The 63012-nt window shown below is 43.9% G+C and overlaps 8 protein-coding genes and 2 long non-coding RNA genes across 14 annotated transcripts in view; 6 read left to right on the forward strand and 4 right to left on the reverse strand.

Annotated features, from left to right (window-relative positions):
- LOC106866838 overlaps positions 1 to 274 on the forward strand; it is a 1026-nt gene extending 752 nt beyond the window's left edge. Inside the window, exon 2 of the long non-coding RNA XR_001407787.2 lies at positions 1 to 274. This exon is cut by the window's left edge and continues 309 nt beyond it. This is a non-coding gene — a long non-coding RNA (uncharacterized LOC106866838).
- A 1549-nt stretch (positions 275 to 1823) lies between these two features.
- On the reverse strand, positions 1824 to 3558 carry LOC100829745 (protein TIFY 10c). The gene is made up of 5 exons (XM_003578128.4): positions 3387 to 3558; positions 3096 to 3258; positions 2813 to 3012; positions 2523 to 2580; positions 1824 to 2382 (listed from the first exon to the last, which is right to left on the reverse strand). Exons 1-5 carry the CDS (start codon positions 3523 to 3525, stop codon positions 2262 to 2264), a joined length of 681 nt encoding a protein of 226 aa, XP_003578176.4. The 5' UTR covers positions 3526 to 3558; the 3' UTR covers positions 1824 to 2261.
- Positions 3559 to 7078: 3520 nt separating this feature from the next.
- LOC100830363 (probable polygalacturonase) lies at positions 7079 to 11770 on the forward strand. Of its 2 annotated transcripts, XM_003578130.4 has the most exons (5): positions 7089 to 8163; positions 9087 to 9207; positions 9950 to 10198; positions 10386 to 10539; positions 10978 to 11770. In XM_003578130.4, exons 1-5 carry the CDS (start codon positions 7615 to 7617, stop codon positions 11501 to 11503), a joined length of 1599 nt encoding a protein of 532 aa, XP_003578178.1. In that variant the 5' UTR covers positions 7089 to 7614; the 3' UTR covers positions 11504 to 11770. The 2 variants fall into 2 exon arrangements, with proteins under 2 accessions (XP_014758343.1, XP_003578178.1); XM_014902857.2 differs by lacking the exon at positions 9950 to 10198 and having other exon boundaries at positions 7079 to 8163.
- A 308-nt stretch (positions 11771 to 12078) lies between these two features.
- On the forward strand, positions 12079 to 13658 carry LOC100843497 (photosystem I chlorophyll a/b-binding protein 6, chloroplastic). Its single transcript, XM_003576523.3, has 5 exons — positions 12079 to 12241; positions 12342 to 12539; positions 12614 to 12651; positions 12734 to 13248; positions 13358 to 13658. Exons 1-5 carry the CDS (start codon positions 12192 to 12194, stop codon positions 13373 to 13375), a joined length of 819 nt encoding a protein of 272 aa, XP_003576571.1. The 5' UTR covers positions 12079 to 12191; the 3' UTR covers positions 13376 to 13658.
- Positions 13659 to 19242: 5584 nt separating this feature from the next.
- Positions 19243 to 22236, forward strand: LOC100830056 (exocyst complex component EXO70A1). 2 transcript variants are annotated; one of them, XM_014903367.2, is made up of 2 exons: positions 19243 to 21348; positions 21454 to 22236. In XM_014903367.2, the coding sequence occupies exons 1-2, from the start codon at positions 19854 to 19856 to the stop codon at positions 21759 to 21761; spliced, it is 1803 nt and encodes a 600-aa protein (XP_014758853.1). In that variant the 5' UTR covers positions 19243 to 19853; the 3' UTR covers positions 21762 to 22236. The 2 variants fall into 2 exon arrangements, with proteins under 2 accessions (XP_014758853.1, XP_024310876.1); XM_024455108.1 differs by having other exon boundaries at positions 19435 to 22236.
- A 2439-nt stretch (positions 22237 to 24675) lies between these two features.
- Positions 24676 to 30287, reverse strand: LOC100843804 (transmembrane protein 87A). 2 transcript variants are annotated; one of them, XM_024455019.1, is made up of 5 exons: positions 29868 to 30287; positions 27007 to 27922; positions 26752 to 26847; positions 26305 to 26441; positions 24676 to 24911 (listed from the first exon to the last, which is right to left on the reverse strand). In XM_024455019.1, exons 1-5 carry the CDS (start codon positions 30110 to 30112, stop codon positions 24797 to 24799), a joined length of 1509 nt encoding a protein of 502 aa, XP_024310787.1. In that variant the 5' UTR covers positions 30113 to 30287; the 3' UTR covers positions 24676 to 24796. The 2 variants fall into 2 exon arrangements, with proteins under 2 accessions (XP_024310787.1, XP_003576572.2); XM_003576524.4 differs by lacking the exon at positions 24676 to 24911 and adding an exon at positions 25280 to 25860 and having other exon boundaries at positions 29868 to 30149.
- Positions 30288 to 35705: 5418 nt separating this feature from the next.
- Positions 35706 to 38566, forward strand: LOC100830671. Of its 2 annotated transcripts, none has more exons than XM_010239913.3 (6): positions 35706 to 35979; positions 36090 to 36168; positions 37286 to 37755; positions 37839 to 38010; positions 38123 to 38175; positions 38284 to 38566. In XM_010239913.3, the coding sequence occupies exons 1-5, from the start codon at positions 35974 to 35976 to the stop codon at positions 38140 to 38142; spliced, it is 747 nt and encodes a 248-aa protein (XP_010238215.1). In that variant the 5' UTR covers positions 35706 to 35973; the 3' UTR covers positions 38143 to 38175; positions 38284 to 38566. The 2 variants fall into 2 exon arrangements, with proteins under 2 accessions (XP_010238215.1, XP_014757687.1); XM_014902201.2 differs by having other exon boundaries at positions 38123 to 38170.
- Positions 37878 to 38753, reverse strand: LOC104584684. Its single transcript, XR_002966010.1, has 3 exons — positions 38611 to 38753; positions 38235 to 38528; positions 37878 to 37967 (listed from the first exon to the last, which is right to left on the reverse strand). It is a non-coding gene; the product is annotated as an uncharacterized LOC104584684 (long non-coding RNA).
- A 4041-nt stretch (positions 38754 to 42794) lies between these two features.
- LOC100830981 lies at positions 42795 to 47656 on the forward strand. The gene is made up of 10 exons (XM_003578132.4): positions 42795 to 43441; positions 43545 to 43636; positions 43738 to 43840; positions 43931 to 44193; positions 44624 to 44755; positions 44861 to 44977; positions 45674 to 45826; positions 46464 to 46681; positions 46752 to 46905; positions 47291 to 47656. The coding sequence occupies exons 1-10, from the start codon at positions 43252 to 43254 to the stop codon at positions 47507 to 47509; spliced, it is 1641 nt and encodes a 546-aa protein (XP_003578180.1). The 5' UTR covers positions 42795 to 43251; the 3' UTR covers positions 47510 to 47656.
- A 507-nt stretch (positions 47657 to 48163) lies between these two features.
- On the reverse strand, positions 48164 to 54386 carry LOC100831288 (aldehyde dehydrogenase family 7 member A1). The gene is made up of 14 exons (XM_003578133.4): positions 54050 to 54386; positions 53830 to 53916; positions 53208 to 53339; positions 52587 to 52659; positions 51967 to 51989; positions 51797 to 51860; positions 51320 to 51365; positions 50564 to 50744; positions 50110 to 50286; positions 49866 to 50030; positions 49531 to 49671; positions 49336 to 49433; positions 48823 to 48972; positions 48164 to 48512 (listed from the first exon to the last, which is right to left on the reverse strand). The coding sequence occupies exons 1-14, from the start codon at positions 54185 to 54187 to the stop codon at positions 48458 to 48460; spliced, it is 1530 nt and encodes a 509-aa protein (XP_003578181.1). The 5' UTR covers positions 54188 to 54386; the 3' UTR covers positions 48164 to 48457.
- Between the last annotated feature and the right edge of the window lie 8626 nt (positions 54387 to 63012).

Consider the following 63012-nt stretch of genomic DNA (forward strand, 5'->3'; position numbering starts at 1 on the left):
AGCGCCGGGGAGCCATTTTCAGACCTCCGCGTTCCAGCAAGCAGCCCGACCACCCCACTAGCCTCCTCCTTCTTTTTGGGTATCAATTTCACAGTTTTTGTTTCTTTTATCAGATTCAGTTTTTCACATGTCATTTTTCCTGTCAAGCGGTGTGCTACTTAGCTTCAGATATGGGTCTCCGTATGATCGAATTAAAGCGGGCATGCGCATAGGATCAAATCTGTCCCAAATAAAACTAATTTTGTGTTATGTGATATATATAATTGCTCATGTATATTAAAATGTTACACAAAAAACATTAGCATATAATCATCGTTCTCATACATTTTCAATTCATCATTTTTACCGTCCAAATGGGATTTGACATTCAACCTCAATATCAAGTATGTGTTTTGAATGGCTAAACATTCAAACAAAAATATTGGCATTGTATCTCAATATCAATATCTTGCGACATTGGCATTAGATCCAATGCAATGTCAAGCCTCTCAATGTATACATCCAAACGAAGCCTTAAAGTTTTTGGACACAACTAGGTACCATCCCGTTCATTATCGCTCACAGATGTGTCCATTGGCATTAACGGTCCATATCTTGCTCAACGGCCCCGGTGCGCGCGTGCATCACGTTCGCCGTCGATCGATTAGGAAGAGGTCAATCCGTGTCCCACCTAATTATTCCCCGCGTCGAAGAACAAGATAATTCAGGCTAGATATTTTTGTATACGAATCCGTCCTCGCAAAAAAAAAGCTAGATTTTTTTGTGTTCTGGTGCGATGATGGTGGTCTAAATTGCTGGATGTCCTTTTAAATTTTACTTTCAAATTGGAGTTCAAAACCTTCCAGCCGTACTTATTCGTAATTTTAGTTTTGAATAGGAGGAACCAGTCTTAATTTTACTAAGTGGATAATCTTCCTGCTGTAAACTACTATACCTGGAAATCTGATAATCAGCTGAGAAGGAGAGCGGACAATAAGAAGAGCGAAACTTGTTTTAGAGCTCAGGCTCTTTGGAGCATTATTTATAAAAATGGAAATCATATACTCCCTCCGTACAACAAAAGATTTCTCAAGTTTGTCAAAATTTGGAGTATCTAGACATGACTTAGTGTACAGATGCATTCAAATTTTGTCAAAATTGAGACATCTTTTATTGTACGGAGGGAGTATGTGTATGTTCAAAGAGTTGTGAAATTTTTTTACAGCCCAAAACAGCCAAACATAGATGTATACTAAACCTGAAAATTTCATCAAGAAATATGCTAGTTTATGATCCGTGCAAAAACCATAAATTTGTGGATCTAGAATACTAGTATATATTCTTTAGATCTATTTAAAATAGTACGGAGTATATGTTTTTTTTAGCTCACAACCAATAATATTTTCTAGTGACAATTTACAAGATGTAACACACACTCATGTGTGCATGTATATTTGTTTTCACAATATTTTAAAACTTTTAAAATATGATTTTTTTTAAACCGGGTTCACTGAGCCAAAAAGTAAAGTTAATCCTAAATTCTTGACAATATGGATGTATCTATTATTAAAAAACGTCTAAATACATGTAATATTTCGATAACAATTTAGGATCAGAGAGAGTATGTTGGAAAGAAATTCCTTTTAGATCTTGGACTCTTTTTTTCTCGGACTCATTGGAGGCTTGGAGCCCGAAAGTTTGAAAATTGAACAGCACAAGACATACATGAGTGATCCTGAAACAGTTATTTAAAGGTCGCAGTGAACAAAAAGCTACTCTCTCTATGCAACAAAGGATGTCTCAAGTTTGACTAAATTTGAATGTATCTATACACTAAATTTGACTAAATTTTGACAAACTTGAGACATCTTTCGTTGGACGGAAGGAGAAGGAGTACAAAATATCCTCAGATAAACATACAAATCCACAATAATTAATTAGGGAACCCCCGTTTAAAGATCGCCCGTACGGTACGAGTCACGGGACGTGGCCACAGATGGACATGACACGGTCCCAGCCAAACTGCTGTGAGCATACAAATCCAGCAGCAAATAATGGGGCGAACATAAGGAGTTTTGCTTATGTATCTATGCTAATGGTCAATTAGAAATAACGACCCCGCTAAAACTAGTAATTGCTAATTTCTTAGCAATAGAAAGCGATAACCAACAGTAAATTATTCTTGCCTTAAAGCTACGGGTAAACTAGCAGTCCCATTGGTCCTATTTCCACATATCAATTGCCCTGCTCTAAAGTTTCGAGCCAAGCGGGGGTGTTGACCATCACATCTCCAGCTGCTTCATTGGCACTTCTTGGCCTAACCCGAGCCACGAGTCGTCACTATTTGCTTGCTTGAACGGCGCAACTGAGCTGTGAACTTGGTATGGCGCCTTTGCAATTACCCTGGAGTTTACGAGCACGGAAATGTGAGTGTCCTATACTTGATTAATTAATTCAACAGCTAGACATTTCGATTTTCGATCTAAAGACAACTGTTTAATTAATTTCCTTCATGAAAAATGTTTTAAATACAGCTCAGGTACCTGCCCTTTCTTTTCTCGAGAAACCTATGGAGTGAGTTCCTCCTCGCTATAGGCAGATCTGCAAGACAAGAAAAAGATTGGACCTTTGTCAGCTACAGCGTCATGACTTGTGAGGATTTCATATGGGAATTTACACTTAGTTGTGAACCAATTTCTTTCTTCTGCATTTTTACATGTCGCGGCTGGAGTAATTTGTACTACTAATGTGTACATTTTTTTTTGAGAAAAAGATCTTATTACTCCTCCAGCCTGCACATATACAGAACTGCAGAAGAGATAAGAATGTGTACCAGGAAGACTGCTCTGTGCAGGTTGGGGCAGGCTCTGCGGTACCGCGTTGCCGGTACCGGCCTTGTCTAGGGCGCCGTCGCCGGCGTTCGCCATTTGCAACAATTCCTTGACCTTGGCGGACGGGAAGTTGTCGACGACCACCACTTTTCCACCGTAAAAGATGGTCAGCTGCCGCGCCTCCTCTTTGGCTGCTAATTCTCTGGAAGAAAAATCAGAAGTTGTTAGTACTAGTACTGCTGAACTTTGACAGAAGACTATATGCATGTTCTCGATTAAATTTACCTTGTGTTCTCGGCATCTTGGTTCTCGGTTGGGAAGGCCCCGAGAAGCTGGCCAGTGCTGGCTTTCTCGAGGGAGAGCTCCACGTCCACGGCAGAGGTCTTCGCCGCGCTTGTCTCCTCGAGCCCCGACAGCAAGTTCATGGTCGTCGGCGGCCGGAAGGCTCCTGCAAAGACGAACAGCCGCACGTGTAAACTAAGTCTCACAAAGTAATCAGTCAAGAAGTTGCATGCACGCAGTACGCACGGAGAGAGCTAGCTAGCCCATCAAGAAAACCAGTTGAAGATTAATTACCTCCTCCAACGTCGGCAGCCGGCGGCATGTCGACGATGCCAGAAACAGCAAGGCCGCCCTTCTTCTCCCTGAGGTACCGGCTGAGGAGGTTGCAGGTGACGGCGAAGCTGGATCCTAATTTCTCCTTGGCCGCCGGCATCTCCTGCCCTATTCCTCCCACCTTCGCGTTCCCCTCCCCTTCCATGCGACTCATCTTCGAAAACAAAACGTACGTCTCTCTCTCCTGCTGCTAAGCTCAGCCGGCTACTAGGAAAGAGCGCTCCGTGGTTTCCTCCCTCCTTCTCCGCTAGCTCGCCTCCGACAGGATAGCTCTCCCTGCCCGTGTACTTTTCCCCCGGCCGCGCGCCTTTGCGCTTTAAAAATACTCCAGCTCTTCGTGATAAACGGCAAGTGGGACAACGACCGGGCCGGCCGGGGCGCGCGCCTGGAAAACGTGAGGAAATTTTAGGTAGGGGCCGTACTGTAGCTCACTGAGCGATGAGGTCTCCGTCCGTGACGGTCCAATCGAGGGAAAAAGGTCGTGGAGTGGTGGGCTGATTAAAATCTTTACCGTAACGTTGTCGTGGCAGCACGTGGGTTTTGAGCTCGTGTTCGGGCCGGAGCGGCGCGGCTAGCACGCTTGATCATTTGACCGGCGGGGCAGGGAAGCTAGCGGGAGCTCTCTCGGATGGTTTTTGGTCGATGAGCCGTCCTATGGGCGAGGAGGAGTGCGTACGTACCGGGGCGAGGAGACGCGACGTGTGACCAATGAAGGACATGTCGTGTTGCGGAGCATGCGTCCGTCCGTCGGTCCCGGGTCCTTTGCTGATTCCCGGTTGGTTGGTAATTTTAGTCGGGTTTGACGCTTTCGGTCGGTTTTTTTCAGACTTTGGCCTCCGGGAACCAGTTTTGCAAAGCTTTAGTACCTCCTTGCCACGATTCCAGGCTGCTGCAAACGGTAACTAAATTGCTGAAATTTAGTGTGTACGAAGTAAAGATTTACTGAAACTAGAAAAACTACTACTCCTAGTAAAAATATATATATTAATGCTTCACTTCCACTTTAGCACTGCGCGGAACACCCTGTGCGTGTAGGCTGTCCATCCAAGCCGGCCTGCACGCCATGACCTTGTACAAATATCCATAGTTACGCGTGTCGGGCGCCCAGCTAACCTGCAGAGCACCCCATATGGCCTGGAATTACAAAACTTAAAAAGAAAATACTACTGCTTCGTTCAACTCATATTAATTGTTTCAGATTTTGTATAAAGTTGTAGTGTACTAAATCGAAGCATGCAGCTGCCGTACTACCGCGAGTACCAACATAGGCGACGTATGCTGCTTGCTACGGACTGTTGGTCCCGCTTGTCAGCTGGGGAGGCAAGGCAAAGTGGCAAACGACCGTGCGTGCGCCGTGGCAAGCAAGCAGGTGCGGCGCCGCGCATCGTCGGCACAGCTCGGAATCGTACGACGGCGCCACCTCGTCAGTCAGGCGTCCCATGGGCCACGGGGGCCCCGATCAACCGCTCTACGGCCAGACCGACGGGAAGGTGACAGCGATGGATAGGCACACCTCGCCGGCCGCACGGAGACTACTACCCATGCATGATACGACCGGCCGGTCGGTCTGTGCCGAATTAATAAGTGCCTTTCCAACAAAGACACTAGGCGTCGCGTGATTCACATGGCCCGACTCGGAATTGCATGCCCAGATTTCTGCCACGATTCATGGTGCATGCGTGGGGACTGGCTGTGGCTGGTCTGGTTTGGCCAGGAACGGCAGGGTAGGCTGGCTGGCTGGCTAGTACTGGCCGGGTCGCTAGTCTAGTCGAGAATTGTTGCGTCAACTTGTTGGTGTTGATATTTTGAGCGGGGCGATCGACCACGTGATTCTTATTGAGCAGTATCGCGATGTCAATTTCTTTCCTCGGCATCCGCATACACTGCTGTGGACCTCCTGTTCTCTGATCTTTTGGGAGCACCGGACGGAACATCACTAGCAGGAGCGCAAGCCTGGGCCGTGCTTAACTTAACCACACTAGCAGGAGTATTTAGTTACTCCGTGTATTTACTAACACATGAGCCAATACAGTACTGCATACATGCAAGACTGAATTGTACTTCAAGCTTATTTGTACTGCTGCAAGCAAAAGAAAATCTCTGCCAATTCAGAAATGTCAAGTTAAAGTATGCCATTTCACCGTAATTTCGTGACAAAAACTCATCAAACAGCCACGTTATTCCCTTGGCAGACAGACCGATTATCTTGAGGCGGACTGCGCAGAAGTTGCCATGCCTAAACGGGACGGACCTTTCGGCGATTGCCCGGACAATTCAGAGGCTTCTCCCCGGGCACAAAAATCAAAAAGATAAATCGAACAGCGAACGTCGTTGCGCACGAGCTTGCCAGATTCACTAGAGAGGGTGTGTTTGCTGGTAGTATACTCCCGGAGAATGTTCCGGAGCGTGCCGAGTTTCAGTCCAGAACGATTGTAATGGGGTTTTTGGCACAAGTGTTTAATGTAAAAGAAAAACGGGACATGCAACTTTTTTTTGAAAGAGAGAACGGGACATGCAACTATTTCAGAGAGGATGCAATTTGTCTCTTATTATCACAGAAAGGGACGGCCCAAGCAGGAGCAGCTGCGTGCGCGAGGCTACGACGGGCTGGGCCTGATAACGTTCGGGCCCAAATTGCAATGATATTTTCTCTTGACCAACGGGCTGGTTCGGGCCAATTCCAGATATCGATTATGTGATCCTAAAATAGGAGAGCGTTTTCTTCTGGTTGTGATTATGAAAGGTTATTCTACTCCCTCCAATTCTTATCGAAATATTACATGTATTTAAACGTTTTTAAAAAATATATACATCTATTTTTGAGTAAATTGAGACAAGAATTATGAGACAAAGTGGATGGACGGAGAACGGTGTACTGGATGCGTTGGATCTTCCGGTAAGAAACGTCGGTGCTGGAGAAGATGATGGTAGCCTCGCATCGTGCAGTGCGCCGTGCGCGTCCTGGAAAACCTAGGTCAACTTCAAAGAGATGCCACGTTTGCTATCCCGAGGGCGTAAACCGTGGATCCAATGCTCCTACGCAGCGTATAAAGATTGCTGACAGTGAATCCCAACACATATTCCATTACTGCGTTCCCAATGTGAGATACTCACAGCTGGAGTAGCTCGTTACACGGTCCGGAGAAGGTAAAGACGCCACTGAAACTGAAGCATTGGTTAGATAACTTAGATTCTCTCGCTCTTGCAACTGAAGACAAGTAGCACACGCATCATGTGATCATCCTGTCATTCACACGCCGACCGGCCGGCCGTGACGAACAGTAGAGGACCTTCGGAGAGGTATCGGCTGATCGCACTTGCAGCTGTACGTGCATGATTGGGAGAACAGAGTGAACATGGCACGTGCAGGTGCGATCCCAACGGACGATCGATCATATCGATGCCCTTTGCCATGCCACCGCGCGCGCACGGTCCGCCGGCCGGCTCAGAAGACAGAAGCTCGATCTTGCCAAAGAGAAGGCCAACACGACGCACACGCCACGGCACGGGGGAATAATCAAGTCGCCGGGACACGTGCTCCAGATCCGGCGAATCAATGGTATCCCGTACGAGCACGACCATTTCTTATGCCGTCCTCGCGCCAGCACGAGACGAGCCTAGATCTCACACCCCCCGGCCGCCCGCCGTAGTGCAAGAAGCGACGGAATTGGACCGAACCCACCCCATGCGAGCCAAGCACGGCGCGGACCGCCGAGAGAGGGGAGTCAAGTGAGCCCCTCGCTAGCTTTCACGGAGGGGTACTACAGTTTTGAAGCGCAGGACAGAGGCAGTAGTAGAAGCAAACACGGCAGCGAGTGGAGTCAATCCTGCGGCTGCTGTTGGGAGCAAAAGCCCAAAGCCCGCGCTGGGTGGCGGCACGGCACGGCACGGCAGTGCTCGGGGGGTGATTCCGTAATTCCGCCGCTTGCCGTCGTCGTCGTGGTTCCTCCCCAAACCCCACCCACGGCCGCGGCGCGAGCACTACTGCAGCGCCACTATGGCGCCGCGCTCAATCTTCACAGCCTCCCGCCCTTTTTAAACTAACTCTACTTCTCCCGTGGTCCGATCTTCCGTGGATGCGCTTCTGCTAGCCTTCTTCTCCCCCGCCCCCATGGGCCACAGAACCCTAGCCCTGACAGCCGCACCAACCGGTCGGTACGCGCCGTCGTAGATCCCATCACCGGATCCGATGATGGAGGTCGGCGTTGGCGTCTCCTCCCCGCGCGCCGCCGCCGCTTCCTCCGCCGCGGCGGCAGCAGCAGCAGCAGCAGCCGTCGGGCCGCCGGTGCTGTCCTCCCCGCGCGCGGCGCTCAGCAACCGAGGAGGGGCGCACCAGTTCCACCACCGGCGGTGGGCGCCTGCGATCTCGCCCTCCTACAGGGCCTACCTGGTCGCGCTCTGGCTCGTCGGCTTCGTGCTCGTCTTCCTGTGGCAGAACACCTCGATGGGCCGCGTGCGGCTCTACAACAGCCCACCCATGCCGAAGCGCGCGCCGTCCGGAGCCGTGATGGGGCAGTGGGTGGCTTCGCCGCCGGTGTATGATTTGAGGGAGTTTGGTGGCATCGGGGACGGGCGGACACTCAACACGGCTGCCTTTGAGGCCGCGGTGGCAGCAATCTCAGAGAGGGGTGGAGGGAGGCTCACCGTTCCCGCCGGGCGTTGGCTCACTGCGCCGTTTAACCTCACCAGCGGCATGACCCTCTTCCTTGCTTCCGGTGCTGAGATACTTGGGATCCAGGTGAGGCATTTATGCTGCACTCCCCGGCAACTTGCTTAATTTTACAGTATTGATGTAGGATTTGGTCAATCATCAATGTTGTGTATGTGCGCCGGAGGCCAGATTGAGTCGCAAGTCATAATTGTAGTTGTGGTATAGTTAAAACACATTATGACTTGCTTTATTTGTAGAATCAGAATGATACAGTTCTCTTGCACTCATGCTTAGCTTGTCATTCTTTGTATCTGTAGATCTGTGTTAAGGGTGTTCTGAATTTCACTGTAGCCAGACAGCCAATGGTCAATGCACCATGCCCCTAGTATAGCACAAATGATATGTAGCTTTAACGATAAATACTGGTAATTAGGATTAAGGAGACCTCCATATTGTGGAGATGGGTCTGTCATGTTATCTTGGGATTGAGGACATATTTCAACTTATTTGGTATGTCTGAGATTGATGGGTGAGGGTTATTTCAGTACATAAATGGTTTTTCCCTACTGAGGGATATATCTAAGTATGCTTTCAAATGTAGCGTGTACAGCATGCTGAGCTGTACTTTGGCTAAATGATCATCAACCTTGTAAAGTAGACTTCGACGGTAGGACAAATGTGGTCGGCTCTTCCGATTTTATAATTTTTTATAATGTACATCTTATATTTGGTTTAGTCAGTTTCAAGCTTATTTTGGGTCCAATGTTTTGGTTGAACTAAATTTTGTTGCTGCCTCTGTCTACATGACCTGGTCATGCTTTACCCAAAACTATGTTTTTAGCCTTAAATGGAATTAGGGTGATATTCCTTTTTCCCAACTTATACCGTTAGCTCAACCTTAGGAAAAGATGGGCTAGGATTTTGTTATCATCTGGCTTAACTTCTACAGTTTGATTCATCTTCTTCCAATAAGTCAGCACTGACAGCTTATTACGTTACTTACATGTAAGGATGAAAGATACTGGCCATTGATGCCTCCATTACCATCATATGGCTATGGAAGAGAGCACAAGGGACCTCGATATGGTAGCCTTATACATGGTCAAGACCTGAAGGATGTCACTGTAACTGGTAGGTAATATTGTATGATTCCTTTTGGTGCATTTTAATGCTCACAGTGGTGTGAACTTTGTGTTTTCCATGTATGCTTGGTTCATTGATTTGTGTTGTTGCATTCTCAAACTAAAGCAATGAAAAAAAAATCTTGTATTACAGCCTGTGTATATTAATGTTTTATGAACTTGACAACATGATCAGTTTGGTTAGCACTCTAATGGCTAAAGGTAAGACACCATGGAGATAGGAAAAGAAAGGGAGGCCTGATGGAAGTCTGTTGGCTCATCCTATATTACACGGCCTCCTTTTAAGAATCTTGAATACAAGACCAACATTCTTGTTACTTATTCATGTGAAGATATTGTTACCGCATATCCCTTGATTTCATCTTTCCTATATTTTGTACCATACAAACAAGTAGAACAGCCAAGCTCAAATTATGGTTGACTTTACTAGATTTTCTCTTACTCGAAAGAAATATCTTTTCCAGCAGTAAGCATGTAACAACACGAATGTTAACTGACAAGAATATGGTCCAGTTCATCTGTGCGTGCTCTCCCATCACCTTTCGAGGCTCAGCCTCCACAGGGTGCTTGCTTTCTTCTTTATAAAAATGTCATGTGTGCTAGTACCCATTGGTTGAGTTTTTTTTATTGGCAGTCTAGTCCAGCTATAACTATTCTTTCTAGCAGTTTTCTTGTCCTGAAAAATTGGTCACAATATTTGTTAGTCAGCTTTATTATGTGTTTTTTCATAGGTCATAATGGAACCATAAATGGGCAAGGCAAAAGTTGGTGGACCAAATTTCGTAGGAAACTCCTCAATCACACGAGGGGTCCTCTTGTTCAGCTCATGCGGTCAAGTAACATTATTATTTCTAATATTACTCTACAAGATTCCCCTTTCTGGACACTTCATACATACGACTGCAAGAATGTTACTATCTCAGAAACTACCATCCTTGCTCCAATTGTTGGAGCTCCAAACACTGATGGGATAGATCCAGGTCATTTCCCAACTTGTGCATCTTTTATTTTGACTCCTCAGCTTTTATTCACTATACAAGCCTTTTTACTGTTAGTGACAATATGAACTGTACAGCCCTATACACTCATGTTATCTTGAATTCTTTATAATGTTTGGAACATTTTATGCCCCACTCAGATTCTGATTTGGTCCTACTAGTTATGCAGATTCTTGCGAGAATGTGATGATTCAAAATTGTTATATTTCTGTTGGTGATGATGGGGTGGCTATAAAGAGTGGTTGGGATCAATATGGAATTGCTTATGGTCGTCCATCTACTAACATTACTATTCGTGATGTCACAATCCGCTCCATGGTCAGGTGAGCCATTCTTTTTGTTCACAATTATAAGTTTGTATGACATGTTTTGAAATATTCATTGGTGGATCGATGCCACTCATTACATGTCCAGGATGTAAAGACATTGCTAACCTACTTGGTTTTTATATTTCTTATACATGTCCTGTACTGCCTGTTCTTTTATTCGGTTTCTTGTAATGATAGTTTTTCCTTCTGGTTACTCATCATCGTAGACAAAATAGCGCATGTGTTAGTTTATTGTGTGGTAAATATAAGAATATAATAACCTACTGTACAGTACAGTGACTTGTTATTTTGTTAGGTGGATTAGAAAGATAATCCCAAACTAGGAGCTTTTCATATACAGTAAATTACTCTGGGAATCCATCAGTACTTCTCGTCAAAGTTTGTCAGACCAGTTTGATTGATTGTTTGATCTCTTTTCCATTTTCTGGACAGTGCTGGCGTATCTATAGGAAGTGAAATGTCTGGTGGTGTTTCAAATGTTTTGGTAGAGAATGTCCACATTTGGAGTTCACGGCGAGGTGTGAGGATAAAGACCGCTCCTGGCAGAGGGGCATATGTAAACAACATCGTCTACCGAAACATAACCCTCGAAAATGTCCGCGTTGGTATTGTGATAAAGACCGACTATAATGAGCACCCAGATGAAGGCTTCAACCCGAAGGCTGTTCCCATCGTTGGCAACATCTCTTATACATCAATCCATGGGCAAGGGGTGCGCGTACCAGTTAGGATACAAGGGAGTGCAGAGATCCCTGTCAAGAATGTTACTTTCCATGATATGTCAGTTGGTATACTTGACAAGAAGCACCATGTTTTCCAGTGCTCATACGTCCAGGGCCAGGTCATTGGTTATGTTTTCCCTGTGCCTTGCAAGAACCTGGACCTGTACAATGAGCAGCGTGAGATGGTTAAACAATCGACACTGCAGAACATCTCTGATATCGACTATAGTTTTTGACGAGGCGGTTTGTCTCACTGTACTATTACTTTAGGAGAACTAGGAGCATCCAGTGCTCAGCTTAGTCTTGTTTTACCATACTCATAGTCATAGGCAATTTTGTTTGTAGCTGTTTACTACACCTATCACTCCCAGGCGTGTATTTAAGGAGGCCTCAATTTGTCTATACTGTCTCATAGTTGATTCTTCGGTTTTCACATTTCAGCCCTGTATTTCTGCACACTTTTTGTGCTAACCCTGCAATATATTTCCCATTATTCATTCTTAGATGTAGTTGCGCTGTTTAAACGCAGTGTTAATTTTTAGCTCCCGACAAGACTTCAAATGAAAGGCAGATGCTGTTAAAAGACCTTGACCCTTTGGCCCTTTGGGAACAAATACTATTCCTGTAGATTTTATGAAGTATTGGGCGACATCTTTTAGTTTGATTTTTAAGGCCTTTCAAATAAGGGAATCAACGAAATTCAATTTTGTTCTTCCAGCTGTTTTTACATGTAAGCCCATGGACCAGCTTGTACCACGAGAATCCAGATTAGAAGCCCACTAAACAACTGGCACTCTTGGAGACACGTTCTCATTGGCTCATGATCCAGCAACTCGCAGCTTCTCCCTCCCTATCCTGAACTCCAAACCGATAACCCGCTCGCGACCCCTGTTCTCTCCCCATCCCTCACCCGAATCCTCCTCCATGGCGGCTCTGCCCACCGGCTCATTCGCAGCATGTAGCCTCCAGCCAAGGTACGTAATTACCAACAACATTCTGGTTTCTGTCCAAGTAGTACATACTGCACAAAAAACTCGCTGAACCGTCTGCTAGCTTGTTCCCGATCGAGCTTAGGATCCCGGCGTCGCCGCTTGCCCCGAAGGCGCGGCCGCAGAATGCTGCCGCGGCAGCGGCGTGTGGTGTTGTTCCGACGCGGGGATGCCTCCACCGTGCCGGCGCCGCGAAGGGCGTGTCCGCGGTGTGCGAGCCGCTGGGGCCCGACAGGCCTGTCTGGTTCCCCGGCACCTCCCCTCCCCCATGGCTCGACGGCAGGTACGTACCAGTAGCATAAATATTACCGTCTTCGCCCTTTCAAAACTGAATTCAGTGTTGCCATTTTCGTCCAGCCTCCCGGGAGACTTTGGATTTGATCCTCTTGGACTAGGTAATTAACTACGAACCACATTCGTGCTGTTCTGCGGAATAATCCCCTCAGCAATCTTCATGTAATGTTGCTGTGGATGCAGGGTCGGAGCCGGAGACGCTGCGGTGGTTCGCGCAGGCGGAGCTGATGCACAGCCGGTGGGCGATGCTGGCGGTGGCCGGGATCCTGATCCCGGAGATCCTGCAGAAGTGGGGCTTCATGGAGGAGTTCTCCTGGTACACCGCCGGCGAGCGCGAGTACTTCGCCGACCCCTGGACGCTCTTCATCGCGCAGATGGCGCTCATGGGCTGGGCCGAGGGCCGGCGGTGGATGGACTACCTCAACCCGGGCTCCGTCGACATCGAGCCCCGGTTCCCCAACCGCAAGAACCCCACCCCCGACGTCGGCTACCCGGGCGGGCTCTGGTTCGACTGGGGCAACTGGGGCCGCGGCTCGCCGGAGCCCGTCATGGTTCTCCGAACCAAGGAGATCAAGAACGGCCGCCTCGCCATGCTCGCCTTCGTCGGCTTCTGGTTCCAGGCCGTCTACACGGGCCAGGGCCCCGTTGATAACCTCCTGGCGCACCTCGCCGACCCCGGCCACTGCAACATCTTCTCGGTACGTACATGTGCGCGCACTGCTGGATGCACGATTAGTTTGGTTCTCTCCATTAATTTGCTTTTGCTTTTGATGCCATCTGTTCATGGGTTTGGCATTGATCTTGCAGGCATTCACTTCCCACTGATTGTCGCAGAGAGCGATGCACGGTTTTGCAAAAAACAGAGGTTTGGCATTGATCTTGGCCATGGAATGTGAATATTACATGCATACAAGGAGGAATATATAATATTTTGTATGATGAAAATACTAGGCAAAATTCTTGTATTACCACCCCAGAGCGACATCTTTTTTTTTCCTTGAACACGCCCGCAAGCATATCATTTTCGTTAAGAATAAAACACTAACAACTCATTTGGCATCCATCCTTTCATTTCATTGATAGAAATGAAATGAAATCCAATTTTTGATAATATTTCATTTGGTTGAATTTGAATTTCAGATTCAAAAATCATGTTCGTGTAGCACATGGATTTGTAGTGTGAGACAATTCTAGAGAAATGATGCCTTTTAGAAAGGAATTGGTGAGTTATAGTGTGATTTCATGAAATTTGAGATTTTTGTGGCTAATTCTGTGGAAACCAAACAAGTTGGTTTCTAGAATTCAAAATGAATTCCGGAATTGTAGGCCCAAATGATGGGTAACAACGAGCTAGAAGATAAGGCCAACGCTACAAAGATTCAGAAATTAAGCATTGCATTTGTCATGACCTAGGTACAAAGACACATCCAAACTTTTTCAACCTGCAACCGTGCAACGACAACAGAGCCACACAAGTTAGCTAGGTGTTTGTGACAATCTTATTTCGTTTAATTAATGAACATGCAAGATAATTTTGGATTGAAGCAATTGCTCCAAGCAAACTGATCCATGGATTTGAAGCAGTTAGCAGCACATGTGCAATTGAGGTCTAGGGAGGAAGAGAGAACACTAGAACATAAATGTCTTGTAGAGACATTTTCATTAAGGTAATATACTTTTTATCTCTACCAAGAGACAATTTTGAGACAGAGTTTCATGTAGAGGCAGTCTATGAGTCGCTATGAAAAATGTTTTAAATATAGAGACAATAGTTGAGACATTTTGGTGTAAAGACATTTTTTGAGGCATCTAATAGATTGTCGGTTTTGAGATATTTGATGAAATGACCTTATGGTATGGTTAGAGACACTATTTTAGACACATTTTGTTAACACACAGAGTTTACACGTCATCAAGTTGACTCCCATTAATATTCATGTGATGTTTGCAAGTTCAACATGCTGATTGTCCTTCGTGTGTGACACAAACATAATTATTTTTATGTCAAGTCACTCTCATGATAACTTCTTACATTAAACTACCACCAGTGTGTCTTGCCTCGATTAGTTGTCACCCAGTTCACCAAACCATATCCTTTCCACTCTCATCATGCCAGCATGGGAAGCTCATAAGAAATGTATAGATGTAATTCAAAAGCTGAGGGATACTAAACCGCCACCAGTTTTGTCCACCTTTTAAAACCATATCTTCTTATGCTCTCGAACCAACTACCATGTGATAATCCATTTGCAACATTGATTTCATAAAAAATTCGATGCCACATCTCCAAATTATTCTTATGGAACCCAGAGCAATAACAACATGTAGTTCAAGCTAAATATTTTTGTCTTTTCAGTCGAACAGGAAATTACTCCCAAAGATAAACAATTTGTATACCATATAGACAAATATATGTTATCTTTTTTGTGAAGAACGACAAATTTATGTTAGCTCTTAAGTCAAACATATCATGAGTTTCAATACTCCTATGTTATATAGTTTGCTTCATTACAATCCATTTTTCTTTCACGTAGGGCAAATGCGTTGTTTTCTTAGGCCCGAAGTAACGCGTGGGGTATCCACTAGTATCTTACAAAATTGTGGCGCCAAAGAATCACACACCCAATGAATTCGTTTCTTATTTTGGCATGCTAGCCTAGGCTTATTTGAGGACTTCACGGACTTGCAGAAACATGCAAATATCTTAGTTGTCCGGTCTCGATATGCATAACTCATCAGGTACACTCTCCATTTCATAATGTACTTCATTGGCGGAGGACAAATAGTTTTTGAGGTATGTCAAAATATATCCCTGGCACTACCACAAACCGATATAGGCCTGTCGGGCAACCTATATTCCTGCTGGGCCCGCATGCAGCCGACAGGAATAGTCCCTGTGAGGAATTACGCGACACATAGGAGGACGCAAGGTATTCCTGTTGGCTAGATCTAACCACACATGAAAATGTGTATTCCTGTCGGTTTAGAGCACCACACACGGTAATAAACAATATTTTTGTCAGGCAAGTGTACACCGACATGAATATAAGCTCCTCCTGTCGGTTTTTTCATGGGGCTGACAGGGAAACCTTCTATTCTTGTCGGGTTTTTTCTCTTGCCGATGAGAATATATCTTTTCCCATCGGTTGGCGACCGGCAGGAATAGGAATTGCAAATCTTTTTGAAACTTTTGACTTACCAAATGAGCTCTAAATTAGTGAGGCTAAGCAAGGACTCATGTTACACCCTAACAAGCTTGGAATCAAAATATGAACATTAAATGTGTGATAGGATCATACGTTTGAAAGGGCATTTCCCTCCCTAAGTGTTTTGTTGTTAATGACAACATGACACGTGGACTAACCGTGTGCTCGAGTGTTTCAGATTTGAGATCAAAAGTCACAACCGTTGCCCTCAAAAAGGAAAGAAACGTAGCGGTTTTTAGCGGCTTTTTATTTATATTGAGTCATAGGAACTCCGTACTATAAAGAGTGAGTCCACATGAGAAAGTAGTGGGTGAATCAACTTCACGTACACTAATCTACCATATTTGCACCCACATAAAGCCTACCCAAAGTGAGAGAGAGTAAAGACATTTCAGAAAATCATTTCCAGTGCACCTAGCTCTCTAGGCACCGGAACTTCCGGCCCAACCTCCCGGTGAACCTCCGGGTGCTCTCTGTTACCCCTGACTGGAATATGCGGAACTTCCTCCCGATCGCCAGAACTTCCGGCCGACCGAAACTTCCACCCGTCACTGCGCGAAATACACATAACGGTCAGATTTCGAGGCCACTTAAAGGGGCTTTGTCCCCAACGGGTTTCTCGGCCTAAGCACAGCCAAGAACAGCCCCTCTCTCACCCCAAGAACACAAGAGCTTCATTTACCTAGATCTCCCTCCCTAGTTCCCCCCTTTGATTCATCTTTTGAGGATTGGAGGAGAAGATCAAGATCTAGGGTTTTCATCAAGTCAAAAAGTTGATTCCCCTTGTTTCCTTTGTGGATTTTGTTACTCTTGGATTTTGGGATCCCTAGCCGGAAGGTGTCTCTTCAAGACCTCCAATGTTGTGAGGAGGTGTTTGAGGATTCGGGAAGGAGCCTCCAATTAAGTTGTGGAGTTGTGCCCTTCTTCTTGTATGTAAGGGTACGGTGTTCGCCCTCAGGGAAGCCACTAGTGAAACTCACCTCACCTTTGTGGTGTTGTGAGAGCTCAACCCACCTTTGTGGTGTGGTGAGTTGGAGAATAGAGTGAGCCTTTGTGGTGCCTCTACCTTTGTGGTAGAGCACTCCTCCAAACGGAGACGTACATCGACCCTAATAGGTGGAACTCCGGTGAAATCTTCGTCTCCCCGTGTGGTATCATTCTTGCCCCTTTACTTACTCGCAAAGCTTAATTGTTTATCTTGTGCTTCGGCAATCAAGCAAGTTTCAATTGATTATCTATTGCTTGTGCTCGTGCTTCAGCTATTGCATCATACTAGGGGTGTTCATCATTTAGACGTTTTAGTGAACCCATGTATTGATGCTTGTATCCCAAAAAGTGAAAAGAAAAGGTAAAATTTGTTAGTCGTCTATTCACCCCCCCCCCCCTCTAGTCGACCATACCGATCTTTCAACGTTTCCTTGAATGGTTCAAGGTAACTCAAACTTAGAGTTCATTTCTTATTATTATATGACATATATATATATATATATATATATATATATATATATATATATAATGTTTCATTAAGACAAGGTTTCGTGCAAGAATCACTACGTTAAGATGTGATTTATCACATCCGTCAAGGTTTGTAAGGTCTGCACGTAAGTATATCTACATCTTCAGTTTGATGAACTACACATGTATTATATTGCACAAAAAATATACCATTAGATTCGAGATCGAAGAAAATTTTAGTGATATACTTTTTTCGGTCATATAACTTACAATTTCGTTAGTTAAATTGGTGATCTAGAAACACGCAAACCTTACACGACATGAAATTGATATTGCCGGATTGATTGTCAAAAATACTTACTAATAGTCGTATATTATATAGAGTGATTCTTGGTTACACTTTATCTTAACGAAACCTAATAGGGCTTATGTTATGGAATGCAGGGAGTTTTTTTTTTAGAGAAATCACCGGGGGATAAATCTCCACCCGACTCAAAAGGACTTACTTACATGGTTCGCAAGTACTCCATCCGTCCCATATTAAGCAATTCAAATTTGTTCAAATATGGATGTATCCTGCCTAAAAGGTATCTAAATACATGTAATAGAAAGTCACTTGATAAGGGACGAAGGGAGTACTTCCGATGGAAATGCAGATAATACATAATCAGTGGGGGCAAACACTTTTCCAACTTTATTGTTATCCTCCGGTCATATGGACAATAAATTGGTCTCCCTTCCTGCCATTTGTGTGTTCGCTTTAAAAAAAATCATACGTTTCCTTAAAATCATGTGTGTTCACTTGAAAAAAAATTCATACGTTTCGCGTGCAAATCTCACATAATCGGGATCAGATATTTTTCCCAAAGACGAGCTAACTCTGCTCTGATGATCAGCGTGGTCACACGCCATGTTCTACACATGTTTATTCGCATAACTCAATTGAAAATAAATCAACGGAGTTGACATAAAAAGGCTAATTGGCATCAACGTCGTCACGATCGTTAATATCCTGGAAAAAGAGGCTAAACAACGACCGCCTTTCCTTGGAGACAAACCACAAGGGAAAACAACTGATGGAAGGAAGAAACAAAACGAACAAGAAAGAAACAATATATCCCCTTCTTAAAAGAAGCTTTCCCCGTGACGATCCCAGAGGTCATAGCTGATGCCTGATGGGTACGTTCTTGGGAAGATAATGCAGAATCAGCAAGGATCTTGGCTCTCCACAGGCCAAGGAGCACATGAGACATTCTTGCTTTGTTGATTTCAGGTAACCTTTGCCATCTAGACTCTAGACTACTCTTTTCTGTATGTATAGGACTAGTGGACTACTACTGTTCTGTTGGATGTTGGACCAAAGAGGCAAAGTTTGCAGAGCTTCATCCAACGTTGCTTAACCTAGCTAAGAAGTGGATATAGTATGATTTCTTGTCTCTCTCAAGTTTGCAGAGCTTCATCCAACGTTGCTTAACCTAGATAAGAAGTGGATATCGTATGATTTCTTATCTCTCCCATGTATGTTCAGCCATATTTACTCACTTTTGCTATATCTATGTTAGTCGTAGTTTACGATCTCATCAGGTTGATTAGGACTTTGGTTGATGCTTGATCCATAAACTAGGAGTTTGATTGATGCTTGATCCATAAACGCAGGAGATCAAGAGAACTCACCGGAGATGTTAAAGCGGATGCATTGGAAAAATGGATACCAGAAAAAAAAAACGAGGCCCTACATTTAGATTGAACTGTAAATTTTGCTGATTATTAGAGAGAAAAAAGCAGGCAACTCATCCGCCGGCTGATCCACAACACCATTCATCCTAGCTTTCAGACACCAGAAGTCCTGTTCTCGCTTCCACTGCTGTTGTTGGGCAGTCCACTCAGGAACCAACGACATGAGCTGTCACTCATCTTACATCCTCTGTACTTCACAGCTGTGGCCTGCAATTAACAACGAAATATACAAACAGCAAAACTGTGTGTGTCTTCGTACTCTCTCGTAGCCTCATTACTTTTACTTTACACGCGTTCTTAACAAATGTACTAATGGCTACGTGTTGTAACCACAGACCCCTTGACCACCGTCTGGACGGCCAAGCCGGCGGACCAACACTACTACCACTGCCAGGTGGGACATTCGCAGATGCTTTCCCGTGTTCGCTGGGCCGCCGGTGATTGGGGCCCACTGGGGCGTCTGTAGGCCCGGCAATCAGCTCTTGGCGTCATCGTTGGTTCATCATGGCTTGGGGGGGGAAAAAAAATCTGATTCTTCTCTCTCGGCTAGTCTGCCCAATAATTATCGCAAATACGAAGCCCAAACGAGCAAAGAGAAGGGAAATCGGCCGGTCTTGCCTTACGCGACCCCGGCTGGCTGTGGACTAGAGAGAGCAGAGCGGCGCGCGCCTTCCTCTTCCTCTCCCCACATCGCCGCTGCTGGTGATTTGCTGCTGCTCGTCGTCGGGCTCCGCCTCCCCTCCCCCGCGTGCCTTCGAGGTCCAGGTGCCGGCTCGAGCCCGCGCGAGGTCGGAGCTGCTCGCGCCGCACGTGCGCCTTCCCTGTTATTGGTTTCTCGCGCTGCTGGTTGGAGTATTGTACTGGGAAGGAAGGAAGGGGGAAGAGGGTCGGAGGCGGGGTGAAGCATGGACAGATCCGCCGCGGTGGAGCTGGAGAGGGCCGAGAGGGTGGTGATGCGGTGGGACTCCACGGCGTCCGCATCCACGGGTGGCGGGAGCGGCGGGGAGGAGCAGATGCTGTTCGACGGCGGCGGGGACCGGGCGGAGGCGGAGCGGTTCCTCCTGGCGGTGGACGACCTCCGGCGCCTGGCACCCGCGTCCCCCGGCGCGGTCGGCAGCCCGCGCCGCACCTCGTCGGCGGGCGGAGGCTCCAACGCCGTCCAGGTCGCCATGGCGCGGCTCGAGGACGAGTTCCGGCACGTGCTGACGTCACGCGCGCTGGACCTCGAGATCGAGGTGCTCGCCGACCTCAGCTCCCTCTCCATGTGCAGCGACCGGACCAGCTTCTCCGACTTCCCTGAGCCGGTGGCGGCGGCCGGGGACGACGATGACTCCGTGTCGTCCTCCGTTGGCCGCCGCAGCAGCTACCGCTCCATGCGCAGCATCCGCGAGATTGACATCTTCCCTGCCGACGCCATCTCCGACCTCAACGCCATCGCTTGTCGCATGGCTGCCGCCGGGTACGACCGCGAGTGCGTCCAGGTTTACGCCTCTGTCCGCAAGCCAGCTGTTGACTCCGCCCTCCGCCGCCTGGGCGTCGAGAAGCTCACCATCGGCGACGTCCAGCGGCTCGAGTGGGATGCCCTCGAGGCCAAGATCCGCCGCTGGATCCGCGCAGCCCGTGCCGCCGTGCGTGGCGTTTTCTCCAGCGAGCGCCGCCTTTGCTTCCTTATCTTCCATGACCTCCCCCTCTCCAACCCCAACTCCCCCATCACCAGCCCCAACCCCACCACCCCTTTCGCCGAAACTGTCAAGGGCGCCACGTTGCAGCTCTTCGGCTTTGCTGAGGCCATCAGTATCGGGCGCCGCTCACCTGAGAAGCTGTTCAAGATCATTGACCTGCACGATGCGCTCTCTGATCTGCTGCCTGATGTCTCTGACATCTTCGCTGCTTCCAAGGCCGGGGAATCAATATATGTGCAGGTTGCGGAGATCAGGTCACGGCTGGCTGATGCCGTGCGTGGGATACTCTCTGAGTTTGAGAATGCCGTTCTACGGGATCCATCCAAAACTCCGGTACCGGGTGGCACCATCCATCCTCTCACTCGCTATGTGATGAATTACATTAGCCTCATTTCTGACTACAAGGCTACACTCTCCGAGCTGATCTTGTCACGACCATCATCTAGCTCGCGTAATGCTGCTGAAGGCAATGACCTCACACCCTCATTTCCTGATCTTGACCTTCCTGATCCTGACAGCCAGTCACCTCTTGCTGCTCATCTTATCTGGATTATTGTGGTTCTTGAACACAACCTTGAAGGCAAAGCATCGCTCTACAAGGATGTGTCACTCTCTCACTTGTTCCTAATGAACAATGTGCACTATATCGTGCACAAGGTAAAGGACTCACCTGAGCTCCGGGGGCTTATTGGCGATACTTACTTAAAGCGACTCACAGGTAAGTTTCGGTTGGCAGCCACAAGTTACCAGCGGACTGCATGGCTTAAGATCCTTAATTGTCTAAGAGATGAAGGTCTCCATGTCGGTGGTGGTTTTTCATCAGGGATATCCAAAACAGCACTTCGGGAGCGCTTCAAGGCTTTCAATGCTGTGTTTGAGGAGGCACATCGGGTGCAGTCCGGGTGGTATGTGCCTGACACGCAGCTGAGAGAAGAGCTTAGGATCTCAATATCAGAGAAGCTGCTCCCAGCATACCGCTCCTTCCTTGGTCGCTTCCGGCATCATATAGAGAATGGAAGGCACCCAGAATTGTACATCAAGTATTCGGTTGATGACCTGGAGATATCCGTGACAGATTTCTTTGAGGGGTCCCCACCTCCGCCACATAACAGGAGGAGATCCCATGGATGAGAAATGGCTTGAAGGATTCCATGAGTTGTATCACTTGGCTGGGTGTTGTTGCCAGTATTCTTTCATTCTTCGTGGGGAATCAGTGCAGGCAGTCGGGTATTTTGTTTTACACTCCCGAGCCTTACGGGTGTAGTTGGTGATGATTTCTTCTACTAGAGGTAATCTGAAACAGAATCAGGGCACAAGGGTCGGATTGAAGCTGTCAAAAGCCTCGGTAGTTCTTCCTCAGTTCACGAGCTTGTTCATTTGTTACACTACTATATTTTTTAGTAGCATGTTCATATAGGAATGTTCTTTTAGTAATGTTGCACAGTTGTAAGCTGTAACTTCTGGAGCTTATTTGACCTTTAGATGAGTGCCCTTCCATGCTTTTGGTTGATCACATATATATGAAGAATGTACTAGATATATTAGATGTAAAATCTTTTTTTCTGAGTTAAATTAGATGTAAAATCTACTATGTTACTGTGTTGCACTTTGATTATCTAGGACCAAGTTCTTGTCTTGAAGTACCGGTTCTTTTAGGTTCCACCTCAGGTCTCATTCAAGCGTGGTACTAATAGCCATTGCTCCATTGTACCGGACAGATTAGGTGTGAAACAACTAATACATCATCACCGGTCTGAATAATAAGCTCCTTTGCTCTAGCAGATGACATCGAATTGGTTAATGTATCATCCTTGTAACTTGGGGAATAGAGTGCAGTGTCTCGATCGTCTGGTCTTAGATTTGGGCTGATATTTGCATAGAGAAGACGACCCTGTTAACCATTGGTGCAATTCTCACATGCTAAGCCTTATGACTTGTCTGAGTGTTACAATGGTATGTTAACTTCTGTTTGTTCATCATAATTTTTCTACCGATTTTTTGCTGACACAGTACGTTACAAGAACATGGTTGAACTGAAAGCTCTTTTTTTTTACCAGTGAACTGAAAGCTCCTACTAGTTGAGGGCAAAACCATCACACCCTTGTTGCATACAGCTCACTGCTTAAAGAGAATTATGTTCTAACCAAACATGGCCGAACGCAGACGCATAATAGATACCTGATTGGCTGATTGCATCGTCGTAAGCAGCCAATCATCTCCCTGTTCTTGAAACACACCAAGCACATGCCAACCGAATAACCGGTCTTGCATCACATAATAGCAATTGGTGCCTGCCTACCCTTCTTTACCTTTTATAATGATTCCTCTCCAAATCCATGGAATAAACACTACCTTCTACGGAAATTTCAGCAATTATGGCATGAGAAAGCAATACCGGTAAGGAAGTAGCGAATTATTCTCAACAAAATGCATGTGCACAATTGACTTATATAGTAATATGGCATGTTCTGTTTTAGTTTCCTCGTTCAACATTGGTCCTGTGTGCTTCACAGGAAACACGGAATGAGAGTTGACTTATGATATGTAAAATAGTCTTATCTTACAATTGCCACGTACAATAATTGCTGACTGGGATGTGAGAAATGAAAAAACGGAAGAGATGACGGGCATTGGATCTTTCTATTAAGGACGGTTGCAAATGAGCTTTTGGGAGGATTCCTGGCTTTGGGAACATCTCATTTTGAGACCAATATCCTAACATATTCCTAATTGTCCATCCTAACATATTCCTAATTGTCCATGTTAAAAGTCACACTCTGGCGGAGGTCCTTGCTTCCTTTCCGGTTCCCACCTAACGTGTATTTCAGGTGTAGCCTCGTTGGCTCGTTGGACCGAAACTGATAGCATGGACCAAACTTCTAACACACCTTATTGATGTAAACTTGTCTCCTAGTCGGGATGAGTTTCAATGGAACATTTCATCATGGTGGCTTGATAAAGTCCATGCACCAGGTTTCGGTTTATTCTGACATATCGATTTCTAACAAGGAGTTACGAAAAGCGAAGGTTTATCTGAAAGTAAGACCTTTCTCGAATTCTTGCGGTGGGAGGGCCACTTTAACCAAAGATGACATGCTTAAGCGGAACTAGAGGTTAACCCGAAGTGTTGTTTTTGTCAGGAAACTATTGTACTTGTACATCTTTTCTTCCAGTGTCACCTCTCTAGATATGTGTGGTCAGTGATCCAGATAGCATCTAATATTTATCCACTCGTAATGTTAATCTTATGATTGGATAATGGTGTGGGTTAAATAAACATCAACTGTGTTTCTATTGGTCGGGGTAACAACGAAGTAATATTATTTATTTAGAAAAATGAGTTTAACTTTTCCGATCCAGGTTGTACATTCTTTCACATTTTGGCTTCGTACTTGATCTATTTTTCTCAAACCGGCGGACCACCGGCTGTCTTTGATGACGCACAGCATGTTGAATTTGAAATTTGTTTCTCGCGTCGGGAGAGAAGCCCGCCAAAAGGAAAGGTGGAGACGAGACGTTTTCGTGCGTCTCATGCCGCCCGCGCGCCCGTGAGACGACGGCCATGCCATGCCATGCCATCATGCCGTGCGTGCGCGCGTCCGTGCTGCTCGTGACTCGTGAGCCAGAAAGGGTTTCACTTTGTCACGGATGTGCTGCCAGCCCGATCAATCCTCCTTTCCAACGGCAAACAGGGGAGCGCCGTGAATGGTGCCGTGCCGCCCGTTGAATCAGCCGCCGGCCTCCACGCGGGAAATGCCGATGCGCGCAGGGTCAGCGGCCCGTTGGGTGAGCCACCTGGAGACGCACCTGTCGTCTAAGAGTTGTTCCGTCCGTCCAGGAGATGGATATGCTATCTCCGAGGTTGGAGCAGGACTCGGAGAACGGGATGTCTGCTTTGACTGCGGCGCATGTTTCGCTTCCACGCCCGTCTAGCTCGTGCCCAGATTTGTACTCCCTCCGTCATCACATGTTAACCGACGAAATATAATTATCTAGACGCTTCTTAGAGTATAAATACATTCATATTTTAGTAAATTTGAGTCACTTAATATGGATAGACGCTTCTTGAATATAAATACATTCATATTTTAATAAATTTGAGTCACTTAATATGTAACTATATTCCAACAGAGTCAACGGCAACAAGTGGTTTATTTCTCCCTTGATCAAACTTGAGTCAGAATCAAAGAACTGAAATCCGAACCTGCACGATCCAGATGCTTATTAAGCTTGAGATGGAGTAGAAAGAAAAGCTTAAAGTTTGTTGGTTCCACCCCCTCCCTGTTGATGTAAAAAGAAAAGCTTAGTTTGTTGATTCCATCTTATAATGTCCATGTAATTAATCGGCTATTGCCACGGATTTTGATCGACATAATAATCTTGAGATACTGACAATATAAGAGCTCATTTGGCACCATCATTTGGGCCTAGAATTCTGGAATTTATCTCGAATTCCAGGAATGAACTTGGTTAGTTGGCATGGAATTGGTCACAGAAATTCAATCTCAAATTTCATGAAATTTCATTATAACTAACCTAATTCTTCTCCAAAAGCCATCATTTCGTTAGAATTGTCTCACTCTACAAATCCATGTGGTAGACAAACATGATTTTTGAACAAGAAATTCAAATCCAACCAAATAAAATCCTATCAAAAATTAGATTTCATTTCATTTCTACCAAATAAAATGAAATGATGGTTGCCAAACGGGCTGTAAAGGAGATTTCCAGCAACATTCAAGCAATACAATTTCATTTCTACTGACATTCTGACACGCTTCGTGTTCACATAAACTACAAGCAACATGAAATCTACATCCCTCATAATACCACAGATGAATTGTTCCTATCATGTATCATCCATACAGCGGTGCAAACAGCCCTATGCACCGTGTGAAAAAATAGCCTGAAATGAACTTCAACCTCCATGGACGTATCCCAATGACTAGAGTTTAGCACCGCCGATCCTCTGCTAAATACCAAAAATGTTCTAGCATCCACTTCAAAGGATCTGGTGTGGGTGGAATGTTCTCTCCCACACCAGATGCATTATTCCCTTTTGTTTTCTTCGTCGTCTTCGTCAAAAGACGTTACGGTGGTCATGCTCTTTGTTGCTTTGGCATCTCCGGAGGCAGATAGATTCCAACCATTCTTGGAAACTATGGGCCTTGGTCTTATTAATGATAGGCTGTCTTCTCGGTCAAACTTTTCACTTGCATCATTGGTAAATCTGAAACGAAAATCCAAAAGATCTTCAAACTTTTCCTTCCTACCAGGCAAATGGGGCCTATTTCCTACTTTAGTGTAGCTTAAGATCTAATTGCATTTTTGTGCTCAAAATTCTTACACATTGCTCTATACAAGTGTTACACCAAAACGATGCTATGAAAACCTGTAGTGCAATGCATGTCAGGTTTTGAAGATATAAGATCAATGACGTGACAAGCAACCCTTTGTTAGGTTGCACAGTTGCAGTAACAGTACTTCTCAAGAACAAAGGGTCTTGCTTTAGCATGACTGAAGAAACAGTTCATAATGCAGTGTTCTCAAATCCTAATATTCATATAACAACGGAAAATTGGTATTTCAGTGCATCTACTGCTAGGAAATCCCGATGAGACAGTAAGAGCAATATATCATCCAGGTCGAAGTTAGCAAAAGAGTTGGATTATACCTCATTGAGCTCTGGGAAGGTGCCCACAGGTAGGAGATGACGCAAAGAAGTGAGAATGATAGAGCATGCCAGAAAGCAGGAATTATCCATGCATACTGCCACCGTTCATTGAACACATCTGTTGATTTGAAGTAAATCTGCAGAAAGTTACACAGCTACTATCAATGAATTAGAAAACATACAAGTTACTTCTCTGAGAGTATACTCCCTTTCCGAGGGTGAAGATAAACAACCCTGATTTTGTGTGACTAAACAATTTTCTGGTAATCAAGAATCCAAATACAGTTTTGACATACATTGGCTAGATTCTTGAAAATAGAATGGTATGATACGAGAGCATACTCCCTCCCCAAAGGGTGTTCATACGCCACACGAATATTACATGAATAAACATTTATTTATTTTGGTAATCCAGATCAAAATACAGTTTGAGATACATCAGCATACCTCATATCCAATCCAGCCAATAGATACCAGAACAGTTAAAGCCAATGCAATCGTGAATTTCCTGTAAATGTCAAGTTTGGCCATCAACCTTCTTGCCTAGGGAAAACACAAGAGAAAAAAAATCTGAAGTGGTCAGCACATTTCTGTAGATAAGTCAGGTAAATAGATAACACAAGTAAAGAAGGATAGTGCACCATCACAGATGTTGCAAAGGAAATTAATAGACAACAATGAGCGAAATGAGGTTCTGATCACCTGAAGTTGGCTAAGGGTCTTGGATAGAGAAATAAATATCCAAACAATGAATGCAGCATCCAAAATAGCCACTGGATAGACCAAGAACAGCCGAGCTTTTCCAGATAGATCATTCACAGCACCTAGATTTTCTACCAGCTCAAGAATTTCTGTAGCTAAAAAGAACGTTCCTCCAAGCATGACCACTTTTGATGTCAGACCACCCAAAGTAGGCCTCACAACTCCATACCCCATTGAGACAATAAGAATAATAAGACGAGCAACTGTTCTTTTAACAGTCCCAAATGTTACAGCCCAAAATGTGATCGCCTTTGCCCGAACTCCAGTCTCATTGAACTCAGCATACTCAAAATACCATAATGCCATCTCAAGCATGCCCAATGTAATGACAAGAGTAATACAGTTCTGAAGTGGAAGAACCTCCCGCCAGAACTTCATGTACTGATAGAACCAATAGATACCAAGTACAACGAAAGCTAAAGACATCAGTCCAAAAAAGTTCTTAAGAGGTGCCATCCGACCTGGAAGGTACCCAGTAGGATTTTTCCATATAGTTTTCCCCTCAATCTCCAGCCCAGCAAGTGACGGGTCACAGTGTATAAAATACAAATTGTACATCCCGGTTTTTCTTATGGGAATGGTCCTTGATGGTAGTGTTGCAATCAGATCACTTCCATCAAAAGAAGCAACAAGCAGCTGTGGCCAGCCAGGGTTCACCTGTGATGGGCGGTAGATGACGGAGCCTTCGATGCAAGCTCCTAACTTTGCAAGATCGGATGTACAGCAAATTGCTTTCTGACCTCCATATGCGGATCCACCAATCATTTCACGGTCTTCTATCTCAAAGACAATTATCTGAACCTTTGCTGAATTAGTCCCAGCATCCTCTGGTCTCCTAAAAGTAATCTTGTCAAACCTGAAAAGTGGCGGAGATATAAAATTCAAGCTTACAAGCTAAGCATCTAATCATAGTGAGTTCAAAACGCATATGCACACTAAAAGCACAATGCAGGATTCCCAAGTCAAGACACATTAATCCACGTCATCCAAATTATTTAGACCACTAGATCTTATCTTTAACGGTCAAGATTTAATTACGCGGGCATATTTGATGGGCTAGCAGTGAAACATCAAATGGTTAAGGCCGAATATGTTACGGCCTCTGAACTTTTTTTTTCATTTTTTTTTCACGAATCATGAGAATATTTAGCAAGCCTAGCTCCATTCATCATAATCTATATCTATATCGATCTTTCTAGCAAAAGTGAGTTACTAAAGGATATATGAAGAAGGCGTTTGAAGAATTATAAATCTATGCAGCAAGATATTATTGTTAAGAAAAAAACTGAGCTACATGCGACCCCAAATTTTAACTCAGGCTACTAATTAATATTATGTACAAGCGACCAACTAGCTGGCAAACGAAACACTTACTAATCAATATCACTACAAATTAAAAAAACCGACTAACTTGTGATCTAAACTTTAATCCAAGTATCGATAGAATAATCACGTAAAAATTTAATTTCACATTATGATTCGTTATCACGGAAATCCTACCTACTAATATAACTTGGTCTGCATACGATATATCAGTGCAAACAACCGATCGACCAATTCAGACATGTGGTCCTTAATTTTGTGTACAGATGCGACATATGTATATCGCGTATGATCAGTCATCTCAGTTAGAGATTAGCAGGTGGCAGGAGATCTGATCTTTAATCCAGATATAGTGCTAATATCACCTCAAACGATCAATCAATGCGATGCAAACGTTGACCGACCGGCCAGTTCGCATTCTAAACTTCAATTGTGGATTAAAATCTAAAACGACCTACTGTGCTCACGATCCGAACTTTATTTGAGTGTATTGCTCCAATATCATGTAAAAATAACATGTCAGCTCTTACAAACAGCCAAGTGGCCTACCGGTACTTGAGTTTCAATTTCGTATGTTGCTTTAATATCACATACAAATGTTACACACCTATAATTGGTCTCATGTTATTTTAAATAGCATAGCAATTGCCAATAGTCTCATAACTATGAGAGCCAAAAAAATACTAAAGATGTTCCCACGTACTCAGGATACCGTTCTAGTTTCTACCAAAAATAATGTTTTTTAACTCTACCAAAAACATGCTTGCGTACATTTCACTGCACAGATTTGTGTTTTTATATGTAGTCTAGCCCAAACACAACTTGGGCAAATTGAAAGCTTGCTTGACCCTGCCCCTCCCAAAGTTGTGAGGTCCCATCATTTGATATGCACTCCTCAAAATATCATGCTAGCTACGCCTACTCATGACATCAATTGTAAGCAAATCGAGCAAAGTTAACTCAGCACTGCTCATGTAACATTATTCAGTTCTTTAGCTGCCTGTAGGAATTGTGCCCCTCCCAAGTCTCTGCATACTTGCCGTAAAGATCCAACTGTGCCATCTCAACATAACTACTCCTCGCTCGCAAATGCGTGCTTCCTTAATAATTAGGCCAGGATCTCTCTTCTGACGAAGCAAAAGTAAGTTCAATGGCTCAAGCAGTATCACCAAATCTGAGTCTGCTTCTAAGAAATCGTTCCCCTCAATCGTTACTCTCAATGCATCCTGACACATAATTCAGCAGCGCCTTAGAGCTGTACACCTCATCCCAGTTTCTACCGACATAACACTCGACAGCACATCAAGGCACAAAAAAAACCCTTAAATTCTCACCAACCCCCCCCCCCCCCCCCCCCCCCAAAGACGGCGGGATCCAAGATCCGCTCTGTTCTCAGGCGCACAGCAATGTTCGACAGCTACGGCGGGCAGCGCAACGCCGATGCAAGCGCTGGGGAGCGAAACCGCGAGAAAAATTACCGAATGAAGGCGTCGGCCACAGCCGCGGTGTCGTCCTCCTCGTCCTCCGCGGTGGCATTGGTGGGGAAAGCGGGGGCATAGAGGCCCTCGCTGCCGGCGTGGAGGATGAAGGCATTGCCCTTGTTGAGAAAGCCGAGGCCGCTGTACTCGTGCACCGAGGCCTCCCCGGGGCGGAGGAGCACCGCGACGGCGACGGAGACGGCGAGCGCGAGGAGGCCGCGGACAGCCGCCGCGTCGGCGGCCATGAGGCCGTGCGCGTGTGGGGGGGGGGGGGGGGGGGGGCGCCGGCAGTGGAGGCTGGATCTGGCCTGCTTGAAGCTGACGAGTGAAGTGGATGTGGAGCCTCGGGGGTCGGGGAAGTTGGGGGAGATGGCAAAACCGCAAAAGCCAAGCCAAGCTGCTGTCGTCTGCCGTGGTGGCTCCCCGCGGTGAAGAAAGAAATTTGGGGGAGAATGCTTTGTCGGTTGGATTGGGCCAGCTAACCTGTTGTTATTTCTTGGTTAATTGGTGTTCAGGGGGTCAATGACAGTCAGAACTCAGAAACCTGCTCTTAGAAAATAGACATGATTCAGGGTAGACCAGTACTACTAGTGTAGTACTCCATTTGCTGACAGAATTTTCCACCGAATATAGACACTGTTTGAAACCCCATTAACCTTTCCCTGAAAAGGGGTCAATGGTCATTCCTAATCTGGTTTGGTCTCCCCGTCACGTGTTACTGATATATAGGTCCATGTCTATGACGAGGGAATTTTAGTCAAATCCGTGAACTGCTATATAGGCCTATATCAAGTCAGGAAATATTTAATCAAATCTCTGTGACAAATACGTTCATCTTAGTACAATAAGCCAGGGGCAATGGTAAAGTTTTAGAATGAAGAAAGGTTTCGCGTACAGCCAAAGGTTTCTACTAGTACGAGTTGTTAATTACTGGAGCAGCATACTGCTCTACTCACTACATGATCGTGTCTGCCTTAGAAAATTCACCCGCCAACGAGCCGCTGCTCTCATGACCAGAGCGCGAGCACTCGACTCGCACGCTGTGCCTTTAACAAAATGGGCACCGAGTGGTCCGTTTCTCCCACCGATGCAACATGCAAGCCCTCGTCGGTTCTTCACGGAAAACATGGCCCCGCGCCTGCGGAACACGCCGCGATCGCTTGGGCACAAAGCGAACGCGCGCCCCGAAGCGGGCGAAGATCAGATGGCCTCTGGATCAGCGAGAAGCGCTGTGCTGTGCCGGGCACGGCGTCCTGGAGTTCTCTTCTGGTTGACTCCGTCGGCGACGGAGCAGCTGGCCCGCGCGACGCGAGTCTGCGAGAAGCCCGTGGTGGGGTGAGCCGAACCTGGCTGGCGGAGCGGGTAAAGTCAAGGCCCAGTCCCGCAGCTTCCTCGCGATGGCCTCGGCCCCGCTTTTACCGAGAGAATCAGAGAACCACTCCGTTTGGGCCTTGACGCCTCCTGTCCGGCCTGTAAACTCAAGTCAATGCGGTCACTTGATTAACGAGGCTTGCTTTTCGGGCTCGTACGAATCATGGGCCTCTGGTTACAGTGAAGCAGTGAAGAGACTGGAACCGAGCCGGTCGTCCTGTGTAGCACCAAATGCTCGCTCTGCTCTTTTTCGGATGGAAGGAGATGATATTCCGATTTCATTAGCGAAATCGGCATAAAAAGGAGCTCGTACGTGAGTTCCCAAAGTCTCAGGTTTTCGTAGCGGCCTCTAGCTTCTGTGAGGCCTTCTCCTTTTCTTTGAACTTCAGTCTCGTCGGATCCACCTTTCTCTGTACAATGTGTATAGTCAGATCAATGCTGTCTGCCTCCTTGGTTAATTTTTGTTGTAATAGCCTAGTTTTAAAATTGTAAAAAAAATTATCACTACAACAAGAAGTACAATCTTTGTGTTTTTTTTAAGTTTATTTAACCTATGTTAGCGTTATCCGCTCACCCTCCCTCTTTCTCTCTTCTCCTCGATCCACCTTACCCTCTTGTTTCTCGTCATCAGAATTGCTTTCAGTCAGCACGCACAACCACCGAGTTCTTGGCCTCTTTCAGTGACGAGGCTTTACCTTGTCAACACCATCCTTGATCTACCTTTGTGGCTGGTCTGACACCTTCAATGACTATTCCTTTAAGTTTGAGTTCCCTTGTGAACCGTTGAGTGAACAAGGTAGTCGCCATCCCAAACTTGCTGTTCAATCGATCTCTAGTCGATTGGCTTTCTCCATATCCCGGCATGCATCACGCTCATCCTCTTCTCTCGCTTCTTCATCCTTTTGCATGTGTTTTCCTCCTGTCCTCTCCGGTTGCAATTTGATAGCAACAAACCCTTCAACAGTAAGACCAATAGGTGACCATCCTGAACATAGAACATAGAATTTCTCAAGATAAAAAAGGTCGTGATCTTCTTTTCTTTGTTTCCTATACAATCCTATTTTTTTTTTCATTGCCCATGCATGCACAACGGCGAAATGAAACGGCATAAGCAAGATGAACAACATGTAAATTGGAGAGCTCAGAAACCGTCTTAATTTTGGATGATAGGCAATATATTAATATAACACTGATACAAAATAGACATCATCTCTGCAACAACACAACACCGTGACCAAGTCGCAATATTGAGGATGCACATCCAAATTATCGAAAAAAGGAAGAGAAATAGACATGGCTTCGATGTCGTCGCATTGAAGCAATCGACAAACATTGCAACAGCAATCTTGATCAACATCCACTACCATTTGCAGTACGTACCTGGACCGACGTGAGAAAGGTTCTTCAATAGCAAAGCCTTCGGAAAGAGAAGAACAAATGCTTTGTTTTATCTAATCATCAATTCATCAGTCTTACTAAATGCGCTTACAAGTGAACATTCGCTGAGGACCACCATATTCCTTGTTTGAAAATTTGAGACACAAGTCAAGGTACTGATACTTGCAAGTTTTTACTAAGCCAGTTATATATGTAGCTGCCATAAATAGCTAGCCTAGCCCGCTATAGCCACGGGACCATCAGTTCGCGCACCGGCTTCTCGCACGTACCGAACTTTCCCAATCACCCATGGCATGGATCGTTGACATCTCTGCAATGCTGCAACTCCTCACTAGGCTTCCGTTTCAGGATAGATCGATCGAGGAGCACGTGTGAGCTGCTCGATCGAGGAGGCCCCGATCGAAGCCGGTCATGATCTATCCCATGATTCCCGTATCTATATCTTCTAGTCGTCGCTCATGCATCTCGAAAAGATGAGTAAGTATTGCTGTACATGACGCCAAATCGATATCCTTTCGTCGCCAAGCCCGGCAAACACCACATGGGTAAAAGCTGTCCTCGTCCCGGCCCGATCGATCGGCATTTCCTACATTATCGTGCCACCTCGTCGTGTGCCTACGAGATCGATCATACTAGCTAGCTACACTTACGGCCTTTGGGATCGGAGCACATTATTAAATTTGTGTGTGTACTATAGGCGGGCTGCAGCTAATACTAAGCTCCTTTGCTTGCACTGGCCGTAGCTAGTGACCAGTGAAGCAGTGAGTGAGCGCTGAGCTGGTATACGTGGATGGGCGGATGGCGCTGTCTGGAAACTTGGCAAGGGCGTACATAGATTTCCAGAAGGGAAGAAGGAAATATCCTAGTAGACAGATATATGTCATCTGTGTGGCGAACGAAGCTCACCGGAAAGATCGACCATAGATAATTAAGCATGTCTGTGTGTCTAGCAAACAGTGCAGGCCGGCCTCTGATCGGCCAATCTTTCGCGATATATATTCTCCTCTCGCTACCTTCGCCAGGAATCTTGTACTGCGATCCACTGGACACACACCGCGCGTATTGCATCCATCCACCGAAGCTTCTCCCGACAGATCATCTGCAAACGGCAAAGCCCAGCACGCAACTGCTGCTCAACTTTGAGCGGCCACGTCGGCGAAATGCTTCCAGCTGACGAGCTGTCTGTCCAAGCATATTGTCTCGGAGCTTGCAATGCACGTACGTGCGCACGCTTCTGTCCAGTACAGTGCATGGGATGAACAGAACTACAGGAGAGCGATAAGGTGGAGAACTGTGGTACCGGATAAGAATGTACAGGGAGACAGTAGGGAACTGAACAAGTGTGCAGCTGATAAGACGGGGTTGATGCCACGGCCGGCTCGTTCTGTATGGCTGTTGCATGCATCCTCCGCGCAAGCAGTACTGCTGGGGTCGCCAGAAAATTCTCTCCATCTGGAGAAGAATCTTCAACGCTGCCGCCCACTGATCGATCGTATACCGTGTACTGTTTGTGCACAGCTATATATGTAACACCTTGGAACCCGGAACTTCTGGATCCGCTGGTGAAAAGGTGAGCATAAGTCACTTTTGATGACACAAAATTAAAACAAACAACATTTAAAGTCTGAACTCAAGATATCCTTTTAAAATAATATGTGTTACGGCGGCCGGAGGCGAGGGAACCGTAAATTTTCAGGCGCTCCTGGAAACCTAGTTTCTCTTCGATTGCAATCTCAACAGAAGAAGTATTTTTTTTTTTTTTGAGAATAACAGAAAAGGTATACGATACGTTCCAGTGTGCGAGTTGTGGGAAAACAAGAATATAGCAGAAGTATCCAGGGATCTAGCTCTTGCCCAGCTAGTGGCCGGGGGGGCGTGATTAAGGCCCGGAAACGTGATTAGCATCGGTGCTAGTGACCTCGTGCCTGGGAGCTGAGTACCAGATTACAAGCTAATGCCAGTAGATTAAAGAAGACTTAAGCGGGTGATTAATTTGGGCAAGTCGAAGACACACGCGTCGGGTCCGACCAGGCGCGATGGGATCCGTCGCGGCGCGGTCGTGACACTTGGTGGCGCTCCTTGATCCCGCGCGAGGATCGTCGGGATCCGATCGATCTGCCGGCTACAGCTAGCCTATGGGAGTTTCGCAACTTGAATGGTTTAGTAATATAGCGGACTGCCTTTTTAGGAGACGAACTGGAGTTCGCAAGGCAAATGCATTTGGGGTTTTGGATCCCTGCGCAAAAATCTCGATGGCTATAAAAGTCTACCCATGATAAAAACGATACCTGTTTAATCTTTTTGTTAGTGAAAATCGAGGCTTACGTACACATGCAAACCCACAGCTCCTGCCCAACGAAAGGCCCAGAATTGTGTTACGTACACTGAGCTTATATTTATTTATAAGCTAATCTATTGTGTGAAAAGTAAGCACTAAAACCAATTGGTTAACCAAACGATGAAAATAGACAAAACAAATTGGGTAAGTACGGAGTAGTAGTAACTAAACCTCTGTCCTGAACTAAATAAGTACTCCTCGACCCATGGTGTAATCTGTACGTGGAGTAATTTATTTTAGGGAAGGGAAGCAACTAGTATGGTCCCCGGCCGTATATAGAAAACCAGACGTGTTGCAAGCACACCCAATTGATGGCAGCAACGCAGGATATGCAGCGCAAAGTACATACTGACACTTTAAATTTCGATGTTCGAAACGGACATGCAAAGATGCACATGCGCACCTCGATCACCTTCAATGCCACCGGATATGAGTCGTGGCTGTGCATTTCCGCTGGTTCGTTTTTCACAGAACATTTACCCGAGTACAGTACTCTGTATTGGAGTACTTCAACCGCCTGTAGCGTGCGTGGAGCCCGTAAGTTTTTCTCGAGAGATATCGAACGGCTGACATGGGAGAAGGCTCGGGGCCTTGGGCGTGTTTAGAGCTGGTAAACCACGGTCAGGCTGGCGCCATCTAATTATTCCCCTCCGGAAAGGGAAGGTCACGACGTGACGTGCCAGATGAAGTGTATATATACGTGCCCATAGCTAGCAGCACCTCATCTCAGCACGCTAAAGAAATCTTGGAACTTGAAGTCTTGAACCCTTTCAGATCGCTCCAATAAGCAAGCAGGCTAGCTAGTAGCTACACTGCCACTCACAACGCATCACTACTCACACTTCCTCCATCGCCAGTAGCACGCCACCACAACCGCGAAGCCTTTCGCCTACATCTCTCCCGGCTCCTCCCCCTTCCGTCTCGTAGGCTCTTGATTCTTGGCACCTGCATCAGCTCGTTGCTCACTCCATCCCGGTATCTCCTTCTCCGGGACAGGATATGAAGGTACGGAAGAAGGCTCGAATTAACCACCGGTGTGATATGCATCTTGCTTTGAACAAGATCATGAACCTCTCTTTGCGTGGTGGCGTTTACAGTGATCTGTTTTCTTGCAGATTTTCAGCTGGGTGGCGAACAAGATCGGCGGGAAGCAAGAAGCGAGCCGGTTCCCAGCAAGTTCTTCTGGGCCTTCTCGTGAGTGAGCTTGGGAACTTTCACTTTCTTGCTACTACTATCATTTTTACCCACATCTCTGTCACCAGTAGAACAGTGTGATCTGGAACTTGAAGCGAAATGATCAATACTTTCCTTCTAAAATAGAGGAAGAAGATGACGAGCTTTGTTTGTAGAAGCTGCACGTTTGCCTTTTAAGTTCCACCCGTGTCAGCTAGCTTCAAGCCATTAAAATTGTTTTGCGTCGTATTTCCTTCTAGAATAGGCGATCATTGTTATGTTCACAAAAGTTGATCTCGAATTTATTTTCTGATGATGGAAGTAACATGTTGTTTTGTTGGTCATGCATATGTATCAGTGCCAGTGATCCAAGGATTCTTGCTAACAGTCTGGGTCTTAAGATATTCTGCACTCCATTCATCTTAGATCTAGTGATCAGCTGAGGAAGCTACCTTTTATGATAAGGCCATAAACTGAGAAAATAATGCAGTGCAGTGGCATTCTGTCACTTGTCCCTTGTGAATGTTTTTCTTTGATTTTCTCTGCATAAACTCTACTGTTTATTTAGTGTAATCTTTCCCAAAGCTGGACAAAACTGAAGAGCTTTATGCAGCTAATTATACTCCAAGTCCAACTAAATTGTGCTAATGCAACCAAGTACCTTTTTTGTTTTTACATGCTTCGGTTTTGTCGCGTCTTTCATTCTATATGTACAGAGATGGTATGCTTAGTTTATAGCCCCAACTCACCATATGTGGTCAAAGTAACAGAGAGTCGGTTATTCTGGGGTAAAATCCTGACCTCTGTTGAAGTCAACTAATCCTGCCGAAAAGTACTGTTATTCTGTCAAGAACACATAAAAAGACTAGTAATATTGGGGAGTGAATGTTTCCTTTAACATTTATATGTGTGATGAAGTTGTTGCCCACATACGGAAAATGACATGAGAACATCAGGATGTGGAGCAAGTATGGGCAAACATATATCTAAGGCTATAAACTGATGAGAAACCACAAGGGTTCAAGGATTTTAAATTAGTGGTCCATGCTTCGGATCCAATTTTAAGCTAACATGATCTTAGGACCATACCTTTGTGTCTGACATGGAATTGGCAGCTTAATTTAGTTCTAATGTGCAGGCGCTAATGTGTCGGATTGTCGCAAGGATGAGTTCAGCGACTGGCCCCAATCATTGCTTGCAATTGGGACTTTTGGAAACAAGCAGATAGAGGAGGTAGCACAAGTGCATAACTCCCCCGAGGATGTGCATTCCATGCAAGACGGCATCAAGTTTACGGAAGAGGAAGTAGACAAGATACAGAAAGAATTTGCAATGATACTAGCAGGCAAAGACCAAGGGGAAGCTCATTATTCGCATGATGATGATCAGCCCAAAACTGTCGATGAGAGCGTCAATGAGAAGCACATGGACCAGTTGATGTACAAGAAGATCATCATAAGTAAAGCAAGAGATTCACTGGGGAAGAAAAGAAGTAATATTAAGCCGAGATCGGTTGCTTCCCTACTCAAATTACTGATATGTAAGGGTGGCTTTACCTCTGCGGTTCCTGACCCAAGAAGCTCTTTCCCTCAATCAAGAATCGAGAAGGTACCCTTACATTCTAATGTAAATTTGTAGTCAATTAAACCCTATTTAGTAGCATCTTATATGTGATTCATGTTCTATTTCAGCTGCTCAAGGCAATACTGCAGAAGAAAATACACCCGCAAAATTCTTCGGCGCAAGGACCTAGGAGGCATTTGGACTGGAAGCCGGACGAGCAAGAAATCAACGAATGCCTCGAGGATGCACTCCGTGATCTAGATGATGACGGCGCAAAATGGGTCAAAACTGATTCAGACTGTAAGTTACACATATACTTCAATACTGAACAAGAGATGTTATCGTGCATTGAACGTCTTTGCACACTGCTTATTGTTTTCAAGCAACTCAGCATGTTTTACCTTGTTTGCAGTTATTGTGCTGGAAATGTAAAGGTGGGTGAATACATTTGTTCATTCAGGTCAGGTGTGCATCTTCCTTCTGAACTCAAAACTTTCAGCATAACTCAAGACGAAGTATCCTACCTTTTGACTGTTGTGCTGGCAATCTGATCGATTCTCTTCAATGTTACAGGTCCCCGACCGTCTTGGCCAGCTAGGGGTTCACACTGTTATGATATTACCATATACATAGAGAGAAGTGTGGGATATAGTCAGCAATGAAGCTACGAATTATTATGTAATGCATGCCCCTCTGTTTCTGACATAAATCATTTGTAATTTGGGTTACTTGGATTATGATAAGAAACTCCCGGGACAAACCATGCCTCATGTGTCCGTTCTTCACTCCCTCATCCTTGAGATTGTACACTACAAGGCCTTTAAATTCCCAATTATAACCATCCATAGTACTATGATGCTAGTCCTAGACGGAATTTCATTTAGCATTGCATATACTCACTTTATTTGGATCGGCTGGCACGCCGCGCCTGATCTATCAGTGTTGGTGTATCCCGTACCGTACCAGCGGAGTTAAATATTGGGCGTGATCCTCTCTGAATTTTTTTCTGTCAGCACTCCTCGCGTATATGCTGAAAAATCGACTGTCTCCAAAATATCTTCTACAGATAATCCCCATTCACGTTGGGTGTAAAAACTCGAGCAAAAAGTCCCCTGAAAATTAGGGTTCATGTGCATACGAATTCAGTTCGCTTGACCGAGGGAGCGCACCTGCTGCGTTGCGCCGCGATCGCCCGAACGGGTTTCTTCTTCCCGGACGAAATTAACACCCGTTGGAGTTGGTGTACTGGCGCCGCCGATGCCGTTTCCGTCCGTCGGCAGGATCCCCGTCCCGGCCATGTCGGACGGCCGGGCGAGAAATTCCAGGTCAATGTCTCCTGGCCCTGCCACCGGCCTCCGCAAAGGGAAGAAAAAGGAAGAGGAGGTCTACTGGAGCTGTGGAGCATGGAGCGACTGCGGCGATGGGCGATGGCTATGGACGGACATGCCGCTGTGTCGCCTCGGCCGGCCGCTGTGTCGCCTCGGCCGGCCGCTGTCCCGTCTCTGATAAGTCGGCAGGTCGGCACGCGCTTGGAGGGACCAGCCGCCGACTAGCCAAACCAAAATATCCTAGGGGCGACGAGTCTGCTGCAACCTCCAGATTCCAGAAGCCTCAGAGCAGGAAAAATGCCGGAGGTTGTGCCAAGGTAGGCGTTGATCCTGCTGGCCAGCGTAACGGTCTTTTCTGAAGATTTTTTTTTTTTGCGGGGAGGTCTTTTCTGAAGATTTATTGTGACGAACTGGCGGACAGCACCTTGCTACAGCCTATCGGTATTTCAGAAATTTTCACTGAAAATTTGCTCCCATTCTAAAATCCCAAAGCACTAGGATGATGGGCTGTTCTAACCTCAGGAAACAATCTGACCAGCCCGGCAAGATACGAGAAATCGAGACGCCGCGGCCTGGCTGCAAAACCGGTTACGCACTGACGCACTCTCCACTCGTCGTCCACCGGCCCGGCGGCCCATGCTTTGCGCTCGTTTTGCGAGCTGAGGCCCGTCACAGCTTGGACCCAGGAGTCTTCCGATCAGCGTTTTTTCTTCTGGTTCCTCTCATCTCCGACCATCGATTAGGCATCGGTTGACGAAGGGAACCATAGATCAACGTCTGGCTGCAGTTTGTTTATCTTTTTTGTGAGGTTTTGTGTCCTCGCGACGGCGTCTTGATGAAGGAGGCGACGGCGTATGGATTAATAGTCTCTCGGCTCCATCCTCTTCTTGGTGTAGTCAACACGATCTACTCCATGGAGCTCGTGGATCTCGCGGTTTGTTTTTTCGTTATTTTGGTCTTCTTTCTAGTTGGTTCGATGAAGAATTAGCAGATCCTCAACCTGCCTTGCAAGGGGTGTGTCCCTGGCCAGAGTGCGTTCAACGATATCAGGTTCTCACCCGTTGCGGTGAGCGACTCATGTGGCTATTCAAAACCAATAAGGTTAGTCCAGTTTGTACAATTTTGATCTTCTGCAATTTCATCACTGGAGACATGAAGAGTTTTCAAGATACGGATGACGGATCAAGAGTTTTTTACTTCAAAGAATCTCGTTGTAACTTTTAGTTTTATTAGGGGGTTTTGTTGTTGGTTTTCGTTTCAATTTTGATTACTTGTTTTTTTTTTATTGAATCAATAAAACCACATGTTTCTTAAAAAAAGAAGGAAAACAGCCTATCCTCTCTCTAAAAAAAAAAGGAAAATGGCATATCCAACTACTTGTACATAAACACGACTAAAATGTATGGCACCACCGAACCTTAAAATGGCTTTTGAAGATCTTTATTTAAAAAAACAGAAATCATATTTTGAATTTTTTTCCAGTGTCAATATAGATGTAAGTATAATCTTTATCAAAAATACTTTAGTTTGTCATCTATGCAAAAATCAAAAAAATTTAGATTTCAAATAGATGAACACTTTACTATTTTAGATCTACAAACTTGTGATTTTTGCACGGAGCACAAATCCGCATATCTTTTGACAAAAATAAACAGGTATCTAGAATACATCTATACTTACTCTAGAACAAAAACAGATTTTTTTCGAAGCTTTCAAATATGAATTTCATTTAGAAGACTTCATGCAGCGTGGGAGCCACCGAATCGTGTTTTATTAGACGGCTAAACATTATTGTAGATCTAGATCTACAAACTTGTGTTTTTTGCACGGAGCACAAATCAGCATATCTTTTGACAAAAATAAACAGGTATCTAGAATACATCTATACTTACTCTAGAACAAAAACAGATTTTTTTCAAAGCTTTCAAATATGAATTTCGTTTAGAAGACTTCATGCAGCGTGGGAGCCACCGAATCATGTTTTATTAGATGGCTAAACATTATTGTAGCCCAACTCAAAGAAAAGACTAAACAGTACTCCCTTCGTTTTTCAAAAATGTAATGCATATATTGTTGAACATTAAACTTTTAAACTTTCACCAAATTTATAACAAAAAATATCAACATATGCAATGTTAAACTAAGGTATTATAATTTTTTTTTACTGAATTGATGATCGTCATTTGGCATAAAGTTGATTAAAATTTACAGATTTTTTTTAGAGAAAGAAAACTTGTTATATGCACTATATGTGTTGAAACGAAGGAGCACTATATTACCGCTCTAATATTTTAAGCAACTTTAGCTGCTAGATTACTACTAGCCTGTCAGGAAAACATAAAACCCATTGTCCATCGACGGAGTATATGAAGTGGCTAGATGGGGATGGGACAGACAATCTCACCATCGGGTGTACGCAGAACATAAAGTGCGTCCATGGAGACACACACACTAGACAGTGCCAGTATCACATCACAGTAATACTCGGAATTCACTTAGCGTGCACGGTTAACAGTACGCTTGAGGGGTAGTGGAGGATCATCATCATCGTCATCAGTGGCTGGGGGAGTTTCGAGTCAACAGAGCGTTGATGCAGCTTTAGAAGGCAGGCATTTCGCATTACCAGAGAGATCGCGCGCGGATCGGGGATGGATCGAGACCTGTGCGCTCTGACCACTCACCAGTCAAGTGGGGGGGAGGCTTAGCTTCAAGAAATTGCCAAATGAAAGAGCCAAAGGAGCTCAGGCTCACTCACCTCATGGTCATGTGGAAGTACCTTTCTTTTCTTTCTCGTGGAAAGAATGGATGTATGTAACAAACAAGATTTACCTTTGGGGCTTTGGCCTGCCGTGACGAAGATCATGTCTATTTTGATAATGTTAGTGCCACGAGGCGATGTCCTCCGGATTCTGAACATTGGTGTCCTGTGAATTCTGAAACTGAAGAACAAAGATAATAACGGTGTGCTACTCCTCTGAACTGAACTGAAAGGCAAAGATATGTATATCAGCTGCTAGGTTGGTCATTTATGTTGGGAAAAATATAGCGGCAACCACCAGTAATTCACGGTCGATAATTCGTTTGGTCATGTGCACCTTTCACATGCCATGAAGAAGGCAAGGCAGCCCATTCAAGAAAGAGGTCCAGGTCTCGCATTTAATCTGGTGGACAAAACCAGAAAAGGTTCGTTCCGGCTCGTGATCGATCCGGTTGTTGGTGCCACTTTCCGGTCAACTGAGCAGTTGCTGTAGTAGTATCCTTTAGCTGGAAGCTTTCTCGAAGATGGGGACCTCCCTCTGTGATCCTTGGATGGTCACGATGAGTTGATGAACCAACATAGCAATGCATGTGATCTTTTGCAGCACCTTCACTGTGGAACTGTACTAAAAAGGTACTAATAAAATGGGGGTCGGAATGCATAGCGAGGTCCCTTCCACTGGGCTGTCTGTGTATGATCCTGTGGCAACCATACATTCCTGTTAATTGTTTCCACACGTATTTAGGTTATTCTGGTGATCTACTAGTACCCCATCTAAACACTGTCAACTTCCTTGTAATCAAAATTCAATACTGGAGCAATCAAACAAGGGCACACCTATCCACTGGAGTAGTGAGTCGAGGGACAAACACAGACAGCAACAGCAGAGACTGCAAGTCTGCAATAAACAACCACACACAACACAACGCAACAGCGTCGTATCCCAATCACGACATGAATGCCTGATGCCAACGAGCTGTCCACCTAATCGGCTAATCCACACATAAACATTCGGCTCTACGGCTGCTGCTGTTCCAGTTCTTTCCCTGCCGCTGCCGCTGCTGCTACCGAACACCATTAAAAAAAGAGAGAGTGTGTGAGTCGAGAACCTTTCTCCCCCAACGGTCACTTCGTCATCCCCAACCCAAACCAACCGTTCGCCTCCTCCGTCCTGTCCAGCCAGGAGAGGAGGTCCTCCTTCCACGCGAGCGAGCGGAGGAGGGAGAGCAGCGAGGCAGCCAGCAGAGGTGCCGATCGAGGTGATGAGGAATCATCGCCATCATCATTAACTCCTCGTCTTCCTTCCCCTCGAAAGCGCCGCCACCACCGGATCCAAGTATCCAACACCTCCGCTCTCGAAAGTCCAAACCCTGTCCCCGTTCCTTCGCTTTCTCCCTCCGCTCCCGCTTTTAACGCGCGCGTGGCTACCGCCTGGGTCATGCCCCTGCCGCCGCGATGGCTCGTAGCGGCGTGGAGGTGATCGCCAGCAGAGGGTGCTCGAAGCTGCTCCTTCCCGGGATGCAGCCCTCCTCTGCCTCCGCCGCTTCCTCCTTTGCATCTGCCTCGCGCGCCTCCGCCGCCGCTCAGAGACAGCCTGAAGGCGCCTTCGCCGGCCTGGTCATCTGCGTCACGGGGCTGTCCAAAGGTGCTTGGTTTGCTTCTCGATTTGATCAGGGAAGGTTTGAAAACTGTGTGTGCTGATGGGTTTTAGTTTGGCTGATTGGGGATTTTTTTTTGTCTGGGTGCAGAGGCTAGAATTCAGGTGAAGGAGGCGGCCGAGAGGCTGGGAGGCGAGTACAGCGGGAGCTTGCACCCCAAATGCACTCATCTTGTGGTGCAGATATCCTTACACATCATGGGCCGTTATGTGATTTTCAGAAATTTCATTGTTATGTATGTTCCTCGGAATTCAGGGTACGATGCTTCCTTAACATACACCACAGCTTTGCCGGCCGCAAGTTCGAGCACGCGCTCAAGCATGGCCCCAGGAATGGGCTCTTTGTTGTGACACTGGGCTGGTTTGTAGATTGCGTTCGAAGGAACAGTAAGCCATGCCTCATCATTAGTTCTCCCTGTTCTGTCTTTGATGAACTATTTCTAGTGAATTATTTGATTTGTGGTGTTTATGCTACAGTGAGGCTGGATGAATCCTTGTACAGTATCAAGAACATGGGGGAGAACGGCCTGCCACTCGGGGAGTTCAACAGGCTTGTTGGAGTTCCTGTTAGCGAGCAGTCATGCCTTCCACCAATGATATTTCAAGACAAAGCATGCTCAGGCGCAACTCAGAAGCATCAGCTTCAGGGTCCTAGAGAGAAACCTGAACATGACTTGTTCGTTTTTGCGAATGACACGATCTACATTGATCCTGGGATATCTGGTGAGATGAAGAAGAAGGTATGCTCCATCTCAATTGCTTCTTCCTTCCGTAATGGTTGACTTCACGTCTTCACCAGAATCCACCAAACCACAGCTTTCAGCCAGCAAAAGAGTCTTTTTGTTGCTTCTGTTGATGGAATGCCATATTACACACCAAATGGATCAGATAGTTTGTTAACACTTAATGTGGTTATGGTAAGAGAAAAGCAAACAGCTCAAATGATGCAATACATAGTCTCTGAATGGTTCCGGTGTAGAAGCATCGCTGAATTTTCACTCTTTCAGCAGAATCATCTTTACAAGACATCTCCTTTAATTGCAAAACTATGTTGATATAAAAAGGCATCTTGTCTGCATGAATTTTCAACCCTTTCCTGGAATCATCTTTACAGGACATCTCTTGCTAAATTGCATGAAATATGTTTATGCAAAGGCATCTTTTCTGCAGATATCTGATGCTGCTACTAGAGAAGGTGCAAAATTGTTGGACCATTGGTTTATTGGTTGCCATGCCACATATGTTGTGTGTGAGGATGCTTCTGTCAAGAGATATGTTGGTCACTCAGACAACATCGTAACAGTAAGCAATACTGAATTACTGCAATAATATCTCACTTGTTGCCATGTGCTAGCTTACTTAGGACCATTTCGTTGTTTTAACATTTTTCTGCTTCTGATGTGTCAGCCACTTTGGATCTTGAAAACAGTGAAAGAAAAGAACTTGCAGCGTCTTGTCCACTTGTCTTCAGACCTAGCTAGACAGGTTGCTGTGGTTTTAGAAAATTTCCAGACATCTCAAGAGGTACTGTATTCCAAGCATACACTTTGTGGACAAAACCTGAATCAATTATTCTCTTATACAAAATATCTCTACAAATTGGGAAAAAGGGTTTTAGTTTTAGTTTTGACAAAGCTAGAAATAAGATTTCTCGCATCATCTTTTTAGGAATTTACCCTCACCTTTTTTTTGTTGAAACCAGATTGTTATCAGGCATTTTACATGTGCAACTCCTACCTTTCTTTATAAAGCAGAACTTCTTTCAAGAACTTTGGAAAAGCAAAAGAATGGTCTAGATTTAAGTTTGAACAAACTTGATATCATCTGTACATGGGCCACTCCTACTTGTCTCGTGGTTATTTTTTCTAGGCGCTCCGGCTCCACATGCTGTCTCTTTTTGCCTGCTAAAAAAAAGAAAAACCGACTTGATATCTAGCATTTGTACATGGGCCACTCCTACCTGTCTTCCTGAAATGGAGTGCACAGTGTATTCAATAACGAGCAACTACTCTCCTGGAATGTATTTAGAAGACAAGACCAGACAATGTGGTCCATGTAGATGGGGATAGTCTCTCCCAGCTAACTTTTAGATGATTTCTTGAACAGTTTATGTTCTGAAAATAAAATTGGGCATCATGTTCATATTAGGTTTATTTACACATTTTGACCCTTTGTTGCCGAACTTCAAATGTGGTGATACTGGATGCTCTGTTCTTTTAGAATAGAAAACTTGGGAGTGTTCCTTCTCTGGACTCAAAGGGCACTGGATTGCCACCAACCGGAATGGAGGTAAACGAGATTCACCAGGAGAGGCAAAATTTTGTTGAAGTAGCAAAAAAAGATATTCGAGAACGCCGTGTCCGCCGTATGCAGGTAACGGTTGTCTTACCCAGAAAATTCACTGTTATGTTTTCTTCCAGCATCGTAAAACTGGTTCTTGGATTATTTTGGACATTAGTTGAATATTTGTAGAGCAGCCCACTTATGTTCTTTAACTTATTTTATAAAAATCCATAAAATTCATTTTGGTACGCAACTATGCATATGACCGTAACTTTTACAGAACTACAACACATTTTAGACGTTCAATACTTTGTGCTTTATCTGCTGTCACATATCTAATGGGTATGTAATATAGGATCTCAAAAACGAAAATTCCATGGACAGTTTGTATGCGCATGTCTTGGTTTAAACTAGCAGTTATTCTGCATGTGGGTATGTTCTCACAAGCTCGTTTCTGCGTATCTGGCAGTCACAGTTAACTAATTTCTTGCGAGTTGTGACTAGCATGGGGATGTTGATATGATTAGAAAAGCAATTGGAAAATAAGAATATGCTGATGTCATGGTCCTATGCAGCACGAATTATTGTACTTCGTATATGATTTTTTTTATTTCATGTTGTTAACGTTACTCATGTAGCTATGTGTTGAATTGCTACCTTTTGTATCATGTTTGGCTCTTCTATATGAAATGTTTTGATGAATGCCCACATTATGGTTTCAAGCCAGTCATGTGAAGTACCAATCCATCCGCTCACACCAGTCACACTTCTGGATTCAATCTGCTGGACAATATCTGAGTCAGCTTCATCTGCGTGTATTTATACGGATTCATCATGGTCTGATGATGCCAATGAGCAGCAAAGCACTACTTATTTTGATGCAAATGGGGATGGAAAGGATCGGGACCAGTCAGCCGATAATTTCTCCCGTCCGCTAAGAGAAAGGTAATCAACTCTCAGAATTGACCAAACCTCTTCTGGACATTTCCCTAACAGTTTCAGTTTCTTCTTTCAGTGAGAGAAGTGAGGTAATTTTTAAGAACCATTTCTTTACCATACTCTTCCCTCTGGATCGTTTTGGAGAGCTTGGACCTTCGTCGAGGACATTCTTCAGCCATGGTGGCTTTACATGTGCACAAGTGTTGGATCACATCTACAATTTCTACCAGGTATTTTGGCAGCAGAACTACCTCACGTACGACGAAGTCTTTATGATTTTGGTATGATGAATGACTTAATGGTGATTACAATTGATGAAGGCATAAACCAGAAGTATTCATTGACATGCTGTCAGTCATAGTGGTTCAGCTGTAGTGTATGAAGTTTGTGGAACCAATTCTCTTACATTTATAGTGTATATGTATGTGGATATTCATCAGAGGCACTAAAAGATTTCCTCTTTGGCATAGACCAGAAATATTCAATGACATGCTGTTGGTGTCATGGTATTTCAGCTTTAGTGCATAAAGTTTGTGGAACCAATGCTCTTATGTTTATAGCGTATATGTTTGCTGAAGTTCATGTGAGGCACTAAAAGATGTCCTCTTCGTGCAGGAAAACATGTCAACGGACGAGATAAATGTTGCCTTGCACACGGATTCACGGCATGCGGATCGGCTTCGTTCCCTGTACGCAAGTGCTGAATCTGTAGAAAGAGGCTTTGTAGCAGTCAGAAGAATCGATTTTTTGGGAAGCCGGAGAAGTTTCGAGGCACTAAAGCGCCTTAACAGAGAGAACAACAGCAATGTATACGAGCTTGTGATTAGGGCATGAACGGCAACCATACTCAGTGCCATTCAATCAAATTTATTTGTTGCTTACAGGTTGAAAATGATGTAGAATGTCCACGTGTGCATAAGAATAATTTGTAGAAAATAACACACAGCTTAATGAAAAGGTTTTCTGGATCGTTCAGTCTCATATTCGGACTGTTACTTGTAGTAAGTAATATCCTGAGGTTGACCGCTATGACAATAAAAGATCTTTCCTTAAGGAAGGGGCTTGTGCGCGGACATTCTACACAAAGATCTGTCCTTAAAGCGCAATCTTTTTTAGGACATTTATATGACCATTCTTTTAATAAGCGCGGCTGAGTTGACGTTGATAGACTTGAGCGTGCTCTGCCGCTGGTAAACTTTTTTCCGCTGGTAAACTTTTTTTCTCTCATATTAAGTGCTGCATCTTTGTCTTACATACATATACATGTATTTAGATGCGTTTTATTGTGTCACTTAATATAAAAGAGAGAGAGATGCGGTGCGCACTGTAAAGTCTCTCCTGCGTTAGGATTTTGTCTCTTTTATCCTTGCAAAGTTGTTTACAACTTCTTTTCTTTCTCTGAAGAATGTCTTATGAACTATGAAGTTCGTGCTGTGTGATCAGGCAAGCTGAACACAATGGGGCAGTTATTTCAGTCGGAAACCACAATGCCTTGTGAACGCTACGATATCTATTTATTAAATGGTCCGATCTGAAGGTTACATCTGGAAATGTTGCTCATTCCAAGAGATGCAAGATTTCCAGCTTATTTAAAAGACCTAGATAACGATGGCTAAAACATACCAAGAGGCATGAATAGAGCATATATGAGATCAACCCATCTCTTATTCCAGCGTTGCAATTTGAGTTTAACGATACACGGACGTTCAAGTTCATCATGTTCTCTGCGGATATCTCTTACAAACATGCAGCATGTTCCATCAGCATCCATGGAGTACAGAACTAGCCAAAGTTTATGCCCTGTGCTAGGGGTAGTTCGCTTCCGTAGTTGATTGTGCTGCAAATATTTGGATCAAAACATTAGTAAACGAGAAGAATTGTAGAACCCTGAGACATTCTTTACAAGGTTTTTTTGTTGTTACTAGCCTCAATGATGCAACTTTATCTAGTCTCGAGCCTGGACAGTGGACACTAGTGGTAATGAGCATGTACATTCATCAAAGGCATGGTTGCATTGTTTTGGCATTTAATTCCTCCAGGTTAATAAGCTTTTAAATGACAACTTGGGAATGCAAAAAGATATACTAAAAGCTTGCACCATCTCAAATTCAACTTCACAGAATCACAGCCAACATGTGTCTACTTACCAAGTTGCCCTCCTCATGTACTGCTTCCAGGAATCACTTCCTGCTTCTCTTCCACCACCGGTAGCTTTTTCTCCACCAAAAGCTCCACCAATTTCAGCACCATTAGTGGGTATATTTACATTTACTATACCGCAATCACTACCATGAGGCCTGCATGCAAGGAGAATAATAATGCTCACCGATACAATCATAACTTGTCTTGGATCTGGACACCAGGACAAGCAGTGAAGAGGAAAAAACAATAGTTGACTCTTGGATGTGCCAATGAACAGGAAATCCTTCTATAAGGAAATTAATGCATGCGTGTGTATATACCGAGAGGAAAGGCTATAAAACATAGTTCAATCCTAAATTGGTAAGACATATGGACAGGAAAATGATGAACACGAAATATCCAGTGTTAGACCTTCAAAAAACCAAATACATTATCCTTAGGTGCAGCAAAGTACATCTAGTCATCTAGATGCTAAAACAAGCAGGTACAGTTCTCTGGGATGTTAAAGTAAAACTTACCCAATCCACTTAAAAATAGCATCTGGTTTCCTTGTAAATATAGAACTGCTCAGTCCTTGAGGAACAGAATTGTTGATTTCGATTGCTTCCTTCAGGGTCTGCGGAGTAATTGACAACCAGAGCAATATGTGATTATGACAAATGATATAATACAATTGCGTACAATCGATGCCACAAATGTGGATTGTTTGCTACCTGAAATTTCATGACATAAAGGACAGGACCAAACAATTCTTCCCTCACAACTGGTGCAGAAGGTGAAATTTCCACAATTGTTGGTTGAACAAAGTTTCCCTCCGATTCAATAGCAGATCCTCCTAACAGGATCTTTCCTCCCTGAGTAATTTAGGATGGTAGTGAATTAGATTATCAGAACATCATTGATCCAATTGTTATCAACTAATTCAAGGCCATAGTTTAATGCTAAATGATCTTCTCTAATAGATTGCTATACTGAGAGTATGATCGATTTAGATACCATTGTAGAAAAACATTGTTGCTGAACCAATAAACACGATTTGAATTTTCACCTGGGATTTGATAATTTGGATGCCTTTCAAAAAGCTTTCTTTTGATGCAGTAGTGTGCAGCGGTCCCAATAAAGTGCCCTTCTCCAAAGGATCCCCAATGCGTACTTGTTTATAAACCTCAACAAGTTGATCAAGAACTGTTTGATATATGCTTTCATGAAGAAGCTGTATTAAATAAAAAGGCACTTAGACTACTCAAATACCTATAATGGTGACAAATAAAGAAATATGTTTATTACCATACCAGCCTACGACATGTGGTGCATCGTTGACCTGCCGTACCAACAGCAGCAAACAACACCGAGCGCACAGCTAGCGGAATGTCTGCATCATCCATGATAATAATGGCATTGTTCCCACTAAGTTCAAGAAGGCACTTACCAAATCTCGCATTAACCTGTTGTTGAACCATTTGACCAACCTGCATTGAATAAAGGTGGTTTCATATTTTACAGTAGACTTGCACAGCTGCGCTAAGGGCTTTCCATGAGAAAAGACTTCAAACATCATACAGTAAATACCAGTGCAGGAAATCTATGAGATCGCAAGATCAAAATGGATTTAGATCAGGGCATTATCATACTGCTTTTCATGAGATCTAGGAAACAAAGTTCAATTCCATGATTGCAATAAGATCTACACGATATGCAGGACATGAGGGTTGCTATAGCCGGTAGTGATTTGCAGAAGCTGAATACCTTTGAACTTCCTGTGAATGAAACCAAAGGTATCCTTCTGTCAAGAGCAATTGCTTGGCCAATTTCAGCACCCCCACAAAAAGCTGTGAAGATTGCACTTGGCAAGTTGTTCTTCTCGAATACACTAGCCACTATTTTAGTCATTGCAATAGTGATCAATGGAGTAGTTGGAGCACCCTTCCTGCAATAATTGGAATGGAATTACACAAAGAAACTGCACTGGCCTTGCAAGATTGACAAAGCTGCTACAACTGAAATAAAATAAAGCCACTAGGTGAGACCCCGGATGTACTGAAGAAACAAACAAACAATAAAAAAATAGTTTTTCAATGTTCTTGAATCACCAGATGATTGATCCATCGATTCTAAAGAACCCAGATTCAACTCCCTTTCTGCCTGTTTAATTATTTACTTTTCAGCTTCTTTGGCAAATTTTCCTCCAGCCATGACAAACCTAGAAGCATGTCACAAGTTGCATTTGCCACAAATTATCTGATCAGTTCGTCCAGAACAAGATTTTGCTTGCACTGTATGAGCAGACAACTAGGAGAAGTCACAACAATGAATGCAAGGACACATACAAGATGGTAACATGGGCACATTTTTACCAATTTGTCAAACATTACGAACTATAAAAAGTCCATCTAAAGATTCATTCAGAAAATCAACACCTGCCATCATGTAAGGCCAAGCCAAGTAACAAGTTACCAACATGCATGAGAGTAATATTAAATGTTTAATAAAAGTAAACCATACCAGACAACGCAGTTTCCGCAGACCAAAGCAATGCAAGCATTCCAACCTAAAACAGGACAAGAAAAGAAACTATTGAGGCGTGCCTTCATTTTGCATGCAGTTTTAAATGAATTACAGAGATCTGAGTACATGGTAAAGCTTGAGACTTGAGAGAAACATATTGCTTGAAATGAGCAATGCATATTACATATCACGTATTGTACAGTCTAGTAAATAACTAAATTGCAACCTTGAAGATTAATCTGTTCTTCTAAATGACATTACACTAATAATCATCCGTTGGTGCAGGTACAAGATGAAATGCACCGGTTAGCTTTCATTGTTGAACTCTTACCAGTTACACAATCAGGATAACAAGAGTGCAAAAAAGACCAACTGTGAGGAGTTGCAGTTGACTACGTGGATTAACATTGTAGTGACATTTTGAAAGGGTGTGACACATGAAGTATCTAAAAGGCCGATAAATGGCCGACTTACCCAGCACAGCGCAAGGGAAATTGAATGCCGTGATGACACCGACAACTCCAAGAGGATTCCACACCTATTCAAATAAAGATTAGTCATCAGCATGCTTCATGATGATACCAGAGAATGTGATGAAAGTATGTGACACGTAAAACATTTAATAAAAATAGATTTCCACATACCTCCATCATCATATGGTTTGGGCCTGCAAAGAATATAAAAGGCAGCATTAGCACATCTTTCAATGTTCTTCTAAAACAGTGCAATGATGCATTCATGATTGTTACCAAAGAATTGCAAGCAGGAAACCTTATATAACTAAATCAGAGAAGGAAATGCAGAAATTTTGGCATGACTCTCTAAAATCTTGTCTAATGGAGAGAATCCACGACATATCTTATCCTGATCCTGTACAGTGAGAGTAGCACATTATCATAACTAATGACAGTGAAAAATGTCAGGATACATGAGTTTGTACAAAACAGCAATCTGGGTTAACAACTCTATTGTGCGCACCCATATAGTGATTCAAAATATCAGTTAACAGAGAGGAAATCATGTATAGTAAATTCTAGTAAGAATGTAAGATTGCAATAAATTATGAGTTTGCTGATTCCAGCTGAAATATGTTTTTCACGACAACACAACAAAAACAGAACATATACAGTATCTTTTAGTTTCTCTCAACCAATTGTAGCAAATATGGTAAAAAGGGCACATCTCATCTCATCACAAATGACGTTGTTTTCTTGCTTTGAACCTATCATCACAATATGATATGATGGAAAGAAACTGATCTTACGTTCAGATGGTATGATGGATCCATTCAGCTGGCGACTTAGTCCCACAGCATAATCACACATGTCAATAATTTCCTACAGAAAAATGATTACGTTGATGTCATCATGCACAGAATGAGAAATCAATAGTACATGCCAATATTCCATTTAAACTTATTTGATCATTTGGTATCTTCATTAGAAGTCACAACCATCCACAGAAAGTTGCTTAATCTAGAGACGACGAAATACAACACCGACAGACAATCCCTTATTCAGATACTGCTGCATATCATGTGAATGTTGTGTTGATTGGCTAAGTTGTTATTCCAGGCATCACACAAGTCAATGGTACCATATACAAATGGTAATGTAGTTGATAATGAATACAGCACCAACATTATAAACAGGAACATAAACCGATAAATGTTTGTTCTAAAAAAGGCAACTCCATGATCTGAGGCTTATAGCGATGGCCTAGCAGCAATTATGCTCCAACCTAAACCTTCCCTGGGAACTGATCCTAGCTCAGGTGGTGAGAGGTACCCGCCACACAGGTTCAAGACCTCTTTAACTTGAATCTATGTGCCTATTTCTACTTAATTAAATTGATACCTAGTTCCTCCAAGATATCCATCATTTACCTGAACCTCCCCAATTCCTTCAGGGAGAATTTTCCCCATCTCAAGTGACAGAAGCCTGCCAAGGTGATCGAGCTTTGCTCGCAGTGCATCACCAATCTGCCTAACAATTTCTCCTCGCTTCGGAGCAGGAATCTGGACATATTAGCATATCGTCATATAAGTAGTACAATGGTAAGAACATAAAAATATGATTGAACTGCTTGATAGAAAAAGCAAATTCTCTAATTTTCTCGGAAAAAAGAAAATCTTAGCAGTCAGCAATGCTCCTTGAATATATTGAATTTCACATGATCAGCAGCCTTCAGTACATAGATATGCATTTGGATCTAAAATCTGATAAATCCAAACACGTGAATGGCCTCTGAAAAAGTGTAACGTAAAATCAAGTGGCATGCTCTATTGTCTTGGCATTTTAATAGTGGCACTTGGTTAGCTCGGAAATTCACATATTATTCTGGATCCTATTGTCCTCGAACAAAACTGGGACCCCATAAACCAGCACTAGCAAGGGACTCAGATTGCAAGTAACAAGCAAACCATGCTAGAACTTCGTGTCCTCATCAAGTGACCAAATTGCAATGAGGGCAGGGGCATTTCAATCCCACAGGTCGGTTGAACTTACAGCCATCCAGGTCTTGGCAGCATCGAAGCAGGCGTTCATGCCCTTCTCGTAGTCGTCCACGGACGCCTCAACGACCTCAGCGATGACCTAAAAACACAAACGGACACACAGTGCGCAAAACCCCTCAGAAATCCACCGAGGACAGAATTCAGCGAGTCGCCCAAATTCAAACGAATTCGAGCTCCAAACCGAGCGGATCGGGTCGGACGGAGATTTTTGCCTGGTTGTTGGTAGGGTTGGTGGTGGTGATGACGGGGCCCGAGCCGCCCCAGGCGCCGCAGGCGAAGGATCCCGGGTTGCGCGGCGAGAGGCCGAGCTCGGCGAGGAACTGGTGCTCCTTATGCGCGAAGCTCGCCATGGCGGGCGGGCGGACAGTGGGCCTGAGTGTCTCCTGTACGAAGCGAGGTGATTGCGGAGGGGAGAAGACGGGACAGGACGGCAAAGGGGAGACGATGGGCGGAGTTTATAGGACGGAGGTGGAGTGGAGACTGTGAACTGCTCCGGGAGGGAGCAAAGTGTGAGGGAGTGGTGGGTGGGACGGTCGGGCACGGGACGGGACGAGACGAAACCGAAAACGTGAGCTTGATTTGTGAAGACGAAAAGGTCTCGCGTTGTTAGCGTTCCACGTCAGAAAGGATTTTGCCTTTTCGTACGTTCTTCGATTATCGTCCTCCCATGATTACATATTTTTTTACCGTTTTGCTATACACAGGGGCCTGGTTTTCTTTTTGGAAACCAGGCGACGCTTGGGACCGCTCGATGCACTTTGAGATTCGCGTGATGGGCTCTGTTTTTCTTTTTTGCGTTGTGTCGCTGCGTCCGACCCCTTTTATGTTTCTTTTTGAATCCGCGCCTCGTTGTCTTCTTCCTCGCAGAAGTCTCGGGAGAAAGGTGAGGGAGGCTCACAGAGGCGATTTTGACGTCCTCGCTGCCGGCGGTAGCTTCGTCCCCCCCCCCCCCCTCACCCCTCTATTGGTGCTATGTGCCTCGCTGCTCTAGCCAGCCGCGTTGATTTTTGTCCTTGCTATCGAGAAACGCTGGAAGGGGTCCGGGTGGTGCTGGATATGTTCTCGTCGGCGGCGAGCTCTGGGTTGTTTCCGAGGGTAGTCTGGTCCGCCTTATCATGTTTGTGTTCGCCTTTGGTAGATTTTTATGGTGTTGGCGGTATTTTTTGGGTCATTTTGGGGTTCACCGGCGAGGGTTTCGTGCTTCTCTTCGTGCCGTGCAGTCGAAGGAAGTTTGCATAGAGGTGGTTAGTTTGCACTTGAGTTTGGTCGTCGGCATGGTGGTGGGTTTATGCTTGTCGGTGTTTGAGGCTTTGCGCGTCGCCTGATTGACAGTTGCCCGTACAAGGCTATTTGGGGAATCCTTGTAGGGGGGATGGTGGTTTTGTGCTTACCCCAGAATTTTTGGCCTTCTTGGAGTGAGGTATGCTTGCTTGCTGTTGTCGTTGGGCTCTACTGAGACTTTTTGTGGTACTGTGCCCACACGGGGTGCTACCTTGTTGTTGTTCGTGGCTGTAAGTCGAGCTGTTTCTGGATCTGGTTGTGCTCTGTTTTTGTAGTGTTTTCAAGTCTGAATTTAGAACTGTTTCGGCAGATGAAATTTGGTTTTGTTTGGTGACGGTTGCCGATGCTGCTCTCATGATAATTCATGTTTTCATATGTCCCCTAATGACATTTATTTTGCTTTTGCTTGCACCTGGTCTGTTCAGGGCTTGTATAATTGTCATTATGTCATTAGCCAATGGTTTAGGTAATTGGAAATGTCACTGATATCTGTATAGTGATGTGCAGTTCTCTTTTTATCTTGGAATGGATGTGTTAATTTTGGTCTGTTAATGGGTTATCTAGTATATGCAAATGCGATTTTAATATGTGTAAATGCAGTACACCTTTAATTGTGCGATATATCAGCTGAGGTTCTGTTTTCTGTTCTTTCGTCGATTGCTGATTTATGAGATTAGCCGTAGTGTATTTTAAATTGAAGCTTCCCAAGCTGAATGCGCCTACTGTCTTTGATGTTTTTGGTTTAGGTCCCTTTACACTATTTGTTATATACTAACAGGGTCTGGGTAGCTGATTATAAGGCTTGTAAAATGTTACTCCCTCCGTTTCATAATTCTTGTTGAAATATTACATGTATCTAGACACTTTTTAGAAATAAATACATCCATTTTGGGCTAATTTGAGAGAAGAATTATGAAACGAAGGGATTATTAACAGGGTACACTTTTTGTTTGGGGGATATCTGCATCTCTATATGCAAATGTGATGTGTATCCCCTTTCGAATTTGTGTTATATACTGCCTAGGTATTTTTTGGTAGTTTTACTCAAGGGCATGTGATTAGCTTTTATGCTTATCCTTTTAGTGTATGATTTTCAGTAGTGGTAATTAAGTTGAAATTTTTGTTCACTATTTATCAGGTGTGTACTTTACAGTTGTTAGGACATTTTCCAATTCCAATCCATGCTTTTTATTGTGACTTTGCTCACAACAGATCATAATATTTCTTCGTTACTTGTTGATGTTCTATGCCGATATTTTTTTCTAGGCATCATGTCTGATATCAATCCCGGCTCTGGCGACGATGGATGCAGTTCAGATTCTGATTTCTCTGATTTTGTCCCAGCCAATCGCATGAACCTTTAGATGCTGGTGGCCCGAAAGCAGCTGATGCAGTGAGTGATTCTTTTGCCTGTGGTTTATTTCAGATTTTTTTTTTCATGTCACTGATGCATCCTTTTTTGTCTGCTTCTACAGGCCGGGTATTCATCTGGAGATCAAACCGATACATATATGATCATTGACAATATAAGCGCTCTGGTATATATGAAATTTTCGTCATTTCGCTTTACTGGTTTTGCTGCTAGGGATTGTGCCTTTTGTTTTTTTTTGTTCCAGGCCGTTTTTGATTTGCGTCAAGAAAATAGTTGGACGGAGTAGTTTTCGATCTGATCCGCCTGTGCGGTGAGTTGGTCCCTGTGAAATGCTTGCACATTTGCACTAGTTCGTTTAGGGTTTGTTTACTCTCAGGTTTTTTCTTCTGATTTTTGTTTGCCTTATTGTTTGTGGTGGATGTGGCTATGCAAAGGAAGCAGAGGCAAGGCCGCCTTCTTGTTGGCGTCAGGATCTGCTCGCGCCCATCAGGTGAGCGCTAACTCATTGTGCTTTTTGGTTCAGAGGGATGTAGTTGGATATACAAGGTTATTGTGTGTTTTCATATTCGGATTAGAGTTACTGAAACTAAATTATGATGGCATTGTGGTTGCTTTGGTGATTCCTGTTGCTACAAACAATACCAAACTGCCAAGAATAAGGACCGTACGTAATAGAAACAACAATTCAGTTCAGTTTAGTCTATTTGTGTCTTCAGTTTTTTAAGTATTCAGTTAGTCAGTCAGCCCCGAAGACAGCAATTTAGTAGTCTCAGGTTTGTCATGCACCCGTTGGTCATTAAGTTTATTTTTCTTGAGTTGTGTCTATATTCTCAGTATTAGTAATGTCTGAGTATCAGCTCTACTTCCAGCCACAAGTATGATTTGTTTTTTGTCATTCTGAGTTCTAGTATGTATCAGTTTTGTCCTGGTTTTCATCGTTAATGGCTATATGTGTGCTTCCTGTCCATTCTAAAAGAACTAGTAGAGAGTTAGTATCAGTTTTCTATTTTTTGGTCATAGGAAGTGTGGGTTAGGCAATGTATAAACTACAGCTTCTGTAGTGAGGGCCATATAGAGGCTAACTAAGCAGTGTGTCTGTAACTTAATTCATGTTAAATTCTTGCTATGCTATAAGAATCTATGAACATGCAGAAATCTGAAGATATTACACCCAGTTACTTAAAATATATCAAATACTTGATGATGAAACATTCTGAAGATATTAGTCTTAGTCAAGTGTCTATTAGTATAAGTTTGAGATTAGTGTCTGTTTGTTTCCAATTAGTTTCAGAATAGTCTCAATTACGATTCAGATGTAGCAAACTTCCAATTAGTCTGTGCCATAGTCCATCAGTCAATTACCGAATTTTTTAATTCATTCTCGAGGTGCATATATAAACCATGTAGAATGACCTAATCATTAAAGTCATACGACCTTCGTGGATAAGCAAGCTCGAGCCATTAAACGGACTATAGGGCTTGTTTTCAGAATGAGAAGCCCCAGGGTTAGTCCGATGCAAGTCTAATAGCACATATTTGTCAGCGCAATTTTGATCAGTTTAAGGTTTTTTAGTCTCAGTTTAATTTCTGCTCTCTAAACTGAAGAGTACATCCTTTTTTTCCGTTTCGCAAGCTGGTAGTAATGTTAACATCTACAGAGAACTTTACAATTACGAAAAAAATCAGGCAGCATGATGGTGTTTATATGTTGTAGGACCTAAATTTTCAGTCATTGTATCTTCAGTTTTTGTAAGTAAGCCTCAGAAGTTAAACTCCACGATCGACTTTAGATTCATTCAAATTATCACGCTTTTCTGTCAAATTTCAGTGCTGCAATGACTATTTTGTCTAGTTAATTAAGTTGTAGTAGCTGAAGTTGAGTCTAAGCGGTGAGAGTTTCTTGTGTTTATTATCATAATTGCACTTCCATTGAATGATTTTTGCATCTCTACTATTGTTGCTAGCCTATGTAATATCAATTGCATCTTTGCAATCCCTATGCCTTCTAATTTCTCTCTTCTATCCTTTTGTGATTTTTCTCTTCGGAAGATGAAGCCCCTGCTATTGATTGCGAAGCCCCAGTGTGCTCTTTAAGTTCAGGCGCTTCGACTGTTGCTTCTTCTGAACTTTCACTAGATAGTGCAAGTAAAATTGCACCTGATTTGCCTTCAATTGCAGCTGTTTTTCTTTTGCAATTACAAGCATACCAACTAGCAATACAATTATGAAGTCCTTTTTACTAGCCTAATCTCTAGGTCCTGATTTTTAAGCCTTTCTAGTTGCAGTTCATTTGTAATTTAAGTTCCCTTCATTCTACTAGCTTTTTCTCTACGATCCCTAGTTGTAGTATCTGCATGGCATATAATCTATGGTTCTGTTTTATGTAGCTGTATAGGGGCTGCTTCTATGGAGGGTGGGAGTGCAGCAACTTACATGATCATTCTGTAATTTGCATATAAATACGTGCAGTTATGCGCCATGCTTGAGTAGTAAAATGAGCATTGTGCATATAGTAAATATTTTCAATGCGTTGATCTTCTGTTGTTGCAAGATTTTGTGGTCTTGTCTGCATTTTGCACAGCAGCTAAGTGATATGACCGAAGTAGATCAACCGGTGTTGATTGTGTGTTTATGGGCTGCAAAAATTCAGTGAATTTTTTTATAACTAATCATTTTGCAATTAAGAAGCAATGATGTAGCAAGGTGGCTTCAGATGCATAAACCCTATACCCTAATGCAGCAGGCATAATAGATGATGTATACAAGATTATTACCTGATGAAATTGAAATATGTAGATGCTAAAAAAGGGGCTTACAAAAGCCCAGGCTGGTTAATATGTTTTGTTCTGTGATTTGACTGTGTTGAGTTTTCTATCATTTTTTTGTCTAAATTACCTGATTTAATAGCTCGTTGTTCGCATTTTGCATGACTCCGCCTTCTTTATTGATGCGTAATCTCTTTATCCCTGAAATCAATCCAAGCATTAACATCTAGGATTTTCTGTCCCTCTTTTGTTCATGCATCTTTGAGATATTTGCTGAGGGGGCTAGGGAGAGCAAGGTTTGAACAAGGGGCAAAGATAACTGCAAGGACAATCTTGATGCATGTGGTTGCAGGTCATTCAGGTTAGAATCCATGCTCTTCATAAACCTTTTTATCCTCTCTATTTTTGCTTCTGATTTGATTTTGAGTGCGTTTGATCGAGATTAGTTGGATCAGTTGGATTTTTAGTTGTAGCTCCACTTGGACATCTGTTGCGACTGAGTAGTTAAGTGTGCAATTGCTCATTGTTTTTGGTTTTTTCAGTCCTATGATTTCCCCTTTGGTTTTAGGGTTGACATTGATCCTGTCCGGGTTTCAAAAATTTCTTTGCATCCCTTTTGCAGTCAATTGCACTTGCACTTTTTTTGTGAGTGCAATTTTTCTTGTAAGCAGCTGCAATTGCAGTTTCCTAATTATCAAATTCAAATTGAATTTTCAAAATGAAATAATATGGGGGCTTTTGTTCAAAATGCAATAAGAATTGCACTTTTTTTACAGCGCAATCCAGCTTATATTGTTCTGCAATTGTTGTTTACTAGTTATTCATATTCAGTTTTGAAAAAAAATACATGGAGGATTGAGTTGAAAATACATCTTCTTTTATGTGAATTGCACTTTTTTCCAGCGTAATTTAGCTTATAACCATTTGCAATTGCACATATAGATTTTTTGGGAACCATTTTATTTCTCTTTTCAATTATGGCAGTCGTACCCAATATCTGCAGTGCTTTGTTTTTTGTTACCCAATTGTGGTTACAGTAGGATCAAAAGTCATAAATTTCTGGAGGAAAAAACCCAAAGTCTAGTTTTGTTTCTGTCCATTAAATCTTTGATTTGGGCTTACAAAAATGTGACTGTTTATTCTTTTCAAACCAGGCGACTGGTTTTTAAACAAATAACAGGCAACTGTTTTGAAGGTCCAAAACAGGCGACTGGTTTGGTTGTAAAAACCAGGAGCTTGAGGGTTAGACAGACCCTTTTTTTAAGAAGAACTCTACGGCCGGACACAAGCCAGCCTGCACAATTTTATTAAAAGACGATCAAACTATACAAGAAAGAAGGAGATAGAGGATATACAAACATAAGAAAAATATTAGTACATTCGAACGCAGAAATTGGAACAAATATTGCATCATCAAATGAGTGTTGGACGGACAACTGCCTGGACAAGTGCTCGTACCAGGAGCCGGCTGCCGAAGGAGGCTGCGGCATGGCAAAGCGGCGCACCTTAAGATTCATCATTGCTCCGTCCAACAAAAGATGTCTCTTGTCAAAATTTGGATGTATCTAGACATGACTTAGTCTATAGATGCATTCAAATTTGATCAAAATTGAGACATCATTTGTTGGATGGAGGGGAGGGAGTACAAAAAAAGGTTGTGAAAGCTAGGTTTAGTTGCACATCAGTGACAGCTATAGTTCGGCTGATGAGCTTAATTAGATCCCACGTGTAATGTCTTGGACATTAGGAATTGACGTGCTCCTTGTCTGCATTAAAGCATCACACCATGTGAGCGTGCACTGATTGAGATCGAATGCTCCAAGTCGCTAAACTTCTGGGCACAATCTCCCTCTTGCGAGCCGTATTGTAGTGCTGAGACACTATCTACCAAACTTAATTTTGAGCTAGAAATTCCAGTCAGCTAGTATTTGCCCTGAGGTGATCTATCCATGGTTTACAAGATAACCATGTCCTTGTCCCATGCCATGAAGCCAAATACTCCCTCCGATTCTAAATTGTTGTCGAAATATTAGATATATATAGATGTTTTTTAAAAATAGATAAATCCATATTTAACAAATTTGAATCAACAATTTAGAAATTTAGAATCAGATGGAATAATACTTCTTCGAAAAGGACAGACAGAGTAGTTGATCGTGATCAGATCTCACAAGCAGAGGCGTGCCGTGTGTAGATGTCCTTCCGGCTCCGCTGCATGTTGTTGTCGTCGTCTCGCGGATCCGATCCGTGCTTAATTTGGCCTCTAAGGAGATCGGAGCTTCGGCATTCAGGTCCAAGGATAAGTTAAGTTGAGTAGGGCTAGCAGTAAAGAATTTGACTAGCCAGAACCAAGCCCGTTTAGGTCCATGCATCATGATCACAGTTCCGGTCCATTGCAATACTGGGTTGGGTGATCGGCCTACTGCTTCAGGTAATGAAACACGTGCTTCTTGTGAAAACAAACCTCGTAAAGGTGGTGGAATCTTTCACATTTTTAATCTTCAGCCGATTTTCCATGTCTCTTCGATCCCTATTGCGAGCCAAAGAGTGAAGTGTCCTCGATCATGTTTCATGTTTGTTCAAGTATTTCAGGTTTTTATTTTTTCGGCTGACGACTCATGTAGCTTTTGAAAATATATGGATTGATTCAGCTCCTGTGAACATGATATTATGAAATTTCAACACTGAATACATGCAGAAACGTCAAGATGCAAAAAAGGTATATCTAGAGATATTGACTTCGAAAGACGGCATAGACCTTTTACTACTGGAGTCTTGTTGTTTGTGTCGGTTCGGTTGAGTTGGTCAACCCGACATGTGGATCCGAGGTGTCAGAAATGAGCTTATACGTACCAAACGACAGAATCAGTGCTATGTGCAAAAACTTGCCTAAAACGCAGTGGTTCTGCGCAAAAATTGGCAAAAAAACGGTGGTTTTCGCAACAAGTGTCTTCAATGTGGTGGTTCTGCGCAATTTACTCGGTTCGGACATGGTGGCACCATTTGTCCAGCATGTCGCCACAATGGCACCTATAGGTGGGCCCCCCTTAAGGTTTCCAATCAAAACGCGATCAGGTCGCAAATTAGTGCGCGGGAGTACAGCAGTCCACAAAAGTGGTGGTGATTAAAAAAAAGGTGGTTGCCCCAAATGCGGTGGTTTTACGTAATTTTTTTTAATTTTTTCACACATAATTAGTTTGAAACTCGTATTTTTGCACATTCACTATATCTAAGTAGCAGAACCCCACTATTTGATTTCTCTCAACATACAAGCATGCCACATCATCACACCATTAATTTGTTCACACTACAGTGAGAAACTCGTAATTTTGCACATGCATGCATCCTAATTTCCATCAAGCCATTCTCACTAAGTGAAAAATATCTATCATACCATTCCATTATATATTATGAATTTGGGTACTCTTTCGTTGTTACTCAAATTCACTCACGTATGTTAACTAAAAATTTCCGCAACAATGAGAGGATCGCCCAGTTATTTAAGAGAGTAAAATCATCTAGTTATTTAAGAGAGTAAAAACATATTTTTTCCAGTAAGAGATTATTTTGCTCTCAGGCCTAAATGAGAGGATCGCCCAATGATATAGCATGATAGACGCCACATTGTGAGACGAGTCTATCACATACCAAACATTTTTGTTTGGTTACTCGATTAAGGGTGCACAAACTAGCTTAGCCAAACCGAAGTCCAACAAGAAATTTTGGAAATGAGATTTCATAAATAATATAGTGGAAA

This window comes from Brachypodium distachyon, chromosome 4 (assembly GCF_000005505.3).
Source record: "Brachypodium distachyon strain Bd21 chromosome 4, Brachypodium_distachyon_v3.0, whole genome shotgun sequence".
In the NCBI taxonomy this organism is placed as follows: domain Eukaryota; kingdom Viridiplantae; phylum Streptophyta; class Magnoliopsida; order Poales; family Poaceae; genus Brachypodium; species Brachypodium distachyon.

Coding starts and splice junctions, on each gene's coding strand:
- LOC100829745 (XM_003578128.4), bottom strand. CDS start 3,525: ATGCCGGCGGCCAAGGAGAAATTAGGATCCAGCTTCGCCGTCACCTGC. Junction 3,259..3,386: donor GGCTGCCGACGTTGGAGGAG/GTAATTAATCTT, acceptor TCGTCTTTGCAG/GAGCCTTCCGGCCGCCGACG. Junction 3,013..3,095: donor CAAGATGCCGAGAACACAAG/GTAAATTTAATC, acceptor TTTTTCTTCCAG/AGAATTAGCAGCCAAAGAGG.
- LOC100830363 (XM_003578130.4), top strand. CDS start 7,615: ATGATGGAGGTCGGCGTTGGCGTCTCCTCCCCGCGCGCCGCCGCCGCT. Junction 8,164..9,086: donor CTGAGATACTTGGGATCCAG/GTGAGGCATTTA, acceptor CTTACATGTAAG/GATGAAAGATACTGGCCATT. Junction 10,199..10,385: donor CACTGATGGGATAGATCCAG/GTCATTTCCCAA, acceptor CTAGTTATGCAG/ATTCTTGCGAGAATGTGATG.
- LOC100843497 (XM_003576523.3), top strand. CDS start 12,192: ATGGCGGCTCTGCCCACCGGCTCATTCGCAGCATGTAGCCTCCAGCCA. Junction 12,540..12,613: donor CCCCCATGGCTCGACGGCAG/GTACGTACCAGT, acceptor ATTTTCGTCCAG/CCTCCCGGGAGACTTTGGAT. Junction 12,652..12,733: donor ATTTGATCCTCTTGGACTAG/GTAATTAACTAC, acceptor CTGTGGATGCAG/GGTCGGAGCCGGAGACGCTG.
- LOC100830056 (XM_024455108.1), top strand. CDS start 19,854: ATGGACAGATCCGCCGCGGTGGAGCTGGAGAGGGCCGAGAGGGTGGTG.
- LOC100843804 (XM_003576524.4), bottom strand. CDS start 30,112: ATGGCCGCCGACGCGGCGGCTGTCCGCGGCCTCCTCGCGCTCGCCGTC. Junction 27,923..29,867: donor GTGGCCGACGCCTTCATTCG/GTAATTTTTCTC, acceptor GCCACTTTTCAG/GTTTGACAAGATTACTTTTA. Junction 25,861..26,304: donor CCTTCCCAGAGCTCAATGAG/GTATAATCCAAC, acceptor TTTTCGTTTCAG/ATTTACCAATGATGCAAGTG.
- LOC100830671 (XM_010239913.3), top strand. Junction 37,756..37,838: donor CTCAATCAAGAATCGAGAAG/GTACCCTTACAT, acceptor GTTCTATTTCAG/CTGCTCAAGGCAATACTGCA. Junction 38,011..38,122: donor GGTCAAAACTGATTCAGACT/GTAAGTTACACA, acceptor CCTTGTTTGCAG/TTATTGTGCTGGAAATGTAA.
- LOC100830981 (XM_003578132.4), top strand. CDS start 43,252: ATGGCTCGTAGCGGCGTGGAGGTGATCGCCAGCAGAGGGTGCTCGAAG. Junction 43,637..43,737: donor GCACTCATCTTGTGGTGCAG/ATATCCTTACAC, acceptor AACATACACCAC/AGCTTTGCCGGCCGCAAGTT. Junction 44,756..44,860: donor ACTCAGACAACATCGTAACA/GTAAGCAATACT, acceptor CTGATGTGTCAG/CCACTTTGGATCTTGAAAAC.
- LOC100831288 (XM_003578133.4), bottom strand. CDS start 54,187: ATGGCGAGCTTCGCGCATAAGGAGCACCAGTTCCTCGCCGAGCTCGGC. Junction 52,660..53,207: donor AAGGAATTGGGGAGGTTCAG/GTAAATGATGGA, acceptor ATTTTTCTGTAG/GAAATTATTGACATGTGTGA. Junction 49,672..49,865: donor TCCAAATTATCAAATCCCAG/GTGAAAATTCAA, acceptor TAAATTACTCAG/GGAGGAAAGATCCTGTTAGG.